Source organism: Vulpes vulpes, chromosome 1 (assembly GCF_048418805.1).
Source record: "Vulpes vulpes isolate BD-2025 chromosome 1, VulVul3, whole genome shotgun sequence".
In the NCBI taxonomy this organism is placed as follows: Eukaryota; Metazoa; Chordata; class Mammalia; order Carnivora; family Canidae; genus Vulpes; species Vulpes vulpes.
The window spans coordinates 133,452,425-133,521,698 of record NC_132780.1 but is presented as its reverse complement, the minus strand read 5'-3'; the positions used below and the strand labels follow the sequence as shown (position 1 = coordinate 133,521,698).

At 52.0% G+C, this 69,274-nt stretch overlaps 2 protein-coding genes, 1 non-coding gene and 1 pseudogene across 4 annotated transcripts; 3 read left to right on the top strand and 1 right to left on the bottom strand.

Annotated features, from left to right (window-relative positions):
• Nucleotides 1-3,046: 3,046 nt before the first annotated feature.
• LOC112914141 (elongation factor 1-gamma-like) lies at nt 3,047-4,365 on the bottom strand (annotated as a pseudogene).
• A 26,321-nt stretch (nt 4,366-30,686) lies between these two features.
• TULP1 (TUB like protein 1) lies at nt 30,687-44,033 on the top strand. 2 transcript variants are annotated; one of them, XM_025990799.2, is made up of 15 exons: nt 30,687-30,733; nt 30,865-30,916; nt 31,315-31,405; nt 31,644-31,778; nt 32,362-32,517; nt 33,464-33,565; nt 33,640-33,759; nt 34,066-34,184; nt 36,865-36,870; nt 36,958-37,128; nt 37,275-37,387; nt 38,692-38,806; nt 38,882-38,980; nt 41,729-41,900; nt 43,459-44,033. In XM_025990799.2, exons 1-15 carry the CDS (start codon nt 30,687-30,689, stop codon nt 43,590-43,592), a joined length of 1,632 nt encoding a protein of 543 aa, XP_025846584.2. In that variant the 3' UTR covers nt 43,593-44,033. The 2 variants fall into 2 exon arrangements, with proteins under 2 accessions (XP_025846584.2, XP_025846585.2); XM_025990800.2 differs by lacking the exon at nt 31,644-31,778.
• On the top strand, nt 43,983-66,110 carry TEAD3 (TEA domain transcription factor 3). Its single transcript, XM_072748767.1, has 14 exons — nt 43,983-44,346; nt 44,821-45,027; nt 53,842-54,093; nt 55,790-55,854; nt 60,290-60,352; nt 61,387-61,398; nt 61,994-62,131; nt 62,242-62,291; nt 62,861-62,922; nt 63,517-63,650; nt 63,801-63,974; nt 64,096-64,236; nt 64,315-64,467; nt 64,600-66,110. The coding sequence occupies exons 1-14, from the start codon at nt 43,983-43,985 to the stop codon at nt 64,711-64,713; spliced, it is 1,929 nt and encodes a 642-aa protein (XP_072604868.1). The 3' UTR covers nt 64,714-66,110.
• On the top strand, nt 49,129-49,201 carry TRNAK-CUU (transfer RNA lysine (anticodon CUU)). The gene has a single exon. It is a non-coding gene; the product is annotated as a tRNA-Lys (tRNA).
• Nucleotides 66,111-69,274: the final 3,164 nt, after the last annotated feature.

The window sequence follows — 69,274 nt, the reverse complement described above, 5'->3', positions numbered from 1 at the left end:
GAGCAACCTTGACAATCTAGGATAATCTCCCCAGTTCAAGATCTTTATTCATCACATCTGAAAAAACCCCTTCTCCCCTCTGTGTAAGGAAAGATTCATAGGATCCACAGTTTAGGACATGAATTTCTTTTAAGATTTTTTCATTTATTATTTGAGAGGGAGAGAGACAGCATGTACCAGTGTGGTGGGGAGGGGCAGAGAGAGAAGGAGAGAATCCCAAGCGGACTCCTGGCTGAGCCAGGAGCCCAAAGTGGGTCTTGATCTTAAGACCCTGAGATCACTACCTGAGCTGAAATCAAGAATCGCATGCCTAACCAACTAAGCCATCTGGGCGCCCCAGGACATGGGTATCTCTTATGGGCACATTGACTCATTCATTACTCATTACTCCACCATTTGCTGAATATTTGTAAGAGTCCTCATTCGCTCCTGTGGGTAATGCAAAAATGTAGAAGTCAGGGTCCTTGACATCTGATTTTAATATAGTAAAGTTGATATCTCCTCCCCCACCTTGTCTAGAAATTATCCCTATCAGAGTCCAGTCAAGAAAATAGATACCTCACTAGCTATTTTAAGAGAGAATGTAAAAGAGGGCATTGGGGAAGCAGAGGCTAGAAAAGAAAACATGGGACACTCATGTCCCACGGTGAAATGTGTTACCCCAGAAAGCAATGCCCAGTGGAAGGGCTGAGGGAGCAAAACGAAGATCCTAAAAGCCTGGAGCCGGGGTGAAGAGTGGAGGCTCTTGGAGGTGAGGGTCCCACCTCTGAAGAGAGGTGGTGTCCTGCTGTGCTCAGGACAGCTCAGAGGAGGAGACCCCAGGACCGGGGCAGGAGAGGAGGAGAGGAGAGGAGATCCTGGGAGAGTGGAGAGGCCGGGACTGAGACTCCCAAAACAAACTGGAGGCTGAAGCCAACTACTGCTGGCTGGGACGATGTGCCGATGTGCCGGCTGCTGCTGCAGAGCAGATGGGGTCCAGCCCTGGCCCACGGTCTTCCTCTAGTGCCCCCTGCTGGTAGAAGCGCGCTGGAAGCCAACTGACAGGAAACGCAGAAGCTCCTGCTCCAAAAAGTCAGAGCGGAATATAGAGCGTGGGTGAGCAGCCGAAAACGAGTAACGATCCACATGATCCAGCCCTTCACCTACCCAGCAACCATAGCCATCTCTCTACCTGTATTTGAACTTCTGTGTAACAAAACAGCCTTATGCTTCTGCCTAACAGGATAGATGCGACTATGCTCCAAACAATGAAGACACTCTCACCCTTTCCCCCCAAAAGGGATACACAGAGTCCCTACAGTCATCCCTAAAGGATGTTAATTAGTCCAGGAGTCATTCACAGTTCCAGCTGACTATTCTGTGATCTACAGACTAAACTGTTAAATTAACCACCCATTAGGGCAGCCTGGGTGGCTCAGAGGTTTAGCGCCGCCTTCAGCCTGGGGTGTGATCCTGGAGTCCCAGGATCGAGTCCCAGGTCGGGCTCCCTGCATGGAGCCTGCTTCTCCCTCTGCGTGTGTCTCTGCCCCTCTCTCTGTCTCCGTGTCTCTCATGAATAAATAAATAAAATCTTTAAAAAAAATTAACCACCCATTAGAATCTTTATATAAACTAAAAGGTTGAAGAAAGAGGGAAAAATACATAAATTTCTTTGTATGTATGCCTATGTGGCTATATATCCTATGGGTACAGTTGTCTCCCAAAGAGATAAATTGAAGTCCTAACCCCCCATGGGCACCTCGGTGGCTCAGTTGGTTAAGCGTCTATATTTGTCTCAGGTCGTTATCCTGGGGTCCTGGGATCCTGGGATTCAGCCTCGCATTGGGCTCCCTGCTCGGCAGGAGTCTGATTCTCCCTCTGCCTCTGCCTGTGCTCTCTCATTCTCTGGCTCTCTCTCGCTCGCTTGCTCTCAAATAAATAAATAAAATCTTAAAAAACAATAAAAATAATTTTAAAAATGAAGTCCTAACCCCCAGTATCTTAGGGGGTAAGTGTGATCTCATTTAGAAATATAGTCTTTACAAATGTAATCAAACTAAAGTGAGATTATTAGGATGGGACCCAATTTAATCTGACAGGTTCTTACAAGAAGAAAATGTCGTGTGAAGATACAGACCCAGGGAGAATATTGTGTTCTGGTGGGGGCAGAGATTGAAGTGATGTGTGTATAACCCAAAGAACACCAAGAGCTGCCAGGAGCTGCCAACAGCTGAGAGAGGCACCAAGAAAGGTTCCTTCCCTAGAGCCTTTGAGAGACACGATCCTGCACACACCTTTATTTCAGACTTCCACCTCTCAAACTATGAGAGAATAGATATTTTTTAAAGATTTTGTTTATTTATTCACGAGAGACACACACACAGAGAGGCAGAGACACAGGCAGAGGGAGAAGCAGGCTCCATGCAGGGAGCCTGTGGGACTCAATCCCAGGACCTCAGGATCACGCCCCAGGGTGAGGGTGGCGCTAAACCGCTGAGCCACCCGGGCTGCCGGAGAGAATAGATTTCTATTGTTTTTGTTTTTTTAAGCCACCCAGACTGTGGCTTTGTTATGGCAGCCCTCAAAAACTGATGGTGTGCATGTGAATATTTACACACCTAACAAACCAGAAAATGTGCCCACCTACTACATACTTGTTTGTGTAGTTCACTACAAGACAATAGTTGACATTAATCACTTCTTCTATTCTTTATTCCATGTTCCCTTTGCCTTGGGCTGGCACCTCAGTTGGTTGAATTCTTCATTTGATGGGGTAACACTTTATTTAATTCCCGAAGAATATGAATCCTCAGTGGTCCTGTCTTTTGTTGTTATGCTATTGTTTTCCATTAACTTTTACTTGAGAATATAAAAGTACTAAGAGACACCCCGGAGAACACTCCAGATTCTAGACATAGCTCTGACCTCATCATGTAATAGTGACCCTATTTTTCTTTTCTTTTTCTTTTTCTTTTTTTTTTTTTTTTAAGAGTTCAACGTTCAGTTTCCTTTAATGACCCCCATCTCGCTGAAGGGCAGGTACAGGCAACTAGGCGATGACAAGAGATGTTTACTTGAAGATCTTGCCCTGATTGAAGGTTTTGCCCACATGCTGGAAGGCCCCCTCCCAGGAAAAGTACTCTCAAACCAGCGTCTGGGTCTCCTCACTGCCAGGATCCAGTTTCCGCCACGTATAGGACTCGTAGTCCACCTGCCAATCTGGACAGCAGAAAGGCAAGCTCCTGGCCTCGGAAGACCCAGACTCCAGAAATGGAACTGCTGTTGTTGGTTCCAAAGAGGATGACACTGGCAAAGGCATTCTTCCTCAGCTTGTCCAACCGCTGGAACATTCCAGTGATGAGGTTACAACTCAAAGGTCTGAGTGAGCTCCTCAGGGAAGCGGTACTCAGCGTACCACAGGGACCAGCCATCCTTATTGAAGTGCTCCCAGAAATACGGCAGTGCCACAGTGAGAGTGTCCTCATTGGAGTACTTGCACTTAAATTCGTCCAACACAAAGGTACTCTTGGGCAGGTGAGCAAAGGGGTCTTTGGCCTTTGGCTCAGCAGCCAGTGCCTGCTCACATTCATCCATTTCCTCCTCAGGAGCAGGGGCAGCAGCCTTCTTCTCTTTCTGCTCAGCCTGGGGCTTCTGCTTCTCTTCCCGAGAACGCTTCTCTTTCCGCGGGGTGTCTTTTTTAGGTTGGCTCTCTGCAAACTTTTTAGCATCAAACTGGGCCATCTTCTCACAGAGTTTCACCTCCCCCAAGACAGCCCGGAACTGGGGCTGGTTAATGCAGGTAAGGAACCAGCGGTTGGTATTGGGGAAGGCCTGGCGGAAAGAAGGCTCCAGGACCTGTTTATAGAGCCACGACAGGGTGCAGACAACTGTGATGTCAGCCAGTGTCACACGTTCGCCCACCAGAAAAGTCCTCGTCTTCAAATGAGTATCCAGGAGCCCCAGAATTCGCCTCACTTCCTCCTTTGCATTCTCTGTGGCCTGCTTGTTGTGGTGCATGATGCCCAAGGTAGGAAACACCCAGGTACTGGCTGGGGGCACTATGTCGCTATTAGCAAAGCTCACCCACTGCACCACCTGGGCTGCTGCCTCTGGAGTACTTCCCCGCAGCTCCTCATTGCTCACATAGTAGGCAATGGAATTGCTCTCAAACACACAGAATCCATCATCACCCTCAAATGCTGGAAGCTTGCTGGCAGGAAATTTATGGAGAAATTCAGGGGTGCGGTTGGTTTGGCCAAAGTGGAAGTGGGGTGGTGTGGAGAGCACGCGGACCTGAGCCCCGCTCTACTGAGCAGCAATGAGAGCCTTGAAGGCCCTCCAGTTTTCAGGATATGTGTACAGGGTCCCGGATTCCGCAAAGACTCTTTTTCTTTTTTTAAAGATTTTATTTATTTATTCATGAGAGACACAGAGAGAGAGAGAGGCAGAGAAACAGGCAGAGGGAGAAGCAGGCTCCATGCAGGGAGCCCCATGTGGGACTCGATCCCGGGTCTCCAGGATCACACCCTGGGCTGCAGGCGGCGCTAAACCGCTGTGCCACGGGGGCTGCTTGTGACCCTATTTTTCTTTGGTTATCAGATTCAACCATTTCAGCAAGTAGAGTAACTGTTTCCTTTGTCTGTTGGTTCAGTGACATGAGGAGCCCCAAATGACCAGGCAGTGTCAGCTTCCAGGTCAATTAAATCAACCCTGTGCCCCATGGTGGAAGCATTCCTCTACTGGGAATCATGACCTTTAAGCCAGCAGAGCTCAGAAATGCACGGGTGGCTCAGTTGGTTAAGTGTCCACCTTCAGCTCAGGTCAAGATCCCAGGGTCCTGCGATTGAGCCCCACAACAGGTTCCTTGCTCAATGGGGAGTCTGCTTCTCCTTCTCTCTCTACCTGTTGCTCCCTCTGCTAGTGCTCTTTCTGTCAAATAAGTGAAATCTTTAAAAAAATAAACTAGCAGAGCTCAGAGTTGCAGGAATAGGAAGCAAAAAATTTATGGATATATTATTAGATGTAATTATGACAAGAACTACTTACACTTCCACTCTTTGATCTCTAGATTTGTATATTTTGGGTGCTTCTTCAAAGCAGTTCATCCTATAAAATGAAGCCCAACATTTCAAGATGTTGTCTGCCTTGTGACTTGGTGGGCCAGATACTACTCGGTATCTAATGGGCACCTCAGATCACATGGCCACTTGATGTCCCATGGTTAAACACTGAGTCTCTACCAACACCTAGTAGCAAGCTTGGAGCCAAATCCAAAGGAAAGGAGTTCTCTGACGAAGAGGGCATGGAATTGCTCCAAAAGTTTGTGTGTGCGTGCTGTGACTCTCCATTAGGGCTTCCCGGTGGCTCCTGCCATAGATACTTCAACTGTCGTTTGACCTGTTGGGTCAGAAGACCCAAATGGTGGAACCATGTGCACTGCAACCTGAGTCTCCCACTCCATGACCTGTAAGCCGTCGGGGAGTCTGCTTGAGATTCTCTCTCCCCTCTGCCCCTTCTCCCTTAAAAAAAAAAGAAATAAAGAAAAGAAAACATATGTAGCATCATCCCTGCAGCTTCCCCAAGTGTGCAACACAGCTTTTAGTTTCCTATCTTTAGAGGGAGGCAAAGTTCTGGGATCCTAACTTGTTGTCCTTCATAGCCTTAATTCCATGATTCTGAGACCAATGTGAGGTTCTGTCATTGGCCAAGCATTCATTCAAAAAACTAGAAAAATAACCACAGGAAGGGTCAGTGGTCTTCCTTTATTCACTGTGATTTAGACATTAGTCAAAATTCCATTTAACATCTGACCACCATAGGCCCCTTCTGGCTTTTTTGGTTCCCAGGAATAAATGATGATTCAAAGCCAGTATCCAGTAATCTCCAAAGAGTCTGAGAATGTCCATTTCTCCAAGAATACAGTTACCTTAGTAAATGGCTGCAGAGCTCTTTGAGGAAAGCTTCAGAGATTTATACTGCATGCTTATGGTGTTTTGCAAGATCCTGTCTCAAGGGGACACTGGACTCAATTCAATCCAGGGGCTCTGAGTAAATGACCTGCATTAGCTCCAAACTGTGACCATCATTATGGAAATTAAGTCAGGTTTCTGGCTACCTGACCTGTCATGTTTCTGCTCTAAAGATCAAGAAATATTTTAATAGGCTGCCCATCTGTTTATTTCTAGGGTCACCATAGCCACAAAAAAAAACCCATGCAGGTCAAAACATTCTGATTGCCTTCCTCGAGAGCCCAGTATGGCTCTGGTGACCAAATGTTGCCACTTGGCCTCTCCTCGTCCAGGACTCCAGCTTTCTTACTGAAATGTTGGAGCCCATCTCAGGGGTGGGCCTTACCCCCACTACTCCTGGCCTATAGGAAACTGCACAGGGCTCATCGAGGATTCTGATGCTCCTCCATGCTACAGTATTGCTGGCTTCTTCATAGCAGGTGTATCCCCTGAGACTTCTCAGGAGATGCAGTGAGGAGGGGATGTGCAGAACACATGTGACAAATCTACTCCCATTTTCCCCCTTCCTATGCTTTCACATTCCCTCTACATGATTCCAGGGAAGTACTCACACCTCAACCTCACTGAATGGAGGCCATCATGGAGGGCAAGGTTTAGTCAATCAACTCAGCAAACTGCTAACTCCTCTCCCAGCTGTACAAGCTAACACAGTGTGGTAGATAGCAAAATAAAATGGCCATATGTCCCTCCCCTCTCTGTATGTACACCTCTTGGCAATGTGACTTTATTGCAACTCCCATCAAGAGGTGGGAATCTAGGGATGAGCCTGGATGGCTCAGCGGTTGCTTTTGGCTCAGGGTGTGATCTCACAGCCCCAGGATCAGATCCCTTATCGGGCACCCAGTGGGGAGTCTGCTTCTTCCTCTGCCTCTGTCTCTGCCTCTGTCTCTGTGTCTCTCATGAATAAATAAATAAGTAAAATCTTAAAAAAAAAAAAAAAAAAGAGGTAGGATCTATTTCTCTACTCTCTCAAATCTGGATTGGCTTTGTAATGTGCTGTGACCTACACACTATAGCAGACATGATTTTGTGGGTGTTCTAAGGCCAGGTCCCCCAAGGCAGGTGGAGGTATCCCTGAGGAGGGGACTGTCAAAGGAAGGAGCCAGAGTGGGCCTCTTGGGGGACAAGAGGCCACGTGCAGAGACAGTCCCAACTGATGGCCTGTACCAACAGGCCAGATGTCTTGGGGCATTCATCCAGCCCTGGCCAAGCCACCAGATGACTGCCACCGCATGAATGATCCCAGATGTGACCAGCAAAAGAATCGCCCAACTGAGCAGAGCCGAATTGCTGACCCACAGAATCATGAGCAAATAAAACGATTGTGGTTTTATGCCACTAAGTTATATAGCAATAGATAACTGGGACACACATCCTACCAGGAGTCTTTGGTAAGTGATCTCATACAGAGGACTCAATCCAGAAAGGTCATCTCTGACAAAACTGCAAAATACAAACTGGGTGAAGAGGGAGCCCAAAGCAATGGAGGTGAAAATCAGTGGGGGAGGTGAGGCAGGTGGAGAGAACACGCCTGCAGCGTGGATCTCAGGCAGAGGCAGCAAAAAGCCAGGGTGAGAGGCTTATGGGTAGTGACAGCACAGCCTCAGGTGTGACCATGGGGTAGAGGGCTGAGGCCAGGTGGAGATAGAGAGAAGTCAGGAGACTGAGAAGCCAGGGGATTGGAAGGACCATCTATGTGGACACTAAACATGTCCAGAATTATGGCTGGAGTGGTGTCAGAGACAAGGGAAGCAAGTCAGGACCTAACTCTTTAAAGGGATGAGGAGTGACCAGGGTGTAGGGTGTCTGCAACAACAGTATCGTCAAACAGCATGAGAGCTAAAGCTAAGTGGAGTGGAGAGGGGTCATATTCTGGAAGTGGAGCAAGGAGGTCACCCACTCTACTTCCTGACCCTGGGAGAAGGAGGAGTGAGGGAGAAAGAATAGCCACCATTACAGCTAGTGGTAGGGGATCCAGGGTCCTCAGGGAGAGCCAGTTGTCCAGAAGAGCTAGGAGGTGAGGGAAACCGTTCACAGAAGACAAACCCTAGGGCCCTTCCCATGCCTGAGGTCAAGGGAGCTTGTGGAGGGTTCCAGTAGTAAGGGGGTGGGAGACGGGATGAAAGAAGGGAAAACAGGGCCAGATGGGGATTAGGTCCCAGGAGGAGGCTGAGGAGGCTGACGGGGACAGAAACAGGGATAAGAGGTATAATGAGATTAGTACTGGCTGCTTCTGCAGCAGAGGGGTGGTGAGAGGCTTGTCAAGGCTGGCAGGGGGAAGGGCAGGGGGCAGAGACGGGCACACAAACACTCAATGCAGAAACAGTCGTGCATAAGCTTTTCCAGAACTCTGACTCCTGCCAACACCTGTCCAAGAATGGTTAAGGATGTGATGAAAAATTCAGTGAAATAGAAGAGAGCACAAGAACAGATCCCAATACCGATTGGATTTTATGTATAACAATGATGGGCTTTTGATTCGGTGAGAAAAGAAGGGTAGTTTATTTACTAAGCGATGCTGACCCAGCTGGTCTCCCACCAGGAAAACGATGAGCTGGGACCCCTGCCTCTCACTGTAGCCAAATAAATTTCAGACAGTTTAACACCATAAATGTAAATAACATGCAAAATATATTCCAAAAGACCTTTTAAACCAGACCAGACAGCCAAACCCCATGAGAGTAAATGTATACACATATAATCGCATAAAAGTTATAAATTGTTTATGGCAAAAGACATCTTCCCTTAAGTCAAAAGGGTGTTAATAGGATAGGAAACCACTTGAGGGGATCCCTGGGTGGCTCAGGGGTTTAGCGCCTGCCTTCGGCTCAGGGCGTGATCCTGGAGACCCAGGATCAGGTCCCACTTCAGGCTCCCTGCACGGAGCTTGCTTCTCCCTCTGTGTGTCTCTTGTGAATAAATAAATAAAATCTTAAAAAAAAAAAAAAAAAGACGTTTAGTCTTACTAGCTATCAGAGAAATATAAAGTAAGACTGTACTATTGCTTAATACCCACAGATAACCAAAAATGAAAATACAGGGACGCCTGGGTGGCTCAGCGGTTAGGCATCTGCCTTCAGCCCAGGGTGTGATCCTGGAGACTCCGGATTGAGTCCCGTGGCCGGCTCCGGACATGGAGCCTGCTTCTCCCTCTGCCTGTGTCTCTGTCTCTCTGTGTCTCTCATGAATAAATAAATAAAATCTTATAAATAAACAAATAAATAAAAGAAAAATACAGGTGATACCTATTGTTTGTGATTAAATGGGGGAACTAGCTCTGTTCTCATTCATTGCTGGTGAAAGTGTTTCATTACAGCCTTTTTGGAAAACAATCTGGAAATAACTATTAAAATTGAAATATGCACACCCTTTAATCCAGCAATTCATACCTAAATTAAAGTAAAACCCCTTAAAAATAGCGCCTTAGGATCGAGTCCCACGTCGGGCTCCCTGCGTGGAGCCTGCTTCTCCCTCTGCCTGTGTCTCTGCCTCTCTCTCTCTCTCTCTCTCTCAAAAATAAATAAAATCTCAAAAAAAAAAAAAACCTTAAAAATAAAAGCCTGAGCACATAAGGATGAATATATGTAAGAATATTTATTGTATCATTAGTCATAGTAGTGAAAACAAGACAAACCTGGTAAATAAATGGAATGCTTTTAATTTTGGTTTTAAGATTTTATTTATTTATTGATGAGAGATACAGAAAAAGATAGAGATATAGATAGAGAGAGAAGCAGGCTCCCTCTGGGGCACCTGACTCAGAACTCCATTCCAAGACCCTGGGGTCATGACCTGAGCCAAAGGGAGATGCTCAACCCCTGAGCCACCCAGGTGTCCCTAATTTTATTTTTTATTGAGCTTTTAATTTTAATTCCATTATAGTTAACATACAGTGTGATATTAGTTTTAGGTGTATAATATAACGATTCAACCATTCTGTAAACTACTCAGTGCTCATCATGTGTACTCTTAATCCCCTCCACCTGTTTCTCCCATCTCCCCACCCACCTCCTCAAACCATCAATTTGTTCTCTGTAATTAAGAGCCTGTGTCTTGGTTTGTCTTTCTCTCTCTTTATTTTTTTTCCTTTGTTTAATTTATTTTGTTCTTCAATTCCACATATGAGTGAAATTACATATTTGTCTCTCTCTGGCTAACTTATTTCACTTAAGCCTTATACTCTATAGCTCCTTCATGTTGCTGCAAATGACAAGACTTCATTCTTTTTTATAGTTGAGTAATAATCCATTGTGCATATACGCTACCTCTTCTTTATCCATTCATCTATCAATGGTCACTTGGGCTGTTTCCATAATTTGGCTATTATAAACAATGCTGCTATAAACACGGGGGCGCACATATCCTTTTGAATCACTGTCTTTGTATTCTTTGCATAAATACCCAGTAGTGGAATTACTGGATGGTATATTTCTCTTTCTATTTTTTCTAATATTTCTATTCCTATTTTCTAATTTTTTAAAAGATTTTATTTATTTATCCATGAGAGACACAGAGAGAGACAGAGACACAGGCAGAGGGAGAAGCAGGCTCCGTGCAGGAAGCCCAATATGGGACTCAATCCTGGGACTCCAGGATCATGCCCCAGGCCACAGGCAGGTGCTAAACCTCTGAGCCACCCAGGCGTCCCATCTATTTTCTAATTTTTGAGGAACCTCCATTCTGTTTTCCACAGCAGCTTCACCAGTTTGCATTCCCACCAACAGTGTAAGAGGGTTCCCTTTTTCTGCCTCCTTACCAACATTTGTTGTTTGTGTTTTGATTTTAGCCATTCTGACAGGTGTAAGGTGATATTTCATTGTGGTTTTAATTTGCATGATGATTAGTCATGATGAACATCTTTTCATGTGTTTCTTAGTCATCTGGATGTTTTCTTTAAAAAAAAAAAAAAAGATTTTATTTAAGCAAGAGAGCACACAAGCAGGGAGAACTGCAGAGGGAGAAAAGCAGGCTTCCCGCTGAGCAGAGAGCCCATTGTGGCGACAGATCCCAGGACCCCCAGATCATGAACAGAGCTAAAAGTAGATGCCCAACCACCTGAGCCACCCAGGGACCCCTTGGATGTCTTCTTTGGAGAAATGTCTGTTCATGTCTTCTGCCCATTTTTTAATTGGATTATTTGCAATTTTTTTGGTGCTGAGTCATATAAGTTATTTATATATTTTGGATAGTAACCCTTTATCAGATATGTTGTTTGCAGTTATCTTCTCCCATTCAGTAGTTCTTCTATCTTTTTTAAAAAATTTTATTTATTATTTATGATAGTCACACACAGAGAGACAGAGAGGCAGAGAGGCAGAGACACAGGCAGAGGGAGAAGCAGGCTCCATGCACCGGGAGCCCAGCATGGGATTCGATCCCCAGTCTCCAGGATCACGCCCTGGGCCAAAGACAGGCGCCAAACCGCTGCGCCACCCAGGGATCCCTCCCATTCGGCAGTTTATCTTTTAGTTTTGTTGATTGTTTCCCTTTGTTGTGCAGAACTCTTTATTTTGATGAAGTTCTACTTGTTTATTTTTATTTTTGCTTTTAATAAAATGAACAGATAAGGAAAAAAATTTTTAAAGACATCTAGGATAATAATCATTGTTGCCAGCTTTTTGTAAACTAACACTTGTAGATGCACATATAAATGCATAGAGAGGCAGAGAGATGGGCACCAGCAGTATGATGGTGAATGTTCTCAGGGTAGGGAGATTTCGGGTAATTATAATTGCCTTTCTCTTTTTCTTTTCAGTATGCTTAAATTTTTACAGTGACCAATGCTGTTTTCTTCATTGTGGGGGGAAGAAAGTTGTATGGGTGGGTATGATTGGCAGGTCTTGGTACAGGAGAGGCTCTGTGCGAAACCCTTCTGGCACCCTCCTTCCCAGGTACCCTCGATCCTCTCTCCCTGTTTGTTCCCTTCAATCATTCAACACAGACAGTGAGTAGCTCATTAGAGAGGTGGGGAAGGGGAATAGGAAAATGTTGTGTCATGGGTACCCAGGGAGAGAGCATGTCAAAAGCTGTAGGGAAAGCAGGGAAGACAAAGACTGAAATTGTCCCCTAAACTGAGTGACATGAGAGTCTAAAGGCCTAGAGTAGAGCAGCTTTAGTGGCATGCAGGCAGCAGAAGCCACCTTGCAGGAGTGAATGACAGGATGAAAAGAAGAGTCAGCCTGGTAGACCAGAAGGGCACAGGGGTGAGTAAGGATGGTTTGAATGAGATGTCAGTTAAAAACCATGGGGCGAGGTGTGTGTGCCTGGGTGCTGCAGCTGGTTAAACGACTGACTCTGGTTTTGGTTTAGGGTGTGATCTCAGGCTCATGGGATCAAGCCCCACGTGGGGCTCTGTGCTCAGTGTAGTGTCTGCTTAAATTTCTCTCTGCCCCTCTCAAATAAATAAATAAATCTTAAAAATAAAAACAAAAATGCATGAGGGGCTACATGCGTTTTCAAATTTATTTAAAGAAGTATGCAAGCCTAAAAAATTGAAATCACAGATGTAGACAACCCCTTCTGAAAGTGCATGGGACTTTGAGTAAAGGGAGATGGTGGGACCTGCAGGGCTTGGGGGGTTACTCCAGAGAGACTTGCATGCAGCCAAAGGCCTATGGGATTAGGCCAGCTGGAGGGGGAGGGAGCTGAACGGGACTGGAAAGAGACAATGAGTAGAGCCACAGAGATGCCCATGTTCCCAAGCCTGAACACGCATCAGAATCACCTGGGCAGCTTTTTCAAAATTCATATCTAGATGCCCCCAGAACTACTCACTCAGACTCTCCAAAAGTTGAGCCAAAGAATCTGAACTGTAAGCTCCTTGAATGGCATTTTAAAATATACCAATTATTTAGAGATAAATCTATCAAAAGATGAGCAAAAACACATTATACAGAAAAAATTTTAAATTATCTAAATAGGGAATCCCTGCGTGGCTCAGCGGTTTAGCACCTGCCTTTGGCCCAGGGCGCGATCCTGGAGTCCCGAGATCAAGTCCCGCGTTAGGCTCCCGGCATGGAGCCTGCTTCTCCCTCCTCCTGTGTCTCTGCCTCTCTTTCTGTGTGTCTATCATAAATAAATAAATAAATAAATAAATAAATAAATAAATAAATAAATAAATACTCTAAATAAATGGACATGTGTGAGTACACACAAACACACACAATATAAATATGTCCATGTTCAAGTATTGCAAGATAAACTTCCAGATTGCAGACTTCCAGTTACAAGATTAACAAATTCTGGGATCCCTGGGTGGCGCAGCGGTTTAGTGCCTGCCTTTGGCCCAGGGTGCGATCCTGGAGACCCGGTATCGAATCCCACGTCAGGCTCCCGGTGCATGGAGCCTGCTTCTCCCTCTGCCTGTGTCTCTGCCTCTCTCTCTCTCTCTCTCTCTCTCTCACTCACTGTGTGCCTATCATAAATAAATAAAAATAAAATAAAAAAAAAAAGATTAACAAATTCTAAGGATCTAATATACAGCATGGTGATTATAGCTAATAATACTGCATTATATATATATAAATTATATACTCATATATTTGATATATATCTAATTTAAATATATAATTTAATGTATAATTTAAATATAATATATATATATATACAAAGTTGCTTAAGAGCAGGGGCACCTGGCTGGCTCAGCCAGTAGAGCATACGACTCTTGATCTTGGAGTTGTAAGTTGAAGCCTTATGTTGGGTGTAGAGATTACTTAAAAACAAAATCTTTTAAAAAATAAATTACTTAAAGAGTAGATCTTAAATGTTCTCACCAAAAAAAGAAATGATAATTATGTGACAGGATGCAGGTGCGAGCTAATTTATGGTGGTAATCATTCTGTAATATATAAATGCATCAGACCAACACCTGTACACCTTAAATTTACAATCTGTGTTATATGTCAATTATATCTCAATAAATCTGGACACTCCTCCCGAAACAGAAATTATTATAGGTCCCCTTCATCCTATATCTTCTCTTCCTAACATGTGCATCTTAAATAGGAAACAAAGATTAGAAGACTTGATGTTGAACAATGTATTGATCTACAGGTTCAGTGCAATCAAATAAATATCCTAACAGAGTTTTCTTTCAGGGAAGGGGTTGAGGGTTTTTTTTGGTGGAACATAACAGGTTGATTCTAAAATACATATGGAAATGAAGGGGCTAACGATAGTTTCCTTCCTAAAGAACAACATGGAAATATTACTCTACTGAAAAGCAAGACTTTTTGTAAAAGTACGTACAGTCATGAGGAGAGAGTGATATTTGTACAAGGACAAACAGACTGGGAAAAGACCAGAAGCTGATGCCAATATGGACAGTGTGGGGTTGTGATTCATGTGGCATTGAAGAGCACAGGGAAGGATGAGCGTTTTCAGTAAATGGATTGAGTGTTCATACGAGGAAAAACTGAAACTTGACTCTGACCTCACACCGTAAACAAATAAATCCCAAGTGGGTTGTTGTCCTAAATATGGAGGGCAGAACAATAAAGATTATAAAAGATAGGGGATCCCTGGGTGGCTCAGTGGTTTAGCGCCTGCCTTCAGCCCAGGGCATGATCCTGGGGTCCCGGGATCGAGTACCCCGTCGGGCTCCCTGCATGGAGCCTGCTTCTCCCTCTGCCCATGTCTCTGCCTCTCTCTCTGTGTGTGTCTCTCATGAATGAATAAATAAAATCTTAAAAAACAAAAACAAACAAACAAAAAACCTCAGGGTGGTGACAGGTTTCTTTTCATGACACAAAAGCACCAACCTTAAAGGAGAAAAGTCTGACAAATTTGGCTTCATTAAGATTAATAAATAATTCCATTTACATAACACTCTAAAACAGGCAAAAGTACACCACAGTGTTTAGGGAAGTGTTAGTTTGAAAACTGGCGCCTATATACGGAGGGCAAGGAGAGACCCAAGAAAGAGACAGGCCACTCCTGGCCGCAAGGCTTGTCTGTAGTGGCCATAAGGAGTAGAACTCCACACTCGCCTGCCAGATGTGAGTTTGGTCACGTGTATACCCAGACAGTCTCAGTGCCACCTTATTCTTTCAAGACTATGTCCTTGAAAATGGCTCCCACTATGGGAATGGTGGGTAGAAGATACATTCCAAGGATGGAGGGAGAGGGGATGAGGAGCCTCAGATTACTTGAGTCCAGATCCAGGGCCAACTGACAGTCATGTCCTCTTGATTACCTCTCCCAACAGGAAGCATACTCAGGCTGAAAATGATCTCAGGAAGCTAGGACGCGATTGCCATTGAAGTCAGGATAGTGGTTCCCTGTGAACGAGAGGAAGGGGCTGGGGCTTGTAGAGTCTAACAATGTTCTATTTCTTGATATAGATGAGATTACATGGGAGTTGGCTTTATAAAATGCATTAACATGTACATTTATGTTTTATGCATTCTTCTGTATCTGTGTTATCCTTCATGCCAAGGTTTTAAGGGAAAAAATCTCCATTCATGATTCTGATGAGCAACCACATTTAGGAACTCCTGATCTAGAGTCTAGCTAGAGTGACACTGTTAAATCAGGTCTTTTTTTTTTTTTAAAGATTTTATTTATTTATTCATGAGAAACACACAGAGAGAGGCAGAGGAAGAGACACAGGCAGAGGGAGAATCAGACTCTCCACGGGGAGCCCAAGGTGGGACTCAATCCCAGTATCCCGGGATCAGTACCTGAGCCACCCAGGTGCCCTGTCACTTTGTTTCAAGTGAGAGAATCCAACCCTGACTTACAAATCATAGATATTGATTCATTATCTGAAAAATCCAAGGTAGTTTCAGGAACGGCTAGTTCCAGATACTCTAACAAAATTATGAGAAATCTCCTCTCTGCTCAGCTTTTCCTATTATCCTGCAGGCTCTCATCCCCAGGAAGACCTCCCACCAGTCCAGGCTATGTCCTCCTGCCCACTGAGCCACTTGAGCAAAAAGAAAATGTCCCCTTATCTGGAATCTCAGCAACAGTCCTGGGGGTGGCTTTCCCTGGACTGACTAGCATCACACGACCAACTGCTGTTGGCCAGGGGTCTGAAAATTTTCCTCCAAGGAAAAAGTAGATGCCATTACCAAAAGGAAAGAGAAAAAATGATTGGGCACAATTGGGATCGATGGGCTGGAAGTCCTGATGGGGTCAAAGGAGAAGTGTAGTGGAAGAAAGTGAGCAAAGGGTAGCAGGTGTGGTGTGGGAAGACTGCCAATCAGAGAGGGGATGTCTGAATTGTAGTTTCGGAGGTGGAGCAGTTTGGGGTGACGACAGGGTCCAGGGTGTGCCCTGGCAGTGAGTAGCATGAAGGTCAGGGTGTTGGAGCCTCAAGAACTCATGCCCTGGTCTTTGTTAATAAGGGTGGAACCCTAATAAAACACAGCCCCATGTGGTTCAGTCTGAGAACAGTGTCTGACCCAAGATATACAACCCAATAGCCTAAAATAATTAACAAGCAATCTCACTCCTTAGTCACGCTTCTCAAAGGACTTCAAAGGGATTCAGATACACAGTTCACAGCCACGCTAATTAAAATCCTCTTTCTTCTCTTCCCTCATTCCTCATGTCCTGAAGCTATTCTGTGCTGCTTTCATTATCCATCTCCCACCAAATAATAATAGTAATTAATAATAATAATAAGTTAAGGTTCTTCCTCCATACCCAGATTTTTTAGCCACATGGAAGAATCAGTCTTCTTTAGGAAGGGAAGAGAGGGATCCCTGGGTGGCTCAGCAGTTCAGTGTCTGCCTTTGGCCCAGGGTGTGATCCTGGAGTCCCAGGATCAAGTCCTGCATTGGGCTCCTTGTGTGGAGCCTGCTTCTCCCTCTGCCTATGTCTGTGCCCCTGACCCTGTCTCTTATGAATAAATAAAATATTTTTTAGACAAGGAAGAGAAGAGAGATGGAGGAGGAATTGGACTGGCAATTGCAGGACTCTTTGGTGGGCCGAGGATGAGGGAACATTCCTGCTCAGCCTCTCCCCCACCATTGTCCTACCACAAGGAGAGGGATCCAGATGCTAAATAATAACAGCCCCTGGAGCTGGTGGTACAGTAAAATGAACAGGAGTTTTTATATGCATGGTCCCCAACTCCATCCCTCTTCCTTGATAGCCTCCATTTGAGAACCTAGAATTCCTGAATAAGCAGGAAAAATCAAAGCAGGGGCCACTGTCCCCTCTCAATAACAGATGTAGTAGTTTTATTGATTCACTTTAACAATAAACATAGATTTGTTTTATTTAGTATAATAAATTTGCAATTCACATTTTTGGGGAGGGATGCCTCGGTGGCTCAGCGGTTTAGCGTGAGGCTCAGGGCATGATCCTGGAGACCCGGGATCGAGTCCCACATCCGGCTCCTTGCATGGAGCCTTCTTCTCCCTCTGCCTCTGTCTCTGCCTCTCTCTGTGTGTCTCTCATGAATAAATAAAATCTTTAATAAAACAAATAAACTTTTAAAAAATTAAAAAGGAAAAAAAAGAAAAAAGTAAAATGATAAAACCGAAAGTTGATGAAGTTTTGGGGAAAAAAATACATTCAGACAATCCTTTCTTTTGTTTGTTTTTTGTTTTGTTTTGTTTTGTTTTGTTTTGTTTTTTGAGAGAGAGAGGCAGGGAATGGGCTGAGGGAGAGGGAAAGAGAGAATCTTAAGCAGACTCCATGCCCAGCATGGAGCACCACCCAGGGCTCAATCTCATGACCCTGAGATCTTGACCTGAGCCAAAATCAAGAGTCAGACACTTAACCCACTGAGCCATCCAAGTGCTCCAGTATAATCCTTTTGAAGAGAGAGGTGATTTTATGGTATTCCTCAATGGCCATGTAATATTTATTCACAAAGTCATTTAAAAGATAAGGAAAATTGGGGTGCCTGGCTGGCTCAGTTGGAAGAGCATGTGACCTTTGATCTCAAGGTTGTGAGTTTGAGTTAGTGGTAGAGATTAATTAAATAAACTTTTTTTTAATTAAATACTTTAAAAAAAAGATAAAGGAGATCATACTTACCTTCTTGTTTCTCATTACTCCCACCCTCCAGGGTTGGGCACAGATTATGGTCATCTCTTTTTTCCCCCACTATCTCTTACTGTAGTAAAATATACATAAAAATCAATCATTCTAACCAATTTTTAATGTGCAGTTCAGTGATATTAAGTAAATATTATTGTGCAACCATCACCACCATCCATCTCCAGAATTCTTTTCATCTTCCCAAACTGTATACTGTTAAGCATGAACTCCCCATACCCCTCTTTCCCCAGCTCCCGGAAACTAGAATTCTATCTGCATCTGTGAATTTGACTCCTCTATGTACTTCATATAAATGGAACTATATGCTATTCATCTTTTTGTGATGGGCTTATTGCACTTAGCATAATGTCCTCAAAGTTCATCCATGTTGTAACATGTGACAGCATTCCCTTCCTTTTTAAGACTGGATAATATTTAATTACATATGTAAACCACATTTGCTTATTCATTCATCTGTTGATGGACACTTGGGTGGCATCCACCTTCTAGGTATTGCCAGTAATGCTGCTGTGAACATGGGTGTTCAAATATTTCTTTAAGACCTTGCTTTGAGGGCAGCCCCGGTGGCAGCGGTTTAGCGCCGCCTGCAGCCCAGGGCGTGATCCTGGAGACCCTGGATCAGGTCCCACATCGGGCTCCCTGCATGGGGCCTGCTTCTCCCTCTGCCTGTGTCTCTGCCTCTCTCTCTCTGTCTCTATGAGTAAATAAATAAAATATTAAAAAAAAAAAAAAAGACCTTGCTTTGAATTCTTTGGGGGATATACCCAGAAGTAGAATTGCTGGATCACATGGTATATTATCTCATCTTTTTTTTAGGCGGTGACCTGGCTTCTGGATTTCAAGGTACTAGGAGCTTGAGGGAGACTGGTCATGTGACCTTGAACAGGTCACTTTCCCTCTCTGAGAACAGATCCATGTTTCCAAACTGGGACTCTTGTTAACCACGCACATTCCCAGGCCCCTTTTCCTGGGACATTCTAATTCAGTGCCTGGCCTGGGCCCCAGGAATCTGAAATTTTTCTAAAAGAGCCGCAGGTGATTTTTTTTATCAAACAGGTTTAGGAATCACAAGACCTGAGAATTTCCAAAGGCCCTCGCAGCTCTGACCTTCTATGACCTCAGTGGTTAAGAGACTAGCATCTGGAGTCAGAATGACTGGGTTTAATCCCAGTTGCCAGTTAGCAGGACTGCCTCAATTTCTTCACCCACTTAAGGAGGGTAATGCTGCCTACCACAGGACTGCTGCAAGAAGTAAACAGAAATGAAAGAAAATACGACTTTAGCATATACCTAGTACTAAAAAAAGAAAAAAAAAAAAAAGGGCGGGGGCCAAAAAAACAAAACAAAACAAACAAAAATGTCCTCTCCCTAATAATCTGTTATTCCGTCTTCCTTTCCTTAAGGCTGGGCCTTCAGTGGGTGGGTTCCTGTCGCCACCTGGTGGTGGGGCTCAGTCAGTGCACTCCCACAGCCATTTCCTCCCCGCACCCCGCTTCCCCAATCTGCTCCCACTCCCGCGCGTCGGCCCCATCCTGTCTCAATTTCACCCCATTCGGAATCATCAAAGCCCTCGGCGAGGGCAGAGGCTCAAGGTGGGAGAACCTGGGGTCGGAGGGTCCCTAAGGCCCCTAAAATCTATTCCACAGCCCCATCCTCCTGGTGGTGAGTCATTGGCGTCTCTCTGCCTTTCTGGGTGGTCCTGCGTAGGTTTGATCTTGCAGGAGACCAGGGCCTGCTCTGTTTTGCCCGCTCCTTAATATTAAGGATGGAGCTCAGCGACAGCTCTGTGCTAGGAGCCTTAGACATCTAATTCAGCCCTGACAATCCCTACGCTGTCTTGACAACAGATCTTCTTCCACACATGAGGAAATTGAAGCTCAGAGAAGTTAAGGGGCTGGCACAAAGTCACACAGCTTGCAGTGATAGGGCCAGGTCTCAAACCCAGGTAAATCTTAACCCACAGCTGCTTCCACTGAGCCAGAAGACCTCTAAACGAATGGTTCTCCACCTTGGCTGGATATTTAATTCACTGGAGAAGCCTTAAAGAATACTGAAGCCTGAGCCCCACCCCAGAGATACTGGTTAATTGGTCTGGGGTGTGGCTTGACCACCGGGATTTTGTGAAGGTCTGGTAAGTATTCTAGTGGAGAAGCACTGCTACAAAGCCACCCATTCTGTCTTCTGCTCCCCAAGGCTGTGCTCCAGGCTCTGGAGGTAATGGTGAACTTCCGATAAGCAATCTAAGCAATCTGCGGGGGTGTTCTACTCTCCCGGGGCTCACAGGGGCGCTGGAGGACGAGTGCTCCTGGGGACGGCGCCCCGCCCGGAGCAGGAGACCTGCTGCTACTGCACGGAGGATGGAGGAGGGTGTGTCCCGGGGTGTTTCTCCCGAGGGAGGCCTGCGGCTGTGGGACCCCCGGGTCTGCTGCGTTGGGCCGTGTGACCTCGGGCAAGTGACTGCCCCTCTCCGTGCAGTTGCCTCGTACGGAAAACGTGCATGAAAGTAGCATCTATAACATAAAATAGTTGGTATTAAACGAGCTAATGTAGGAAACACTTCGAACAGTGCCCGGAACCCAGCAAACTCGCGGTGAATGTTGCCAGGGCTGCTGTGGCAACAGCTATAACACCGCTGGGATTCTGATCCTGACTCTGACGATGGCCCCCCACGCGGACTACTCGCCCACGGATCAGCAGTAGCAGCCCCCCCGCCCCCGCTTTATCCTTTTAGCATTACCGTTTCCCCTAGGAATTCCCTGGGTTGTCAATTACAGAGAGCCCCGCCCCCAGGCGGCCCAAGGCTGCGCTGGCCAATCCGAGCACCCCCATCCTCTTGACCCAAACCACCTAATCCAAGGAGAAGCAGGCGACCCAGGTGGAGCCAGTCAGGTCCCGCCCCGGCGAATCGATGTGACCGGGGAGACAACCTTGGTTGTCACCTTTCCTAGCACCACGGGGGGATGCACGGAGATGAGACTTGAGGACACGCCTCTCGAACCCCTGGGTTCGGCTGCCTGATGCGAGAATGCTCCCGGCTGGTCCAGTGAACGTGCCAATCAAGCCAAGTCCGGCCTGGCTTCGGGTTGGTTCGCGGTCCCTGCGCCCCCCAGGGCCACTGGGTACTCAGCTGAGATGATGCTCAGGGAGGGGCTTCTCACACCGAGGCTGGGTCCGAGACGAGTCTCCAGTCACTTGAATCCAACGTGAAGCCGGCGTGCAGCTCTGTTCCCCCGACAAGCCCTGACGCCCGAGGACTAGGGAGACCAGACAACCGCCGCAAGGCCAGCCGGCCCCGACCCTAAACGCCATCATTCCGGCAACTGGCAAACTCACATGGGGTCTTTAAGCCAAGGGTACTCCAGAGTTCGTTACACTGGTCTTGCGACGCATGTGTAAGTTTGAAATTGTTCCAAAATAAAAAGTAAAATGTAAAAGGGCGGGGGGGGGGGGGGGGAGGTCAGCCCCGGTGGCCCAGCGGTTTAGCGCCGCCTTCAGCCCGGGGTGTGATCCTGGAGTCCCGGGATCGAGTCCAATGTCAGGCTCCCTGCATGGGGCCGGCTTCTCCCCCTGCCTGTGTCTCTGCCTCTCTGTGTCTCTCATGAATGAATAAATAAATAAAATCTAAAAAAAAAAAAAAAATTGGGACGCCTGGGTGGCTCAGCGGTTAAAGCTCCTGCCTTCAGCCCAGGGCGTGACCCTGGAGCCCTGGAATTGAATCCCACATCGGGCTCCCTGCATGGAGCCTGTTTCTGCCTCTGCGCCTCTCTCTCTCTCTCCCTCTCTCTCTCTCTCTCTCATGAATAAAGAAATCTTAAAAAGATTAAAAAAAAAAAAAAGGAAAAATGTCCTAAATTGTCAAAGAAGGCCCCCAGGCCGCAATCGTGCACTGAGGACACGCAAAGGGACTTGGGGCGAGTGCACGGTGGCTGTTCCGGAACCCACACCTCCGCCCCCAGCGCCAGCAGGACCGAGGCATGTAGAGAGGTCCTTGGTGCCAGAAATCTATCGGGAAACCCGGGAAACCTTAGCCTCATGTTTCGGGGAACCAAGAGAATAAGGGAAAGGCAGGGTCTCCCCTCCCTGTTCACGGATAGCTCTGTCTCTGTCTCCTCGGTCAGTTCCTCAACACGGAGAGACAGCGGTGACCGGGATGTTCAAAGTCCCTTGCCTCATGGACCCCGCCATCCGCAGCTCAGGAGATGTGCTCGTTATTCAGAGAAGTGTGGACACCTGCGGAGGGTGAAGCGGTGTCAGTCCCAACACAGCGCCGTTCTGCAGTGGTTCTCACATTTGAGTGGACACTAGAATCCCCCAGGGGGTGCTAGAGCGCCGACTGCTCCCCTTGCCTCTGCGCCCCAGCTGCTGGTGCTCAGTGGTAAGGTCCGAGAATTTGCGCTGCCCGTGATTTCCCAAGTGACCGCTGGTGCAGCTGCTGGTCCAGGGACCCCACCTTGAGAACCATGACTTGACCAAGGGCATAAATTTAAAGAGTAAGAATTTCAGGCCCCACAGAAGGCGTCCCCATTGTGACAACTTAAAACACCTCCCCCCATTTCTTTTTTTTTTTTCTTTTTTTTTTTTTTTTTTAATTTATGATAGTCACAGACAGAGAGAGGCAGAGACACAGGCAGAGGGAGAAGCAGGCTCCATGCACCGGGAGCCCGATGTGGGACTCGATCCCGGGTCTCCAGGATCGCGCCCCGGGCCAAAGGCAGGCGCCAAACCGTTGCGCCACCCAGGGATCCCACCTCCCCCCATTTCCAAATGCCCTGCCTGAGAGCCACTGCATCAAACACTAACCCGAGCACCAGCCATATCCCAGAACCCATAAATGCCCATTTCTAAGTGTGCCAGACACATTCAGTGACACCTGATCCCACCCTTGCGCTCTTCCTATTTCTGACCTGAAACCCAACCCTGGTATAAACTTCAGCCCTAAACCTCACCCCAACCCAACTCTAACCATGATCCAGTTCCTGAACTTCTGGTTAAACTATGCCATGGGATACCTGGGTGGCTCAGTGTTTGAGCATCTGCCTTCCACTCAGGTCCTGGGATCCAATCCTGCATCAGGCTCCCCTGCCCTACTTCTGGCAGGGAGCCTACTTCTCCCTCTGCCTATGTCTCTGTGTCTCTCGTGACTAAATAAAATCTTAAAAAGAAAAGAAAAATTGAGGTTGAGGGCAAGATACATTAAGCCAGAGGGGAAAGCTTGCCCGACGTCTCCCAGCTGGGATGTGGTGAAGCAGGACTCTTGAGTCTATTTCTGGGCAACATCTCCAACTCTCAACCACTGCTTCAGACTTTCCCAATATGCCCTCTTTTCACCATTGCACCACATATGCTGACCCAGGGAGCCCTGGGTTTGAGCCCCTCAGAGACCTGGGCCTCACATTTGTTCACCTGTAAAATGAAGGTAAAAGACATGCAGCCGACATCAATAGGGCACTTGCTCTGTGCTCAGCACTGTGCTAAGCACCTACTTGCATCGTTCCATTCCCAAAACTTCCCTAACGTCATGTACAATTATTGTCACCACTATGACTAGAAAACGGGCCCATAGAGAGGTGAAACAATGTGCCCACTCACCATTCAAAGTTTCCACAGGGACCAGTGATGACACAAGTAACACCAGGCTCATAGAGGGTGTTTGGTCAACACTATGGCTCCAAGTTACTCGGACAAGTCACTTAACTTGTCTGAGCTGCAGATATGCAAGTATGCTGTGAGGATAAATTGTGCCTGGCTCATGGTAGAAGTCCTTACTTATCAGCATCCCAGTTGGCGGTGGTGGCGGGGAATCTCTGTCTTCCGAAAGTAGATTTATTTTTAGGGGCATCTGGGTAGCTCAGTCAGGTAACCATCCGACTCATGATCTCAGCTCAGGTCTTGATCTCAGGGAGTTGAGTTCAAATACTGCATTGAGTTGCACACTGGGTGTGGAGCTTAGTTAAAAAGAAAGGGGGGCACCTGGGTGGCTCAATCGGTTAAGCATCTGCGTTTGGCTCAGGTCATGATCCCAGAGTACTAGGATCAAGCCCAAGGTGGGCCTCCCAGCTCAGCAGGGAGTCTGCTTCTCCCTCTGCCTATCCCCCGGGCTCCTCTCTTTCTCTCTCTCTCTCTCTCTCTCATTCCCTCGCTCTCTCAAACAAATAAATAAAATCTTATTTTACAATGGAGATTTGATTTTAGAAAACAGCTAAAGTTCATGTGGAATTGAATCTGGTAACTAATACCAGTGATCAAGCTAAGAAATGTCATTTTTAGACCAAAACAAGGTGTAAGTATAGAAATTTGAGCATGTTTCTCTTTGAAAAAGGCCTGTTGCAATGGTATTAAATCAGAAGGTATTAGAAGTTATCTGTGTTCCTGATCTGATTCTTATTCCTAAATCGACCTTCATTTTAACCAAAATCTTGATGCTCACTTCTAAATCCCGGCCAGACCCAAATCTGGACATTTAGTTATACTGTCTCTAAATTCCCCACATATTCTCATTGAATCTAGTGTCACCGAGACCCAGAAATTTCTTTTCATTGTTTTCTGAGTTCCACTTTGCTACCTTCTGTTCCTATCATGATCAAACCTGCATTAATTCTTCAAGGATTTTTAAAAATATAATTGCATTCCAAGTATACAAAATATGAATACATTCTCCTCAAAAGTAACTATAATAAATGTTAAAAGCAACAATAACAACAACAAAAATCTTTTTAGGAGCACCTGAGTGGCTCAGTTGATTAAGCATCTGACTTTTGATTTCGGCTCAGGTCAAGATCTGAGGGTGATGAGATCAAGCCCAATGTTTGGCTTCCGGCTCAGTGTGGAGTCGGCTTGAGATTCTGTGTCTCCTTCTCCCTTTGCTCTTTCCCTCACTCGTGCTCTCTCTCTTTTAAATAAATGAATAAAAACCTTTTGGGGCACCTGGGTGGCTAAGTCAGTTAGGCATCTGCCTTTGACTCAGGTCATGATCTCAGGGTCCTGGGATCAAGCCCCGCATGGGGGGGCGGGGTCCCTGCTCAGCAGGGAGTCTGCTTCTCCTTCTCCCTCTGCCCCATCCCCCTGTTCATGCTCTCACTTATTCCATCCCCCTCAAATGAATAAAAATTCTTTAGAAAAAAAAATTCTTTAGAAAAAAAAAGGAGGGGGCACCTGAGTGACTCAGTCTGTTAAACGTCCTCCTTGGCCTCTGGTATTGATCCCAGGGTCTTGGGATCAGCGCTCTCCCCTCCCCCCCGCTGCATCCTCATCAGGCTCCCTGCAACAGGGAAGTCTGCTTTTCCCTCTCCCTCTGCCCCTCACCCTCCATGTTCTTCCTCACTCTGTCTCTCTTTCAAATAAATATTTTAAGAAAAATTTTAAAGGGGCTCCTGGGTGGCTTAGTTGGCTCAGTGGCTGCCCTTGGCTCAGGGTCAAGATCTCAGGGTCCTAGGACCCAGCCTGGGGGTGGGCACTGTGCTGGAGTGGGGAGGGGTCTGCTTCTCTCTCTCCCTCTGTGCTGTCTCCTGTGTGCTCTCTCTCAAGTAAATAAATAAAATCTTTTTAAAAAAATTTTTTAAAGATTTTTTATTTATTGGTTGATGAGAGACACAGAGAGAGAGAAAGAGGCAGAGACACAGGCAGAGGGAGAAGCAGGCTCCATGCAGGGAGCCCGATGTGGGACTCGATCCTGGGTCTCCAGGATCATGCCCCTGGCTGAAGGTGGCGCTAAACCTCTGAGCCACCGGGGCTGCCCTAAAAAAATTTTTTTTAATAAAATTAACTTGGGACACCTGGGTGGCTCAGTGGTTGAGCACCTGTCTTTGGCTCAGATCATGACCCCAGAGTTCTGGAATCGAGTCCCACGTCGGGCTCCCCACAGGGAGCCTGCTTCTCCCTCTGCCTATGTCTGCCTCTCTCTCTGTATCTCTCATGAATAAATAACTAAATAAATACTTTTTAAAATAAAAAGAATTTAAAAAGAAACTATTTTTAATAAAATTATTTTTCACCTGTTTTCAAGTGACTTTTCTAATATATTCAAAATTATGTATTAAAATTTATTTTATTTTTTTTAAGATTCTATTTATTTATGAGAGACAGAAAGGAGAGAGAGAGAGAGGCAGAGACACAGGCCGAGGGAGAAGCAGGCTTCATGCAGGGAGTCCGATGTGGGACTTGACCCCGGGACCCCAGGATCACGCCCTGGGCCGAAGGCAGGCGCTAGATCACTGAGCCACCCCGGGATCCCCTATGTATTAAAATTTAAAGGCAAATATGGTTTATAATTAATAAGTAGCAAAATGTAATCAGATTTAAATAGTTTTAGAAATTTTAATTCCATCTTATTAAATATTTTTAGGAAAATAGAATTGTTCCCCAAATAGCATCTGATGTGTCAATGTGAGAAACAGCTGTCATGCCCCACAAGTTATGTCCCGAACTACATATATACAAATTTAAGTCATATGAATTGTTTTTAATATTTTAAAATGTTCTTCAGCTGCCATGTGCAACTTTAAGAATACCAGTGCTAATTCATGAGAACCTTCAGAACATGAAAAGAAGCAGGAGAAATGAACACTTTTATTATGCAAACATCTATCACATCCATGCAGCCCAAGAGGAGAGGTCTGAGAAATGAATTAATCTTTTTCTTCACTTAAGAGCTTCATTCCAAAGCAGTGTCCTCTGACCTGGGCCACCGCCCAGCCCATCTCTAGTCCAGTGCAGGCCCCTCTGGTTTAAGATATGAAAGGTTCCCTGTGGCCCTGGTACTATTAGAATGTGAATATTTGGGGTAGCCCGGGTAGCACAGTGGTTTAGCGCCGCCTGCAGCCCAGGATGTGATCCTGGAGACTCAGGATCAAGTCCCATGTGGGTCGGGCTCCCAGCATGGAGCCTGCTTCTCCCTCTGCCTGTGTCTCTGCCTCCCTGTGTGTGTGTGTGTGTGTGTGTGTGTATGAATAAATTAAAAAAAAAAAAAAGAATGTGGATATTTAGCTTTCCAGTTTGCCTTGTCAGATCAGCACTGAGCCCCAGGTGTCCTCTGGTTCTTAGTCATGTATTTGGGGTTTGAGATCTTCAGAAACCCTCTAAAGAGTGGGTCTTGGGGCCCTGTCCAGTGGTGCCCCTGTTCTGTTGTGCCAAGTGCTTTGCTGCCTGGAGACTTTTGCATAAGCTGTGCCTTATGCCTGGAAGGATCTCATTCCTAGTCTCTGAAAGCCCTCAGGTCTCAACATATTTTAGTATTTATTAAGTAAACTCTACCTCCAACGTGGGGCTCAAGCTCACACCCCCAAGATCAAGAGTCACACGCTGTACTGATCTACTGACTGAGCCAGCCAGGCAGCCCATCAGGGCTCAGTTTAAAAACTCCCGTCCCCCACAAAAAAAAAATAAATAAATAAAATAAATAAAAATAAAAAAATAAAATAAAAACTCCCTTCCCAGATAGCCTTGTCTGTCCTCTAAATCCAGCCCAGATTCCCACCTGCTGTTTTCGCAGAACCCAGTTCTTTTTCTTCTTGGCATTTATTACAGTTAATAACAGCGAGATCACACATCAACTAATTGGTGTATTTGTGTCTTTACTCCCTGTCTTCCACAGAAGTTTAGCTCCATGAGGGCAGGGACCATAACTTTTTGTCCATCACTGGATGACCAGGGCTTAGCATACTGTTTGGCACAAAGTGCTCTCTGGAAATATGTGTTGACTGACTCTCAGCCATTAATTTCCTCATCTTTGCTATTAGGCTGTTAATGTCTGCCTCATAAACATTATTGTGAGGGTGGAGAGAGAGAAGGGGAACAAGGAAACTGACACATAGTAGGTGGGCAATAAATGTTGTTGTTGTTGTTATTATTATTAATATTATTACTATGGATGCAGAGGCCCGTGAGAGCCAAGGAATCCTGGAGGTGGGGACTTGAGGGCTATTTAGAGTTGGACAGGTTTCTTGGAACAGGCGCGGCATTCCGGGTGGGAAGAGCTTAAGCAAAGGCATGGAGGAGAGAGAATATAAAGGACATATGCAAACCTATGCGCCTGGATGAATAGTACAGTTTGGGATAGCCCTCCAATTAGAAAGGCAGGTTGGAGTCAGACAAGGCAGAGCCTTGAATGCCAGCCTGGCACATTTAAACCTGGTCCTGGGGATCCCTGGGTGGCACAGCGGTTTGGCGCCTGCCTTTGGCCCAGGGCACGATCCTGGAGACCCGGGATCGAATCCCACATCGGGCTCCCGGTGCATGGAGCCTGCTTCTCCCTCTGCCTATGTCTCTGCCTCTCTCTCTCTCTCTCTCTGTATGACTATCATAAATAAATAATAATAATAAAAAATTAAAAAAAAAAATAAACCTGGTCCTGTGCCCTTACAAAAAGGGGGGAAAAAAAAGAAAAAGAAAAAAAATTAAACCTGGTCCTTAGGCAGTAGGGAGCCAATGAATGTTCTTGAGCAAAGGTGTCAACTGAAGAAGTGGTATTTTAGGAAGACGGATTAGGGCAAATCTGGATCAGGTGGACCAAGCAAATGGGATACAAAAGCCTGACTATTTCCTTCATGCCCCATCTCTAATCCTTGTGACTGCATAAAACATGCAAGGGTTAGGGGTAAAGGTTCTGACAGGAGTCAGATCTGGATTCATGCCCCAACCAAGCCACCTTATGATCTGGCTGACGCCAGCACTCCCCGAGCACTCACGTCACCTCCACGGGCCTCAGTGTGTCCATCCATATAATGGAGATAATCATCTCCACCCCGCCTATCTCACTGGACTCTTTCGAGAATTGAATGAAATTAAAAATGCACTCATTACATCATTGAAAAAATGAACCCCACTCATGTATCAAGAGGTGTACTCCTTGCATGCAGCCTGCTTCTCCCTCTGCCTGTGTCTCTGCCTCTCTCTCTCTCTCTCTCTTTCTGTGTCTGTCATGAATGAATAAATAAAAATCTTTAAAAAAAAGGGGGGGGGGCAGCCCAGGTGGCTCAGTGGTTTAGTGTCGCCTTCAGCCCAGGGTATGATCCTGGAGACCCAGGATGGAGTCCCACGTCGGGCTCCCTGCATAGAGCCTGCTTCTCCCTCTGCCTGTGTCTCTGCCTCTGTCTCTCATAAATAAATAAAATCTTAAAAAAAAAAAAAAAAAAAAAAGAGGTGTAAATGCTGAGGAGACCGGGATGAAGTAGAAGTTCAGTGGAAAGGGGCACACAGTTACCAGTTGCTGAGCACCCACTGCATGCTCCTTTTTCACCAAACCTGCCACGGCGCACAGCTGAACTCACGACACCGAGATCATGACCTGAGCCGAAACCAAGAGTTGGACACTTAGCTGCCTAAGCCACGCAGGTGCCCCTCAGCTCCCTGAATCTGAACAATGTCCTTACCAGGTCAAGCCCATTTTATAAATGAGGAAATGGAGGCTCAGAGAGGCTAAGTAAGTGACCCAAGGACATTTAGCCCTTAAGTGGCAGAGCTCAGGGCTGACCCATGTATGAGATGACTGCCTGTCTCCTGGTGCTGAACCTTTGAACATATCTGGCTATTTCCAACCTCTAGGCCTTCATCTTGCTCCCTTTCTAGGTAATCCATCCCACTTTTTAAATTTTATTTTTATTTATTTATTTTTTGCCTGTGGAATTCCTATTCATCATTTTTAAAATTTTAGATCGGGCTTCAGGAAGCCTCCAGGACAGCTGATTGGGACCCCTCCTCTGGGCTTTCTTAGCATTGAACCAAACTTTGCCCATGATATTAATCATATCAACACTATATCCTTGGTTTGGGGAAGGCCGTGGCTGGCTCAGTTGGTGGACCACGTGATTCCTATGTGATCCGTAGGTCATGAGTGGGTCATGAGTGGGGTCATGAGTTCGAGCCCCACCTTGAGGCTAGGAGATTACTTTTTAAAAAAATAAAAAACTAAAAAAAAATAAAAATAAAAATAAATAAAAAAATAAAAAACTATATCCCTGGTCTCTAAACTTTTTTTTAAAAGATTTTATTTATTTATCTGAGAGAGAGCCCAAGCAGTGGGGAGGCACAGTGGGAGAGGGAGAAACAGACTCCCTGCTGAGCAGGAAGCCAGATGTGGGACTTGATCCCTGGACCCCAAGATCATGACCTGAGCCAAAGGTAGATGCTTAACTGACTGAGCCCCCCAGGTACCCCCTGATCTCTAAACTTTCACAAAAGCATGTTCCTTGTCAGAAAAAAAAAATGTAAGTGTACATCCATAATTTTTCTCAATCAAGTACTGTATATACACATGCTCCTGTCAATCCTTATATACTAAATATCAGTAAATCATAATTCTCAGTTTTTATGAAAAATAAATACAAGATCCGATCTAATATTTTCTTCCCACACCCCACTAACCCCTGACAAATTACAAATTGGCACCTCTAACCCAAAGCTGGGTGGGAAACGGCGGGGCTGGCACTGATGGCCTCCTTCAGGGTGCTGGTGGTCTGAGAACTTGGCAGTTCAGCCTCTTCCTCCTGTGGAATGGGCCAGGGGGGCGAGGGTCATGGGCCAGGGGAAGCGCCTCCCCCAGTGCTGCCGCCCTCCTGGGCCAGCGGGAGGTGGGGTGAGGTTGAGCCTGGATTAGCCGGGGAACGCTGGGAGGCTCCTCCAGCCGCAGGGTGGCCAGAGAAGGGGGTGCGGATAGGCGAATGCACCATGCCGCTGCAGGACGACACCCTCCGAGAGGTGTGGGCCTCCGACAGGTGCGGAAGCAGCCCCACCACCCTCACCACCTCTACCTACCTGACCCCTGGGGTAGGGGGAGCAGGGCTCGGAGGGGTTGGGGAGGACAGGAAAGGGGAGGAAGACAGACTGATGCCTCTGCCACCCTCAGCGGACATGAGGAGGAAGGCCAGAGCCCGGAGGTCCAGCAGCGCCCCAAGCAGGTATGTCCCCCTGCTTGGAAAGGAGGCGAGGGGAACCTCATCTCCACTTTGCAGTAACCCCACGCAGGGTAGGCGATCTGGAGCGGGACGTGTCCCCTCTACAGCGTCTGGGGGGTTGCTTCCCTGCAGTTTTGCGCTTTTTTTGTTTGTTTGTTTGTTTGTTTTTTTGAGGAAATGTGTTTGGGGGCATGGGATGTCCAGGGGAGAAGCTGAGGCTCTGGGGCCTTGGAAGTGGCCGTGATGCATGGGAGGGGTCATTGTTCCCCACCCCAAGGAGGCTGCAGTTCCCCTCCCGATAATCCGCGGTTATTTCTGGCAGCTCAAGGGATTAAAGGGTCATGGGCAGCCGTCCGAGCCCCCCTCTCCTTCCTCTCCCTCCTCCCGACCCCGCTCCGCAGCGACCCGCCAAGGGGCAGAAGTTGAGGAAGAAGAAGACAGAGGCCCCCGAGTCCCCCGGCCCTAAAGGATCCAGGCCCCGGAGACCCGGAGGCGGGCGGGGGGCCGAGCCCGGGGGCGCCCCCCAGGGTGAGGGAGCGGGAGGGGGGCGGCTGAGTCCTGGAGCCCGGGGCGGGGGGCTGAGGACCCGGAGCGGAGGGGTGGGGGCGGGCGGGGTGGAGGGGGTGGGGGCTGGGGTGCGGGGGTGGAGGGAGCGCCCGGGACAGCCCCACGGGGGGCCGAGCGGGACAGCGTCTGGGGCTCCCGGCCTGACCCCGGCCTCTCGGCTCAGCCGGCCGGTGCGGGAAGCCGCGGGAGGAGCCGGCCCCGCCGCAGACCGTCTACGCCAAGTTCCTCCGGGACCCCGAGGCCAAGCGCGACCCGCGGGAAACCTTCCTGGTAGCGCGAGCCCCGGACGCCGCGGACGGTGAGACGGCGCCGGCGGGGAGAGGAGGCCCGAGGGGAGGCGCGAATTCCCAGGAGCAGCCGCCCCTCCTCCGGCCGCTCTGGGAGCCAGATTAAAAGTGTATTCTCTTATTCGTCACTCTGTTTTCTGGATGGGGAAACTGAGGCACGGGGCGGTTCAGAGTCTGGCCTTAAGCTAGGGGCCGGAGCTAGCCCAGATGGGTCTGGCTGGAGGTCAGTAACTGGTCAGGCCCACGGGGCAGGGGCAGCGAAGGGGGCCGAGAAGGGGAGACTAGCAGGCAGGCAGGAGTGTGGGAGGAGGTGGGGTCCCGGAGGGGGCGAAGGCCCTCCAGAGAAGGGTATGTCCCTGGACAGGACTGCCAAGCCCCTAGCATTCCCCCAGCCCCCACTCCCTGCACCCGAACACCTTGGGAATCGCCCAGTGCTTTGAGGAGGTGCTGGGCTGTTCCTCCTCCTGCTCCTGTTCCAGAGGGGAAACGCCCACCCCTGGCTCTCATTTACCACTTCCCAGCAATCTGGGAGGACTGGGCTCCCAGATAACCTGGCCCATGCTGGCCCCCATTATGAGGGGTTTCTACCTACAGAGGATGAGGAGGAGGAAGAGGAGGACCAGGAAGAGGAAGAGGTAGAAGAAGAGGAGGAAAAGAAAGAGAAAATCCCTCTGCCACCCAAGAAGCCTCCTAAAGAGAAGACTTCTGCAGGGATCAAGGAGAGGAGGGCCAAGGCCCAGGGTCAGAAGGGTGAGAGAAGGAGCACACACACACACACACACACACACACACACTGTAAAACTTGCCCTGTCCTTCAGGGGCTCAGGGGCCTCAGCGATATGAGAGTTGAGACATCAGAACACTACCCAGTGCCTGGACACAAGAGTTTCTTTCTCTGGTGTCTTTCTCCTGATGGCCCCCAAGTACAGAGATCAATATGAGCTCCCACCACTGCCTGCCCAGGGGTCTCTGTGAGCCAGGGAAAGTGGAGGATTTTAGTTTTCTTTGTGATTTTTTTAGTGTTTTTTTTTTAACTCAATATGAATTATAGTTATAATTTTTATAAAAGTATCAAAGTGATTACTGTAAAAATCAGTCAGTGCAATAAGTGCTGTGATGGTTGTCTGGCCTGGACATCTTGCCCTACAGGTACCGCAGTCTGGTCTCAATGTGAACAGGTAGCTTGGGCCTCTGTGGGAGGGACAGAGTGCCGTCTGTAGCACCTGCTAGAGGAAGTTTTCTAGGGGAGATGGGGTGGGAGCTGGGAATCAGATGTTCAGTTAGAACATCAGTTAGATGTTCATTCATTCTGTAATGCTTTTGAAGCTCCTGGTATTTTCCAGCCTTTTACAGACTCAGGATTAAAATGCAACAAGCAGAGATGCTGGGGTGGCCCAGTCCATTAAGTATCTGCCTTTGGCTCAGGTCATGATCCCAAGGTTTTGGGATTGAGCCCCACGTCAGGCTCCCAGGGAGTCTGCCTCTCCTCCCTCTGCTGCTCCCCCTACTCCTATTCTCTCTCCCTGTCAAATAAATAAATAACATCTTAAAAAAAAAAAAGTGGCGAGCTGAAGACAGACTGAGCCATCGTCAGGCCTTCAGCCTCCCTGGAAACTGAAGGAATGACAAGTGGGTGGGAAGGTGGCCTTCAGCCCCAACAGGCTCTTCTTTGCATAACCCCTATCTCCCTTTCCAGGGGACCTGGCAAGCCCCATCCCTGCACCCAAACCTCTGCGCATTAAGAAAAAGGAGGCACCAGCTGGGGAGGGGACCAAGATGAGAAAGATGAAGAAGAAAGGTGAGGCCGGTCTCTGGAAGAACATGGGACTCTGGCTGTGGGGGAGTGTGACCCTTTCACATCCACATACACAGGGTCCGGGGAGGCTGATCAGGACCCTTCGGGGAGCCCGGCCAGAGTGACAAAGAAGACCCCAGCAGCCATGTTTCTGGTTGGGGAAGAAGGCCCAGCTGAAAAAGCTCAGAAGAAGAAAGGTGGGTGACAGAGGTGCCATGACATCTAGAGGCAGTCCTGGGGGGTGGGCAGCCGGAGTTCAGCGTAGGGTAAGGAGGGGGCTCAGAGTCACAAGTCTTGAGGAGCATCTTGATCCCCACTTTAATAGCTGTGTGGCCTCAGGCAGGTATCTTAGCCTTTCTGAGTCTCTGATACTAGTAATATGGGATTACTCTTGTGTTTGTGGGGAGGGTCTGAGTAAGACATGGGTGTTAGAAGTGCTTTGCAAAACATGAGGTGCTCCACAGGGTAAGGGGTTCACAGACTTGTCCCGCCACTATGTCCAGGCATTTCCAAAGGCTCAGAAGAGCAGAAGAAGGAGGAAGAAGAAGAGGGGGGAGAAGCGGCAGGCGTGGTGACCAAGAACAGCAATCAGAAGGGCAAAGCAAAAGGAAAAGGCAAAAAGGTCAGGATCCAGAGGGGAAGGGGGCTGAGGCCCCTTCAAGGAGCAGTGGCAGGGACCTGGGGTTGGGAGGGACAAGAGTGTGGAACCTGGCAGGGGGGCCTGGGGAATGGCTTGGGGTTAGAATCTTGGCTCCCTCTCTGATGACACAATAGGACAAAGGGCACCAGCCTTGTGAGAACAGCAAAGCAGTGGAGGGGTCACTAGGCTGGGATTGGCCCCCTGGGGGCCTGATGTTATCTGGACTCTAAGTCCTCCCCTCTGCAGCCTAACCCAGCAGACCCAGCCAGAGATGCTCACACAGCCGCTGTGAAGAGACACCCATTTTCTGTACCAGAGAGGTACGACACACAGGCAGACGGGCACATGTGCACCCCCTTGGGCAATGACTGTATGAGTTGTTAAAATATTTTCATGCTACTGTGCTAGTACCAAAGTGTGTTCTGCTGCTACCTGCCCCCCAACCCAGGAGGGCCCAACCTTCCGGCAGCTGAAAGGTTAACTCTGGCAGACAGGGGCCTCCAGCACCCTCCTCCATATGGGTTTATTAGTTAGTTCAGGAGTGGTCAGGTCTTGGGGGACTGACTCACATTAGCCAACATCACCAGATACCGATATATAAACTGAAAGGCGAGTTTCTTATCTCCAGCGGGGAATATAACCGCCGTGCAGCCTTCAATACAGTAGGCCCTAGAAATTCACAGCTGTGGAAATGTTTGAATAAGCTCTGGCTTTCTGCACACTGCATTCCAAACATAGTCTTGCGTTTCCCAAGTTTCTTCTTGGAGCAGCCCAGAGTGGAGAAGAGGTGCTCACTTGCCTGCAGGCTAAGGGTCTGCTTGCCGACACCAGCCTCACCTCACATACAGTCCAAAACTGCCCTCAGCAAAAAAGGCCAACCGCAGCATAATCAGGGATTCTTAGTGGCTTTCATATAGCACACACCCAGGCTGGCAGTCCCTTCTCTTCCCTACTGGGAAAGTTGGAGTTGGAATCGTGGTTTTCCCTTAGAACATGAGCATGGAGGGCACCAAGCTTGTGAGAACCAAAGGGGCTGCTGTGGGGTCACCAGGCTGGGCCAGGCCACTCTGTAGGGGAATGCAACCAAACTGTTGTTTGGAGTTATTCCATGAGCAAGATAAGCTTATTTATTCATTCATTGTCTTACCTCTGTATTGCGGTGTGACAAGTCACCCCCAAAACTTGGTGCCTTAAAACCACAAACATTTCTTAATTTCTGTAAGTCAGGAATCTGGAAGGGGCTTAGCAGGGTACTTCTGGCTCAGGGTCATGAGATTGCTGTCAAGATGCTAGTTGGGTCTGCAGTCACTCTGAAAGCTTGGCTGGAAAGAGAGGATCCACTTCTAAAATGGTTCACTGTTGGTCAGCCCCGGGTGGCTCAGTGGTTTGGCACCACCTGCAGCCCAGGGTGTGATCCTGGAGACCCAGGATCGAGTCCCACGTCGGGCTTCCTGCATGGAGTCTGCTTCTCCCTCTGCCTGTGTCTCTGCCTCTCTCTCTCTCTGAATGAATAAATAAATAAATCTTTAAATAAAATGGTTCACTGTCATGGGTGTTGGCTGGAGCCCTCTCCACAGGGCAGCTTGAGTGTTCTAATGACATGGCAGCCAGCTTCCCCCAGAGCTCAAGTGGCCCAAGGGAGACAGCAAGGAGAAGGCACAATATCTATTATGGCCCAGCCTTAGAAGTGACGCCCCCATCCCCCCATCACTTCTGCTATGTTCCATTTGTCAGAAAGAGCAACTCTAATATGATGTGGAAGGAGACTACATGAGGTGTAAATACCAGGAGGCAGGTGGGCATCTGCCTTCAGCTCAGGGTGTGATCCAGGAGTCCTGGGATCAAGACTCATGTCGGGCTCCCCACAAGGAGCCTGCTTCTCCCTCTGCCTGTGTCTCTGCCTCTCTCTGTGTCTCTCATGAATAAATAAAATATTTTAAAAATATCAGGAGGCAGGGATCACCAGGACTCATCTTGGATGCTGGCTACTACAAGCATTGAGTATTTACTATTCACTGTAGTAACAGCAGTAGCTAATATTTCTATAACACTATGTGCCTAGAACACAGCAGTTCATACCTTTGGCCCCACTTCAGTTCACCCTTTGACATAGTGTCCGCATGAAAGAAGGTCTTTTGAAAAAAAAGAGAAAGAAAGTCTTTCGAAGGCTCTGGCTGGGCAGCATTTAAATCCCAGTTCCGCTTCTCACTAGCTGTGTGATCTTGGGCAAGTTGCTTAACCTCTCGGAGCTTCGACTTCTTTAGTAAAATTGGACACCTATGTCAGTGGTGACCTAAGAGAATCAAATTAGTTAATACTGGAAGATACTTAGGACTATGCCCGGCGCCTTGGTAGACTTAAATGAGTGTTTGGTGAATGTATACGTTAAGTAAGATCTGTCCCGGGTATCCAGCCCCAACCTCTGCATTTCTCAGGCGAAAAAAACTGAGTTACAGTGTGGTTAAACATGACAGAGTTAGTGGTGGAACGAGGATTTGAACCCACGTGTCTGGCTCCAGATCCCAGGCTCTTAGCCACAAGTGAAGCAAAATAGTAACAAAGCGCCAAGCTCCCCAGAGCCTCCTACCGGCGGCAGAGCTGCGGGGGCAGCACGAGGGGCCCAAGCCACTGCAGCTGGCCTGTCTCTTGTCTTCCCACACAGAAAGCGGTGAGTTGTCCCGCCTGCCCTGCTAGGGACTGCCGAGGGCGGAGGAGCTAGTGCTCCGCGGCTGATGTGCGTTCTGCCCCGACCCAGAAGGAGGAGAGAGCCCCATCCCCACCGGTGGAAGTGGATGAGCCCCAGAAGTTCGTGCTTCGGCCTGCGCCGCAGGGCCGGACTGTCCGCTGCAGGCTGACCCGAGACAAGAAGGGCATGGACCGGGGCCTGTATCCCTCCTACTTCCTGCACCTGGACACAGAGAAGAAGGTGGGGAGGGGAGAGGTGGCAGGGGGGAGAGAGGGCAGGTGCCGGGACCCAGGCTGACCGTCGGGCTGGCGGGGGTGGGGGGCGGTGGGCAGGGTGTTCAGGACACGCAGGCCTCCTTCCTCCACCTGTCTCCCCCCTCTCCCCAGGTGTTCCTCTTGGCTGGCAGGAAGCGGAAACGGAGCAAGACAGCCAATTACCTCATCTCCAGCGACCCTACCAATCTGTCCCGAGGAGGGGAGAATTTCATTGGGAAGCTGAGGTGGGGCCAGGAGGCCCAGGGCAGCTAGGGCGCCATGGCAAGTCACTTCCATCTCCCTGCGCCTGGCAGTGGCCACCACACTGGGCACTCTAGAAATGTCCCCTGGCCTGGGGCATCCCACACTTTTTTTTTTTTAAGATTTTATTTATTTGAAAAAAAAAAAAGATTTTATTTATTTGAGAGAGAGAAGGAGAGGGAGATCTCAGAGGTAGAGGGAGAGAGAGAAGCAGACTCCTCGCTGAGCAGGGAGCCTGATGCGGGGCTGGATCCCAGGACCCTGGGATCATGACCTGAGCCGAAGGCAGACACTCAACTAACAGAGCCACCCAGGTGCTCTGGCTTTGCACACTTAAATATGCACAGATCCCTTGGAAGTGTAGTTAAAATGGCTCAGTGAATCTGGGTTTGGGGCAAGATTCTCCATTTCCAGCAAGCACCCATATGATGCTAGTGCTGCTGGACCAGGGACCTCACTTGAAATAGGTCATAAGGTCCATGAGGGCAGGGACTATGCCTGTTTCATTTGTGGTTGAATTCCTAGCACCTGGTACATAGTAGCGACTCACTAAAACATTTAGTAAGTGAATGAATAACAACATCCAGCACCTACCCTGTGCTGACTCCCTATATGTCTCATCTAATCTTCACTGCACATCTGAGAGGTAAGGGGAAGGTGAACCCCTGGGTCAGGTCTTATTTCTTATCCTTATGTACTTAACAAACACCTATGTGAGGCCTATCTGTGTGTCAGGCATAGTTCTTCCAAATATTAACCCACTTAATCCCCTTATTAAGACCAAGTGCGGGACGCCTGGGTGGCTATGATTGAGTGCCTGCCTTTGGCTCAGGTCCTGATCCCAAGGTCCTGGGATGGAGTCCCACGTTGGGCTCCCTGCATAGAGCCCGCTTCTCCCTCTGCCTGTGTCTCTGCCTCTCTCTATGTCTCTCATGAATAAATAAAATCTTAAAAAAAAAGACCAAGTGAGGTAAATACTATTAGTATGCCCATTTTACAGAGGGGGGTGTTGAGGCTCTGAGAGTTTAGCCTGCCTAGGGTCACACAGCAAAAAGATGGGGCTGAGAGTTGAAGGCTGCCCAGGGTCCTTCCAGATCCAGCTTTTAAAAAGACCTCCTGAGGGGGACCTGGGGCAGGGGACATGGGTTGCTCTGTCCTAAGACACCGACACCCTTGACATAGGAAGCTCTCAAAACTGCCTGGCTGTGAGGATGGGTCTTGGAGTAGGGGTATGAGATCCCCCAAGCCCTGTCCCCAGCACCCCCCCACACACACACCCCACTTGCAGGTCCAATCTGCTGGGCAACCGCTTTACTGTCTTTGACAATGGGCAGAACCCGCACCGCGGAGGAGGCAGTACTGATGTGGGGAGCCTTCGGCAGGAGCTGGCCGCCGTGATCTATGTGAGAACCCCCCCTGGGCCCCCTGGCAGGAGCCTCCCCTTGGCATGGGCCAGCTTAACAGGATCTCCTTCCCAGGAAACCAATGTGCTGGGCTTCCGAGGTCCCCGGCGCATGACCGTCATCATTCCTGGCATGAACACGGACAACGAGAGGGTCCCCATCCGGCCGCGAAATGTGAGCCCAGCACCTCCCTGGATGCCTCTTCCTGAGGGTCCTGCTCCCCTGTGTCCCCCTTATGATCCACTCCTGGGGAGCTGGGGGGTGGGGGGTTGCCCATACCCAACTTCCTGAGCACACTCTTCACCCTGCATCACAACTTCATTCTGGAAACTTGTGGAATGAATTAGGGGGTTCTATAATTGAATTCACTGAAACAAATACAATGAGGGATTTTTTTTCCAGTTTACACCAAATAACCCATTCATATATTCATTCAATGAATGAAGTGTATATTGTGTGTATTGTATTATACACATTCAGTGTGTAAGGAGTGCTGAGTATTCTAGGTGATGGGAGGCATCAGTGAATAAAAAAGAATCTGCCCTTATGAAGCTGGCATTCTAGTGGAGGAAATGGACATTAGACAATAACTGTGATAAATAAATTGTGTAGTATGTTAGAAAGCGAGAAGTGGAGGCACCTGGGTGGCTCACTTGGCAAGCATTAGCCTTCAGCTCAGGTCATGATCCTGGGGTCCCGGGATCGGGCCATATAGTGGGCTCCTTGCTCATCGGGGAGCCTGTTTCTCTCTCTCCTTCTGCCTGTGGCTCTCCCTGCTTGTGCTCTCTCTCTCTCTGTCAAATAATAAATAAAATATTTTTTAAAAAGTGATGTGATAGGGAAAAAATAAAAAGCTAAACAGGAGAAGGAAGATGAGAAATACGTACACGTTCAGTATTAAATACAAGGTCAGAGCAGGCCTCATTGAGGTGATGTTTAAGCAAGGAGCTGAAGGAGGTGAGAGAGCAAGCCTACAGATATCTGGGGAAAGCATCCAGGCAGAGGGAAGAGCCAGTACAAAGGCCCTGAGGCAGGATGGTGCCTGGTAGGTTTGAGGTGAGAGGTGAGAATAAGGGGCAGATAGGACCTGTATGACTGGTTTGTACTCAAACAGGAAGCCACAGCAGGGTTTCAGGAGTGACTTGATTTGACTTTTTTTTTTTTTTTTTTAAGATTTTATTTAATTATTTGAGAGAAAGAGAGAGAGCACAACCAGAGGCATGGTGAGGGGAATAATAGGGAGAAGGAGAAGCAGAGTCCCTGCAGGGAGCCCGGAGCCCGATAAGATGCAGGGCTTGATCCTGGGCTCCAGGATCATGACCTCAGCCAAAGGCAGAGGCTTAACTGACTGAGCAACCCAGGGGTCCCTTGACTTTTATTCAGAAAAGCAAAGGTTGGTTGCTTGTTTGTGTGTGTGTGTGTGTGTGTGTGTGTGTGTGTGTGTGAAGTATAGGATAAGACGCAGAGATGTAGGGATCCCTGGGTGGCTCAGAGGTTCAGCGCCTGCCTTTGGCCCGGGGCGTGATCCCGCATCCGGCTCCCGGCATGGAGCCTGCTTCTCCCTCTGCCTGTGTCTCTGCCTCTCTCTCTCTCTCTCTCTCTCTAATAAATAAATAAATAAATCTTAAAAAAAAAAAAAAAAGATGCAGAGATATCCTGGGGAGAGGTGTCCTCCTGCAATGTTAGTCTTTTGCTCTGCTCCTCAGCACTGCAGGTCAGTGAGCCCGGGACTTCAGAGACAGGATGGTTGGTATGCTTCACACTCTCAGTGATGTCACTTTACTGGTTCACAATGAAAAATAACCCCTGTGAGCATTTCACATATAGAAAGTCACACTGGAATCAGAGGCTTGGCCAACTCATGGGGCACAAAGCACGGAAAGCTGTAGTCTTGAGGAGCCACAGGTCACATGGTTGCTCCTTCCATGCCTGGAATAAACACACGAATGTCCCAGAGGCAGTGCCTCCCGAGTGTGTTTGGGCTTGGTAAGCACTGCCCAGAGCTGCTCTGGGTAACTCCTCATAATTTCACAGTTCATTCATTCTACGGTCATTCATTAAAGCCAGGCAGTGAAGATCCAAAATCAACACAAGTACTATCAGAACAATCCGACATTTATTGAGCATTTACTCTGTGCTAGGAACTGATCTGAATAACATTCCACGCACTATTAACTTATTTAATCCTCACAACACCCTGTTGTGAGGGAAACTGAGGCACACAGCTGTCAGTAAAATACCAGACCTGCCCTTTAAGTATCTAATTCCATCTATTACAGCGTAGTGGGAGAAATAGTAAGAGCAAGATGTTATGGGAGGAGACTTGGAGCTAAGGCATCTAAATCAGACATGGGGTCAGAAAGGCTTCTTGGAGGACGTGATCTTGAAACAGATTCACTCTAAGCCATGAATGTGACTAGTGCCAAGGAAACTGAGGAAGGAAATATCTCAGAGCGCTATCACACAGACACCATTCCTTCCTTTGAGAAACTCTATTCTGGGACATCTTATTTTAACCACTGTTTACCTGTCCATCTTCCTGAGCACAACTGTGAGTTCCCTGTAGATCCCAGCATGTCTAGTGCCTCCTTGTGATCAGGTGCCAGCACGTGGCTGTACCTAAGACCCCCCTCAGTACCAAGGGCACAGAGCACCTACTGTATGCCAGGTGCTACTCCCCAACCCTCCACTTTGGCATCCCAGGGCGAAATCCCATTCTCACAGAGGGACGCCCTCTCACACAAGGACACCACAAAGACCAAGTAGGCTCTCAAGGATCCCCTGAAGACATACTGGTTTCTAGGCTGCACACTAGCACACATGTTCAAAGGCACACACAGGTTCCCCAGGCCCCTTCCCCTCAGTCCCAAGATGTCTTGGCCAGCCATGACTCTTCCCCTAACACTCCTCCTTGGCACCCAGGCCAGTGACGGGTTGCTGGTACGCTGGCAGAACAAGACCCTGGAGAGCCTCATCGAGCTGCACAACAAGCCACCTGTCTGGAATGAAGACAGCGGCTCCTATACCCTCAACTTCCAAGGTCGAGTCACACAAGCCTCAGTCAAGAACTTCCAGATTGTCCATGCTGATGACCGTGAGTCTCTGAGGGCTCAAGCTGGGCTGTTCCCCACCACCTGTCTCTCACACACAGACACTCACACACACTTACACACACGGAGCTGTCCTTTATCTCTGGAGCCAGAATATCCAGGAAGGTCACCCCCTCCTGCAGGGGCATTGACACTATGCTTCCAGGAGCCTCAGATATTCCAAGCAGGTATCTCAGGGCTTCTTTCTAACATTGACCAGAGCCTGGGATAGATATTGGAATATTCTGGGTGAGAAAGACTGTGCTGAAGGGAGAGTTAATCTGCCAGAACTTGAGAAATACTGATAGCCCAACCTTTACGTGGTCAAAGAGGCTGCTGAGACTCAGGAAGGGTGGTGCCTCCCAGCACCAGCAAAGGTCTCCCAGCAACAGCAGGAGGACCCACTGGTCATCAAAATTTATTTCACAGACACACAGTGCTTCCTATGTGCTAGGCACTGTTCTCTGGACTTTACAGATACTGAATCATTAAATCTTTTCAACATCCCTATCCCCTCCAGTACCTGAGAAAGGTATTCTTATTGTCCCTATTTGGCAGATGAGACAACCGAGGCATAGAGAGGTTAAGTAACTTGCCCAAGGTGGTAGAGCTGTAAGAGGCAGAGCTGGCATGAGAACCCAGGTGGTCTGGCTCCAGGGCCCCAGCTCTCAAGCCCTTCAAGATGGCTGCCTTGTAAGGGTAGGTAATATCAAGCATTTCTGAATGCCTGCTCCATTGTCCTCCCTCAAGTAAGGTCAAAGGCCTGCCTTCAAGGAGTTAGGGAAACAAGATACACCCAGAACATAATGAAGTAAAAATGTCCCTGGCCTGGGGGAGAGGTTCCCACTAAGGTGAGGAAGTTTGGGATGGAAAGATACCTCCCAAGGGACCCTGGGTTCCCGGGATTGGCTGACACTGAGCAACTTCTTCCATCCCCCACTCCATCCTAGGGATGTGTCCCCAGTGTCACCTGTCCCAAGGCCTTGGAAAACCACTCTCCAGATCACATTTCTGGTAGAGCCTGGCCTGCAGAGATCAGGGGTATTTTTAGCAACTTCCTGTCCCTATGGATGCTGGGGGAGGTGTTGGGACTGGGGCTGTGAACCTGGACCAGATATGGGATGGGGCTGAGTGGAGCCTCTCCATAAAGTAGGGGCTCAGGGGGCTAGTCAAGGGATAGAGCCTGGCAATCTAAGATGAGACGTGGGGGCCGGGGATGGGAAGAAGGAATGAGGCCCGAGACATAAGAAAAGGATTGTAGGCTGGGGCACGTGTGACAGGTTCCTATATTTAAGTGCCTGTCATGCACATAGCCCTGGGTGGCAGAGATAAGGCAGGGTCCCTGCCCTCAGGGGCTTACAGTCAGAAGGCTGCTAATGCTGCAGGTGGGGCCAGCTGCACCAGATAAGGGGTGTATGGGTGGAGAGTGGGTGACTGAGATGGTGGCTGAGGTTTCCCGCCCCAGTGCACAGGAAGGAGACTTCTCCCAAAGTTGAGGACACTGTCTGCCAGGACTGGGACCCTAGGGGATCTTGGGCCACCCCCGCCCCTGTGTGTCCACAGCCGACTACATCGTGCTGCAGTTCGGGCGCGTGGCAGAGGACGCCTTCACCCTAGACTACCGGTACCCGCTGTGCGCTCTGCAGGCCTTCGCCATTGCCCTCTCCAGTTTCGACGGGAAGCTGGCCTGCGAGTGACTCCAGCGCCCCCAGCGCCCGCCAAGGGTGGGGGAAGGGATTCAGTGGAGGCTGGCAGGGTCCGTTCGCCAAAGCCCCCACTGAAGACGCCTCTCTCGTCGCGGGCTGCCCCCCCCCCCCGCACGGTCTCCGAGTGACCTCCGTCCACTCCCCGGCCTGGCACTGGCCGAGGCAGGGGAGGAACTCAGACGGCGGCCCGGCAGGGATGAAGAACATCTGGAGTCGGGAGCCGCACATCTGGCCGCGGAGCCCGCCTGCGCTGCTCACCACAGCCCCCCCCGCCCCGCGCCCCAGTCACTTCCTGTCCAGGAGCAGTAGTCGGTGTTGTCTTAACCCCCTCCCGGGCCGTCTTAGGGCTCCGAGGAGTGGGGGGCTCGCAAGAGGCAGGTGATGCGGGAGGAAGAGCCGGCACCTACATCCCCAATAAAGCCGCGTCCCGGGCCGGCGAGCAGTGGTGGTTCAGCGCGTGCGGAGAACCAGGCGGCGGGAGGGGTCCGGAGCGCGGGAGGGGTCCGGAGGGCGGGCCCGGGACCTGCCTCCCCACCCCCAGCCCCGCTCCCGCCCAGGCCCGGGGCGCTCCCGCGTCCCCTCCCCCGCGCCCAGCGCCGGTCCTACCGAAACTCGGCGGGCTCGTGGTGTCGAGACGCCCCCCGCGGGGGCCCCGGGCCGAGAGGGAGGGCCCCGGAGGTCCGGGAAGAGGGGGAAAGGGAGAAATTCGAGAAACAAGCCTCTCGGGGAGAACCAGACAAACCGGGTCCGGGCAGGGCGGGCGCCGTCGCCAGGCCGGGGCGGGGTCTGGGGCCCCGGGAGTTGGGGGCGGGCTCTCGGGCGGGAGAGGGCGCTGCGCCTCGGCGGCTCGGGACTGGGTGGCAGGGTTGGTTGGGGAGCCCCGAGGCCCGGGCGCCCTGGCTCCGCGGGGCTCCTCGTGACGCGGCACCCGACGGGAGTCCAGCCGGTGGCAGGAGCCCCGCCCCCGGCCCCGCCCAGGCCGGAGCCCCAGACTGCTGTGGGGTCCCGGGGAGGTGGGGCCAGGCCCGGCGTGCGGGGAGCGGGTGGGAGCGTGGCACCCGCGGGCGAGCAGGGCAGCAGCCCCAGGTCGCGAAGCCGCGGGGTGGGCCGCCCTAGCGCCGACGGGGGCGGCCCCGCGCGGCCCCGCCCCGCCCCGCCCCGCCCCGCCCCGCGCGGCTGGGCCCGCCCCCTGCGCGCCCCGCCCCCTCCTTCCCCTCAGCCCCCACCCCCCGCCCCGGCTCCTCAACACAAACTTTCCGTCCCGCTCGCTCCCTCCTCCGCGCCCGGCGCCTCCCGCTCCAGCCCGGCTCATTCCACACATTCCGGCCAGCCCCCTCCCCAAGACCCCCCTTCCCCGGCCCCCCCCTCAGCTCCTCTGGGCCCGGCGGAGCGGCCCGGCCGGAGCGCCCCCCCGAGCTCGGACCAGGTAAGCCGGGCGGACGCCGGGAGGAGGCCCTGCTGGGAGAGGTGGTTTGGTTGGCTGGTTGTGGACTGGGGAGCACTCGAGGGGGCCTGGGTCCCCCCAGCTATTGTCCAGCTGGAGCCGGAGCCCCGGATCTGGGTGCCGGGAAGTTTAGAGGGAGGGGGGGAGCTCTCCGGGAAGCCCCGCCCCCCCCGCCCACCCCCACCCCCCCCCGCGACCCGGACCAGTCGGTCGGGGGAGGTCGGGGTGCCGAGATTGCCCCGGTGCCATCGCCTGTCCCAGCGTCCGCGTTGGGGTGTCGAGGCAGGGGTCTGGGGGCCGCACGGTTTGGAGGGCCTGCCACCGGGAGCTCGTACCCGGGACTCCCAGTCCCGGGCCCGCCGCCCTTTGGACTCCCGGCTCGCGCTCTCTCGGAGCCCGCCCGGCCCCAGCTCCACGCAGGCCTCGCGCCCGGCCTCCCGGCGCCCAGGCCGGCTGCTGCGCGCGGTGCCTGGTGGCTGCGCTGGATCGTGGAGGGTGTTTGGGGGCAGAGCTACGCGCCCAGGGCGTGTGCCCCCTGAGGGGCAGGGGCTTAAGCTTGGGGTGGAGGTTCAGAGTTCCAGACCACGGCTCTAGGAGCCTGGTTCCAAAGGGGGCTGGCTTTGGGGCCTTATTTTCCCTACACTTCCTCAGAACCCTTGTTTAGACTTTAGAGGGTTTGAAGGAGGCTTGTCCCCACCAGGACCGCCGCCACCACCACCACCACCACTATTGTCTGTCATGCCCTTTATTCCTGCCTGGGGAGGGAAGGCCAAGAGTGCCTGTCTGTAACTGGTTTTCAACTAGCCAGGCCCCAGGGCAGTGTCACTGAGCCCCCACTCTATCACCTTTTTGGGAGAGTGGCCCTGATCCAGGACTCAGATTCTTTCTGGACTAGAGGGAATGAGGCCTTGGGGGAGGGCTTCTCAGGGGGCACCTCCCTTTGTGCTTTCTCTCTCTCTCCAGGTAGAGGCAGAACCAGGTCAGGCCTGGACTTGTAGTCCAGGAAAGCAGGGAATGGGGGTAGGGACTGGACACAGCTCTAGGGGCTGGAGCCCATGGTGGCTCTTATGTATCCCGTCTCATATGGCCTGGTTCTATGTATACATATTCCACCCCAGTGCAGGGGGCCGAGACACCTCCTTAGCTAGAATGTCGGGGCAGCCTGGGGCAAGGAGGAAATCCACAGTCCCCCAAAGTTGGACATGTGGGGGGGGGGGGATTATGTTCTCTCAGTTCCAGATTCTTGTAGCTCTTTTTCTAAGACCCTCCCCCAGGAGGGTGTCACTCCAGGACGTGGCTCTGTGGTTTTCTGGATCCCTGCTCACTCTGTGGGCAGGGGATTGACCGATGTATCTTCTAGGAATAGGCTGTCAGGTGAGGGTGACTTCAGGGGCCCTGGATGCCCCCTCCTCAGGGAGAGACTAAGAGCCAATGGGATTCTCAACTTCTAGAGCCTTCCCCCCTACCTCTCCCTAGTGAGGGAATAATAATGCTAATCAGTGCATTGGGGCTGGGGAATGGCTCAGTAGGATGGTCAGTGATCTGCAGGACAGGGCTGTGTGTGTATGTGCGCACGTGCATGTCCATCTGTCCATCTGTGTCTGTCTCTGTGCTCCCACCCTTGCCCTCAGGTTTGCAGAGCCTGTGCCTTCTGCCAGTTGAAATGTTAGAACCAGAAGGCGACCTCTCAAAGAGGGAGTCAAGAAATTAGAGATCTGGTCCCAGCTGGGCCTTTAAGTACCTGTTGTCATCCTGTGCCTCAGTTTCCCTGCTCGGAATGACTTCTCAGGTCCCTTATCTCCGAGCTCCTTTCTGAGTCTCAGCCTTCTAATCAGTGGGCCTTCCTTCTCCCATTATGGAACGTGAACCTGGTGAGGTCTGGAGAGGTGAGTGGGTGATCAGTGATCTGAGGAAGAACATGAGGACAAACCAGGGGGTGACTGAGGAGAGTGTGGCTGAAAAGGTTGTGGGTAGCAGGTAGCCAGGGACAAGAAAGCCAGGTGGAGCTGGGGGACCTTGCCCTCTGAAGTGGCCCCGGGGTCTGGCAAGGCTGGCCCAGGTGAATTGTGTTGAGAGGTCACTTGGATGGCCTGCCCCCTCTGCCTGAGAGAGCCCCACAGGGCTCAGTGTGGAAGCTGGAAGGGACCCGAAGCTGTCAGTCCTGCCCGCTACCTCCCTTAGGAAGGGATGAGGAGCGGAGGGGTCCACCCACAGTGAGGACGGTGGGGGAAGGCTCTGGAGTACCAGACCCCAGGTTGCCAGGGAGCCATGAGGGCTCTAAATGCTGCAGCTTACCACGGCGGTAGCTAGGAGGTGGCCGTCTCTTCTTCCCACGTGGAGGCTGCAGAAGCGTGAGGTTCAGGTCTCTGTGGACCTCTCATGGGCCCTGGGCCCATGGTGGGAGCCTCTCTGGTCAGAGGTCAGCAGATCACACTCAGTCCCGTCCTCAAGGCCTTGCCCTGCCCTCCCCTCTGTCCTGGTGTCGCGCCAGCCTACGTTTGTCTGCAGGAGAGGTGCTGCCCCTTGGGGGGAGGATCTGAGAGGGGCAAGAAAGGAACTTCACCTGTCCTCGAAGGTCCCCCAGGAGGCCAGAGAATCCCTGTCCCTTCACAGGTCCCCAAAGCCTCAGCCCTTGAGGTTTCCTAGAGTGCTGATTGTTTCCTGTGCTCCCTGCCAGGCCCGAAAGGACAGGAAGTGATAGAGGGAAATGAGAGTGCAACCGTGTGTGACGCTGGATGGATGTGTGTGAGAGAGAAACTGAGTGGGACATTCTGCGTGGGTGACACTGCTTAGGGGGGTGTGCGTGTGTGAGAGAACCGGCTAAAACCAGTTTGTGTGACTGCATTTGAGGCTGGACTTATACAGGAGAGAAGCTGTGTGTGGCACTGCCTGTGACTTTATAACACTGGTGTATGTGGCTGATACTGTCTGTACGTGGGAACCACCATGAATGACGTGTGTGTGTGTGTGTGTGTGTGTGTGTGTGTGAAAGAAGCTGTACTTGTGCATGTGAGTGGCCATCTCGGGGGACATGGCTTCTGAAAGACCAGCAAGTGAGCCTATGTTTGACCCTAGAGAGGATCCTGTTGCTCTGCGTGTGAGGGATGCAGTGATTGTTGGATACTGTGTGTGTCAGAAGCAGAATGGGTACCATTCTGTGTGATGTTCAATGCTGTGGTGTGACAACTGTGTGTGTGTGTGTATGAACAGCCTATGAGGTGGCCTCCGGTTTGTAGGAACTCTGACGGGCTGCGCGTGCGACTGTATATGACTCCGTCAAACTAGGACAATCTGTGGTGTGTGTGAGGAGAAAGCACTGTGACGTGGTGCTAAGCATCTATATGAAATGCAGAGTGGGAAAGAAGGTGTGTAGGTGACCCTGAGCTCCAGACCCTGCCCTGCAGCCCCGCACGTCAGAGGATCTGCGAGGTGTGCCCGAGACTGGCTTCTGTGTGAGCACTATCTGTGATTGCCTGAGACCGGAGGACAGTGTGGGTGACAGCCATCAAGGCTGGGCCAGGCATGCTCTGTCATAAATTTGGGGGCTTCTGACCCTGATGCCTGGGGCACCCATGTGGAGGACCATGAAAAAGATAACTGTTAAAAACAGAGAAGTCCTTAACGCCACTCAATGGTGCCCTTAAAAATGGTTAAAATGGTAAATTCGATGTTAAGTGTATGTTACCACAATAAAAAGTTTAAAAAGGAACAGGATAGAGATGCAGGTAACTGAGAATGTGCGGGACAGTGGCTGGGCGGTTGAGTGTGTACTTGAGAGAGGAGGGCTGCAAGGAAGCCCGTGTGTGTGTGTGTGTGTGTGTGTGTGTGTGTGTGTGTGTGTGTGTGTTGTAGAGGACACTGGGACTCTCATAGTGGTGGGGGATTGGCTGAATGACTGGTGGCAGCTCAGCAGGTGACGCAGAGTCCCAGGGGCTGGGGCATAGGCAGGGTGAGGGGGGACCAATGGGCATGTCAGTGGACAACTGTGAAACCCGCTTTACCAAGTTACCCATTGGTTGCCGCCCCCACCCATGAACTGGACACCTGGCCTTCACTGGGGTGGGGCAAGATGAGACAGGGAGTGCCTGGCTGGCTCAGTCGGTGGAGTGTGTGACTCTTGATCTTGGGGTCGTGGGTTCGAGTCCCATGTTGGGCATAGAGATTACTTAAAAAAAAATGAGACAGCATCTGGGCAGTGGGCCTTTCTCTCTGCGGAAGTTTGAGGGCTCTGAGATTCTATCTCCCACTTTCCTACACTGGTGGGGGGTGGCAGTGACAGTGAGGATGAGCTTTGGACAAGAAAGCCTAGGGGGGTGGCCTGCCTCCTCTGGTCCCCAGGAAGCCTGTACCCTGAGTGTGGGGGTGGGTGGGTGCAGAGAGTCTTGATTCCCAAATTGGAAGCACATTAATAAGTGGGAGAGCGGGGAGGAGGCCTCCCCACCTCCCTCCTAGTGGGCTCTGCAAATTGCTTCCTCCTGTAAAAATCTCTACCCTGCTCCAGGGAGGAGGGTACTCCCTCCCCAGCCTGGCAGGGTGTGGCCACTTGGCAGGGTCCCTCAGGGGTCCTTGTGCTGGAGGCAGACACCATCCCCCTCCTGCCCCCTCTCCGGTCCCACCCGGAGCATGGCTACTTCTAGGGTGGGAGCCTCTGGCAGCTGGAGAACAGCTGGCCCCGCTTTGGGGGCGGGTGAGAAGGAAGAGGGGAAAGGCAGAGGGGGTGGGGAGATTCCCTTCACCCTCATCAACTGCCCTCCCTGTGCTCAACCCCCTGGTGGGTCAGCCCAGCCCAGGAGATTCGGGATGCAACTGCTGATTTCACTAATCCTCTTGCGTTTTGAGTGGTGTTCTCATCCCAAATGAGAGCACTTTGGGGGGCTGTGGTCCCTGCTGGAGTGCACAGCTGCTGGCCACAAGACCCAGTAGGGTCACTGGGCTCAGTGTGTCTCCCAGGGGGGCTGATTGGGAAGGGGGGGTGGCAGGGGGACATTGGGACGACACTCACCTGCCTTATCTGCATCCCTGTCCAGGGCAGAGGTCTGGGGGAGCCCAAGCTGTCAGCCTCTCCCCTCCCCTCCCTTGAAAGGGAGGTGTAGGGCCAGGGGGTCTGGAGGCTGCAGGGCTTGGGGGCTGGTGGTGGCCTAGGGCCCCTGCAGCTGCCCAGCTCTGGCCTCCCTCCCTGGAGCTGTCCAGCCAGTTATTCTAGCAGTTTGGCCCCAGGGCGGGGAGTGGGCAGCAAGGGGCCCCTTCTCTCCCGCAGGGGGGCCCCCAAGCCTCCTTGCTCCCTTCCCTGCCACCGCCCAGAGGCACCTTCTGACCTCAGAAGGCTGAGGGCTCTGCAAGAGGCGAAGCAGGAATGGCTGGTCAGAGTGCGGGTAGAGGCGGAGTGGGCCACAGGAGGCTGGTGGCCTGTGGTAATAACGGGCCTCTGCACACCAAGACGGGAGGTGGTCTCTACGGGGCGGAACAAATGGGACAGGAGTGGGACATCCTGGCTCTGGCCCTGCTGGGGCCCACCTGGCCCCCAGCAATGGCTTCCCTGTCACTCCTTCCTTCTAGATCTGCTCTGAACTCTGGGTTTTCTTGTCGGCTCACATGCACACACACTCTCTCTCTCTCTCCCTCTCCCCCCTCCCTCACTGCCTGACTTTATCTGACTTTATCGATATGCCCCCTTCCCGCCCCTTTAACCCCCCTCCACTGTGTGCCTCCCTCTCTCCGGATCTGGGTCTCTGTCTGTCTGGGTCTGTTGGTCGTGATACCCGCCCCCACTCTGGATCCAGCTCTCTCTCTAGCACCTTCCCTGTCCTGTCCGCCTGCTGCTCTCTGGATCTCTCCTTCTCTGGGTCTCTCACTGGAAGTGAGGGTCTCACTCCAAGGTTTTGTGGGGGGAGGGGTTTACCCCTTATTCTCTGCCACTCTCTTGTCTCCCCGGTCTGTTGTCTTTTTGCTTGCCTGTCCGGGTCTGTCTCCCTGTCTTTACCCCACCCCCAGACTCTTCCCAGCCTCCAGCCCTCACCCCTCACCCCTCACTTGGGCCCTCCTCCCTGTCTCCCACTGCTCCTGGTGGGCCAGCCCAGCGCACAGAGGTTCTGGACGGTGGGCGGCTGCCCCCCTGCTCTGTAGGGGCTGGATGGGACCCTGCCCTGGGCTGGAGCCACCTTGGCCCAGGCCAGCCTGCAGTTGTCTGAAGGGCCAGGCCCGAAGCTGGGTCCCCAGGGCGTGAGGGTTCTGAGGGGAGGAGGGTGGGCACACACCAGTCTCCCGGCAGGAACTGGGAACACCAGAGCCTCAGGCCGACCCGAGCGCTGCAGCAGGATAGGGACCCAGTTCAGGCCCCTGCCCGGTGCAGCCGCCGCCCGCCTTGCCCCTGGGTCTGTGCGGGCCCCGGGGTACAGACACCCACTGGGGTCTCCATCCGGGCACCGCGCGGCACACCTGCTCCTGTGCCTGGCCGTGGGGGGCGGGGGTCACCCGTGGGGCCCCTGCCTTGGCGCCCCCGCCCACAGGACTGTTTCTAGAGAGCGCGTGTCGCCTGTGCCCCCGAGCGGCCGAGGGGCGGTGGTCCCGCCGGTCTGGTGGGCTCTGGTGGGCTCGCCGCCACCCCGGGCTCCCCTCCCCCCGCCAGCTGCCGGGTCCCAGCCGGGCCGCCCCGCCCCCGGCCTGTCCCGGCTCCCGGCCCGGCCGTGTTCGCCATATTTGGCCACAGCGCTCCTGCGGGGGGCGGGGCGGGGCTGACATCACCCCGGGAGGGGGGCGCCGCCTGGGAGAGGGGAGGCCGCGGGCCCGGCCGGGGGCAGGCAGGGCAGTTGCGCTGGGAGGCCGGGGGCTGCCCGGGCCCCTGCGCCGGGCTCGGGCCCGCTGCTCTGAGCGAGGCCTCGGGCCAGGATGGCGGGGAGATGGGTTGAGGGCTCCGCTGGGCGGGGTCTTAGAGCCTGCAGCCCCCTCCTGCCGCCCCTCTGTCCGACCTGCGGGGGGCGCTGCGTCTCCCCTTGGGCCCCCAGAGGCCCTGCGCGGGCACACTCAGCCCTTGGCCTGGGACGGGGATGGGGATCCGGGAGCGCGGCCCTCTGCTTGGCCGCCCTCTGCCGTGGGAGAGCTACTGCTCCTGCTCTCGGAGGCCTCACAGAAGGCTCTGGAGGCGTGGGGGGCCCTGCCCTGGACCCCACTGGGCCGGCTCAGGGTGGCCCGGCCTCCGTCCTCGTCTCAGGTGGTGAGGCCCTTGGGTGGGAGTCGGAAGCCAGATTGCCTGGGCTCGCAACCCGGAGCTAGCCCTTGCAAGCTGTGTGTCTGACATGTTGCTTAACCTCTCTGTTCTTTGGTTTCCTCATCTGTAAGGTGGGACTAATAATAGTCTCTACCCCATGTTATTGTGAGGATTAAATGACTCAGTGTGTGTAAAATCCCAGAACAGTACCTGCCATATGGCAGGTGCCATCATTAGAGCAATAGTCTTAGCTCTGTTTCCATCTGACGATTCAGGCCCCCCCGGGCCCGCTCCATCCCATGCCACTAGTGACCCTCGTCAAGCCTCCCTAAACAAAACAGGTGGCCCCCTGCAGAAGACCCCTGCCCATTGGCAGGACCTGGAATTCTTGTCTGAGAGGGTAGAATTCCCTTTCCTGGCTTCAGAGGGGTTGCCCACCTCTCGACCCTCCCCACCTCCCACCCCACCCCAGGTTCCCCTGCAGACCAGAGCAAAGTCCTTGGATCTAGCCATCTTGGGCTCAGAGGCCCCCAGGCCACTGGGCATGCAGGGTCTGAGGCTGAAGGGGCTTGGAGGGTGAGCATTGGGGCTGTGTGTGTTGGGGGGACTGCCGGGTGTGGTCTGAGTTAATAACTGAGCCTGGCGTGTGCAGGGAACTCAGAGTTTACAGAGCCCTGGCCCATCTGCAATGTGGGCCAGGGCAGGGGCGGGCGTGTGGGTGGTTTATGGGCTGCTGTGGGGCCGGGAGGTGCAGGAACAGGAAGTGGGATGGAGGAGCCGGTGGGGTTGAGCAAGGCTGTGGGCCAGGCACCTTCTCAGCTGCTCCCTTGCCAGCCAGCATCGCGCCCTCCGTGTAATTCCCGGGGCAGTCCCGGCCCCGTGTTTAGTTTCCTTGGCAGGGTTCCTGTGAGTTATCTTTTAGGGAAGTCAAAACCGCACCCTTCCTGGGTCCAGGGCCCTCCCCTTCCTACAGTGGGTCTTCAGCAGGAAGATGCTAGGGGAAGAGTGAGGAGGGTGGGGGGTCCCTGGTTGGGGCTGCCGATGGCAGGAGGAGGAGCTGGCAAAGTCAGAGCCAAGCAGGCCCCTCTGAGAGCTGTAGAAACACCCACCAGGCCCTTCTATGTTTTTCCACTCTGCTCAACACGATGCCTATGGCAGCAGCACGACTTTGTGAGCCTCAATTTCCCATCTGAATAATGAGTATCAGTCCTTGCCCTCCCTGCCTTAGTTTTGAGGATTAAATGAATATGCACGTGCTTAATCTTCACCAAAGGGCCGCGTAGATATGAGGTATTATTGTTGTTACTGATCACCAGCGGTCCTGCGTCTTGAGGGTTAGGAGCCAGGCGTTGTGGTTGGTCCTTTGTCATGATCTCATTTAATTTTAACCCTTACAACCTCAGGCAGACCTTCTCCCCATCTCACAAAACCAAAGCTCAGAGAGGTGGTGTAGCTCATTCAAGGTTGCATAGCACTGAATAAGTGGAACCCCTGGTGATCCCCACCCCACCCTGGAGCACCAGGCCTTGGAGTGGGCGATTGCTCTGATCTAGGACAGCCCTGGCCCTAACCCCTCTGTGTCTGCCCCACAGGCTCCGGCTGCCCAGTGGGCTCAGGCCCAGAGCCCAGAGCAACCAGCACAATAGCGTCCAACAGCTGGAATGCCAGCAGCAGCCCCGGGGAGGCCCGGGAGGATGGGCCCGAGGGCCTGGACAAAGGGCTGGACAACGATGCGGAGGGCGTGTGGAGCCCCGACATCGAGCAGAGCTTCCAGGAGGCCCTGGCAATCTACCCACCCTGCGGCCGCCGCAAGATTATCCTGTCAGACGAGGGCAAGATGTACGGTGCGTGTGGGGAGACACAGGGACACTGAGGGGCAGGAGGAGGCGGCCAGGCCCTCCTAGGCCCCTCCCCCTGCTCTCTGCCCCCTCACCCAACCGGTTCGGTGAAGTCTTCGAGGCCGCCAGCCTGCCATGGGCGAGTCTGGGCGTGTAAGCCTGTGTGTCTGGATCCTCATAAACAAGCCAGGCTTGCCCCCTCCGCCAGATTGGGGCCCACACCTTGACACCCCCGTCTGCTCCTCCTCTTGTCCCCCTGCTGGCCTGCAGGTTTCAGGGTGACTCAGTGGGCATAGGAAACTGGGTCAGTGCTGTGTGCTCTGGGCTAGGCCTGAGAGAGGGTCCCTCCCTGCGTGTGGGGAAGCCCGAGGAGTGGCAGCTGGGGTGTCCCTCCTGGCCAGTTCCCTCCAGCACGTGGGTGTGGGGCAGGGGGGGCCTTGCTGTGACTAGGGCCTGCATTAGGAAGAGGCCTGGAGAGACATGGGGGGTCCTGCATTCCTCAACCCCCTCCCAAGTCTTTCCTGCTCTTCTGGCCCACTCTCTGCTACCTTTCCCATCTGCCCCCAGAAGGGAATGTCCCCCTCTTGTCCAGCCCCGAGAGGGTTCCCCTGGAGATGCATTTTTGGGATGACTCAACCCTTTGGAGGTTGGGAGCTCCTTGCTAGCTCCTTCCAGTCCTCCCTAACAGCCTATGGCCGAGTGGGGCAGGCCCTCAGCCTGTGGCATCCCAGGGGCCGATACCATGGTGGGGTGCAGGAGGGAGCCGTTGGCTCAGTGGTAAGGGCTGCCGGGTCCCTGTCCCCATCTTCTATGCCACGCACACCCCTAGCCCCAGAGCCCCCTTGTGGGGCAGGCAGATGTTCCAGGATGCTTCCACGGGGCAGGGGCTGCCTCCAGGATGGCCAGGGCAGCCCCACGAGGTATGTTTAGACAAGGCGGAGGGAGTAGGGTGGAGAGGGGCAGGCAGGAAGGGAGGAGCAGTGGGGCTGGTTCTGTCATCGAGGAGGAATTTGGAGAATGTGGCCCTTCTGGGGAGGTTATGGGGTTGGGGGGCTGAGGGCCTGGATTTAGGGGCTAAAAGGCATTGGCTAAGCATCTGCCAGCATCTCACAGGGCAGGAGAGACACTGGCCACCAGGGACATGGGGGTAATAGGCTCAAGGACACAGGGACGTGCCCAGGACATCTTGACACAGGCTGTCAGTGTAGAAGGTGTGTTGGAGACCATTGGGTTCTTCCTGCCCACCTCACCAGAGAAGGGAAGGGACGTGTCCAGGGTCTCCCCTCCTGGCAAGGACGGCCAGGACAGGAACCCATCCAGAACTCTTTCAGACACCCGTGGGGCCGTGTGCAGGGACGTGTGCAGGCAGGTCCATCTGCAGCAGGCCTCGCTCACACGTGAATGCTTACACTTAAATATTCGGAACTGCTGTGGGGCTAGGAGTGAGCAGCCCAGCTGTTCTGCTGCTCCCCACTCCCCCCCTACCCTGGGGCCTTGGGAGGGCACCTGGGACTCCCCGCTACCCTTCCCCTGCCCTGCTTGTGCCCCTTGGGCTTGAGGGTGGGGACAGGGCCAAGGAGCAGTGTCAGGGGAGAGCCATGCGTGTTTCCCAGCTGGCCGAGGCGGGTCGGGGGGTGGGGGTGGTCTGCTGCCCCCAGCTGCCCCCTTGGCCACTCTTCATTCTTCTCTCGCCCCAATCCAGGTCGAAATGAGTTGATCGCACGCTACATTAAATTGAGGACCGGGAAGACCCGGACGAGAAAACAGGTAGGGAGAGGACTAATGCTATGTGCCCTCTGCCCAGGCCCGCCCTCCCTCAGCTGCCTCCTTCAGCCCCTTCCCGGCACCCATCCTCTCCCGAGTGACCTCACCCGCCCGGGCTGCTTGTCCTGCTGCCTTAGAGAAAGGGGCTCTGCCCTCTTCACCTGGACCGGGGATGAGCCCCATGGGGCAGCTGCGACATGGCATGGTTACTGCCCGGTGTAGCCCCCTGACCCTGGCCAGGCTGCGAGACAGCTGGTCACAGTGACAGATGGGTGCAGAGCAGGGCAGCATGGCCAAGATAGGAGCATGTGCTGCCGGACAGGTGTCCAACCTGGACCAGGGAGGGAAAGGCAGGAGTGGGGCTGCCCAGGCTTATGCAGGAGGTGACACTCTAGATGCATCTGTAAGAAGGAATTCAGGATTTAGCCAGGCAGAGAGAAGGGGAGAAGGTACTTGCAGGCAGAAGAAGTTGGATACACATAGCATCACTGTGAACCCACACGGGGCCTACTTTGGTAGGAATCTCAGGAGGTAGATCTAGCAATTATCTCCCATCTTCCAGAGGAAGAAACGGAATCATGGGAAGTTCAGTAACTTCATCAGTGTCACTTGGCTGGTAGGTGGTAAATCCAGGATTGAACGTACTGGGTGGGAAAGAGCCGTCAGTCCACAGAGTGGCGGGTGGGGAGAGAGGTGGGGAGAGCTGAGGATAGTGAGAGAGGTTGGCTGGAGGCCTGAGGGACAGGTTTCCCCTCGGGGCAGCTGGGTGCCATGGAAGGGAGTAGAACAGGGAGTGGCAGTGGCAGCTGTCGAGGAATGTGGGCCATGGAGCAGCTGGAGCAATGGTTCAGGGAGGGCTGGGCAGAGGCAGGGACGAGGGACCACAGCGCCAGCGGCCTGCATGATGGCAGAGGTGAGGGTAGCGGTGGTGGCAGGGATAGGTGATTGGTGGCTTAGGCCCCGGTTGGGGGGTGGGCAGCACTGCACTGACAGGAACCCGGACAGGGAGCTGGTTGGGGTGGCCTATGTGTGGGGTGCCTGGGAGAGAGACAGGCTGTGCGCAGAGACTAGAGGACCAGACACTGGTTCTGATCCTCCACACTCGTACCCTCCCTCTCCAGTGGGCTTTGGACCTTGCACCCAGCTCCTCAGCTCCCCATGGGTGCGGTGACAAAGCCAGTCGCATCCCCACTGTGACAAAGGAAGGTTCTGAGTCCACCCCCACAGTGTGGGAGCAGGAACTGCCCCCATTTGCTCAGGCATTTATGAGTTGCTCTCCCGGGGCCAGTTCGTGTTGCACAGCATTTGTTCATTGAGCAAATTATGGAGCTACTGTGTTCTAGGCACTAGGGATACAGGAAGGGAACCTGACAAGGCCCTGTTCCCTGGAGCTGTAGAAGGCTGTAGAAGGAGACTGATTAATCAAACCGCCAGATTCAAATACCCTCACCTACAGGCAGGGCACTTTTGCCCCTTAGCCTCTGTTCCTCAGCCATTAAATGAGCTAATACGTGAAGATGCTTAGAACAGACCAAGCGCTGTAGAAAAATGTGCCGCTGCTGTTGCAATTATTATGACATCTTAGAAACAAAAAGCCAGGCACCTGGCTGGCTCAGTTGGTACAGTGGGCAACTCTTGATCTTGGGGCTGTGAGTTTGAGCCCCACAGTGGGTGTAGGGCTTACTTATTTAAAAAAAAAAAAAAAAAAGAAGGAGAAGGAGAAGAAGAAGAAAATAAGAAAAAGAAAAGAAGAAAAGAAGAGAAGAAGAAGAAGAAGAAAAAAGAAGAAGAAGAAGAAGAAGAAGAAGAAGAAAAAGAAAAGAAGAAAAGAAGAAGAAAAAAGAAGAAGAAGAAGAAGAAGAAGAAGAAGAAGAAGAAGAAGAAGAAGAAGAAGAAAAAGAAAAGAAGAAAAGAAGAAGAAGAAAGAAGAAGAAGAAGAAGAAGAAGAAGAAGAAGAAGAAGAAGAAGAAGAAGACGATTCCTCCTCTAAGTAGCCATCTCAGACACGGGGGAAGGGCACTGTCTCCTGCTTCACTCAAAAGAAATGTTCATAGGAACCTGTTTGTCAGAGTGGAAAGGGGTTAAGGGACCTTTAAGCTCAGTCACTGTGACCTGAGGTTTAAGGAAGGTAGCAGAGCCTCTTAAGGCAGAGCAACAATGTACCTGCTTCTGGGTATCTCAGGAAGGCTGGCCGTGTAGTGCGATTCCACAAAGCAGCCCAGGCAAGCTCAGAATTTAAGAATTTTGTCATTTTGCAAAGGTGGCATTCCTCTAACTTTATTCTTTCTTTCTTTCTTTCTTTCTTTCTTTCTTTCTTTCTTTCTTTCTTTCTTTCTTTCTTTTTAAGATTTATTTATTTATTTATTTGAGAGAGAGAGAGAGAGAAAAAAGAGAGAGAGAGAGTCTGTGTTAGGAAGGGAAGGGCAGAGGGAGAGGGAGAAGCAGACTTCACACTGAGCAGAGAGCCCGATGAGGACTCAATCCCAGAACCCTGAAATCATGACCCAAGCTGAAGGCAGATGCTTAACCAACTGAGCCACCTAGGTGCCCCAAGAAATAAAGTCATAAAAAAAATTAGATGGGTCGGTAGATAGATAAGCATCCTATGGTTGTGAGAACAAAACATGTCTTTATGTATTGCAAAGAACAACCAGATGATAGGCAAGGGTTTTTATTTAACTTTTGGTTAAAAAAATGCAGGGTTAGTGTTTTTATAGATACTTACAGCAATTAATAGGAAGTACGATGCCTCCATACTGGAAAAACAGCTAAATATTACCTTAGGATTAAGTCCCATGTGACTTCCAGCTGTCACAGACTTGACCATTTGGCAGTGGTCCTCTGTGCTAAGGGTCAAAAGAATCCTGGTAGCGTAGCTTGGTGGTGGAGTAAGTGTTCTCTGGAGTCAGGCTATCTATGTTCAAATCCCAGCTCTACGCCCCAGCTGTGTGACCTTGGGGAAGATGCTTAACCTGTCTGTGCTTTGGTTTCATCATGTGTAACTCAGAGATAGTGTTAGTACTGACCTCTTAGTGTTACTGTAGAGGTCAGATGACGCACATGTAAAACGCTGAGAACAATAATAGCTACATTCAGTAAATGTCCCTTATTGTCATGATATGAAGTGATCAGTAGTCTTGCAGGACACACATCTGATTCCTGTGTGCTCGGTGAGGCAGTATGAGGCACACACCCCTGGGCCCTAACCCCCTGGGCTGCAGGACATCACATACATAGTAAGTTTCAGTCTATGATTAAAAAGAAACTGTTTCTTTGAGGGGATTAAAACGACTTGCAAAGAAAGCCCACAGCCATTGCCAATAATGAATGCGTGAAGCAGCCTAGAGGATCCATGTGTCCACTTCTGTTTCATGGGGAATATAGTAGGGACATGATTTCTCTGAAGCCTAGTGACAATGTGCTGGAGAAGAAACGATATTAAGAGCACTAACCGTGTGTGTGTGTGTGTGTGTGTGTGTGTGTGTGTGTGTAAATGTATATGTGTGCACATACTGTACTATATTAGTCCAAGGAGAAGGAAGGCATGTTGGGAGAAGAGGCTGGATGAGCAAAGCAGGAGCAGGGCCAGGCCTGGTTTTACAGGCTGGCAAGCTGTTAGGGTTGACACGAGGACTTAGGCAGTGGATATGGCCCTTACTATAATCTGATGGCCAGCAGGAACATTGTGGCCATTGGAGATGCCAATCAGAGAAAAGTGTCTCAGGGCACCAGGCTGTCTCAGTCAGAAGAGTATGTGACTCTCTCTTTTTTTTTAAGATTTTATTTATTTATTCATGAGAGACACACAGAGAGAGGCAGAGACATAGGCTGAGGGAGAAGCAGGCTCCATGCAGGAAGCCCGATGTGGGACTTGATCCCAGGACCTGAGCCGAGGGCAGACGCTCAACCACTGAGCCACCCAGGCATCCCGAGTATGTGACTCTTAATCTCGAGGTTGTCTTTGAGTCCCACGTTGGGGGTAGAGATTACTTGAATAAATAAATAAATCTTTAAAAAATAGAAAAAAAATGGTCTCTTCTGAGGATATCAGTGAGAAAAAGTCACCCATTTTGGAAAGATAAAAAGATACCCTTCCTCTGGGTCAGATGCAGCCCAGCACCAGGGCACATAAGTTGAGCAGCAGAGCTTGGGCTAGATTTTAGTCCTTCCTGCGTTAGGTCCTCTTGTGCGGTGAACAACGATAGTGTACATGGTGGTCCTGGAGGCTGCTGTAGGCTCTTGATCAAAATAAGGCCAAGAAGAGAGCAGAGAATTGGCAGGGCTCAGGGGTGTCTGCTCACAAGGGCCCCATAGCTCCCCCTGCTTCCGTTTGGTCCCAGAGACGAGGGCTGGGATGCTCCTTGCCCATGGCCACCCCATGCCGTGCCTCCTCACTGTCTGTGTTTTCCTCTTTGGCGGGGCGCGGGGCGGCCCCTAGGTGTCCAGCCACATACAGGTTCTAGCTCGGAAGAAGGTGCGGGAGTACCAGGTTGGCATCAAGGTACGTTGGGCGCCTGACTAGGGCCTCCAGTCCCTCCTCGGCGCCTCCACTGCTATCGCTGCACAGCTCAGGCCTCCGCCGCGGCCAGCTCTCTGGCCCCACTGTGCCTCTTTTCTGGCTGAAGCTCTGTTCTTGCCTTTTCTGCCCTTTCTGCTCTTTTTCTCTCTTTCTCTCTCTTTCTACAGGTCTCTAGCCACTTGCAGGTTCTAGCCAGGCGGAAATCTCGAGAGATTCAGTCCAAGTTGAAGGTAGGGGTCCCCTGCCGCTTGGCCCGGCCGGGTCTTCTGAGCCCAGCACAGGGCAGAGAGGCAGCGGGAGAGCCGTGGCGGGGTGGAGGGTGCCTCAAACGTATACGACAGCATGGAGCCCAAAGTCCGCTTAGGGCTACAGGAGGCTGCGGCCCCTGGGGACTAAGCAGGAGCCCGGGGGGACAGCCAGCCATACAGTGGAGGGAGAGGAGGACCGTCTGGAGGCCACTGAGGCCCACCTCTTTTCTTCTTCTTTTTCCTTTCCCTCCTTCCTCCTAATTGCTGCTTGTTAATTGCACCGGGTCTCCGGGTGGGCAGGGAGGAGACCCGGGCGCATTGGCTGGCACAGTCCTTGTGGTGGGCTTTTTCTTGCACTGGATGCTCAATCCTGGCTGCTTTGCAGTTGAGGATCTCAGAACGTGGGCTCGGGGCCCCCGTAGGCTGTGTCTTCTCCCTGCTCCACAGCTGCGCAGCAGACTGGGCCCCCAGCTCCAGGCCCCGTGCCTATATCACAGCTCCAGGGGGCATGCACAGACCCAGGGCACCAGCTTGTCCACCATCTGGGTCTCCATCCTGCCCTTTCCAGGGCACCCCCAGCCAGCAAGCCCTCCCTCTGGGGAGCAGTGGGGTGGGGGAAGGGTGCACAGCTACCTCTGAGCCCCCCCTACCTTCCTCAGACTCAGAGCCAGATGGCCATTGAGTGAAGGGGGGGTGAGATGACATGCCCCCACCCTACACCTGCCTTGACCTGTGCCTTTTCTAATGTACCTTCCCTCTCCTCCACAGGCCATGAACCTGGTAAGTATCCTGCCCCTCCACTGGGGGACGAGGTGGGGGTGAGGGAGAGCACCCAACAAGGGATTTTCAAAATATGAATTATGAAATCAATTTAGTTAGGTTGGCAACTGACATTTTTTAAAAATGAAATATAGTGGTTCTCAAACTTCATCGTGCATCAGAACTGCCATCAGGGCCAGCGAAGACAGATTTCTGGGCTTCACCCCCAGAGTTTCTGAATCAGTGGGTCTGGGCCGGGGCTGGAGAATTTGCATTTCTAACCAGCTTCCAAGCGATGCTGGTGCCGTTGCTCCATGGACGATACTCAGAGCCACTGGTGAGACGGAATAGGAAATATGAGGGTTCATGACACAACATAAGGGGAAGTGTTTGGATAGGTATCGGGTTATGGAATAAAATAAAAATCTTTCTCACGGTGGGCCGTGTTCAGAGGAGTGATGTACACTTAGGAAACAGGCCCAGGCAGGGGCCCAGACTCTCCCGAGCCCACACAGCAGAGTCTGAGGGCCTGGGAGGGGCCGTGGGGCAGCCCCAGCCCCATCTCCGGCCTGGCCCTGCCACCTCCTCGGCCTCACATGGCCTCTCCCCTCCCCAGGACCAGGTCTCCAAGGACAAAGCCCTCCAGAGCATGGCATCCATGTCATCCGCCCAGATCGTCTCTGCCAGTGTCCTACAGAACAAGTTCAGCCCGCCCTCCCCTCTGCCCCAGGCCGTCTTCTCCACTTCCTCACGGGTACAGGGGGCCTGGGAGGTGGGGCTGAGGTGAGGGGGTGACTTCGGGACTGGGTTGTGGTGGGGGTCGTGGATGCTGAGGGGCCACTGGGATTTGTCTCATCTCTGCAGTTCTGGAGCAGCCCCCCTCTCCTGGGACAGCAGCCTGGACCCTCTCAGGAGTGAGTATCGTGGGACATCCTTCTCACAGTCTGGTCCCTGGCGGCCCCACTGGACTTCCCCTGGGAGCTGGCTTCCAGCAAAGTCTCAATTCAAAAATAGAGGAAGGAGGAGCACCAGCAGTGCATCTGTCCGTTCATTCCTATCTGTTCACTCATCAGCCTTCTCACCTGCTTGTCATTCATCCTTCAGCTACTCCTCACCCAGTTGCTCTCCTGGTCGGTCTCTGAGTCTGCACATGGGGGAGTGGAGGGTGCTGGGTTCCCTCAGTTCTGAGAGGACTTTCATCCTCAGACACACGCCCTCAGTGTAATGAGCCGCTCTCGGGGTGGTGTTGAAAGAGCACATTAAGCATGCACCTCAGTTGTGAGATGCAGCAGGATTTCATAAAAGCTCAAACATGGAGAAAACCAGAAGCTGGTGAGTTAGCTTTGTCAGCGTGCATTTCTGGGCCTTTGCAGAGAGGCTGGCTGGCTCCCTGTTGAAACCAGATATTACTCCAGGTGATGGGGCCGGGTGGCAGGTGGGGTTAGGGGATGACCCTCTAACCAGGCTGTGCTCCTGTCTGCAGCATCAAGCCCTTTGCACAGCCAGCCTACCCCATCCAGCCGCCCCTGCCGCCAACGCTCAGCAGTAAGTTCCACACAAGACTGCCACAGCCGCCCCTCTGCTCCTCCACACTGGCACGGCTGCTCAGAAGAGTAGGGTGCCCAAGGCTGCGCACACTTTTGTGCTGGGAGGGAGAAGTGGGTGGTGTCTACAGGGGATTGGGACAGGCCGGGAACCGGCCCCTTACCTTTCATGATGTTGCTTCCAGAACTCTGCTACACAAGTGCACACCAATGAAGATCCTATAGATTTATATATATTTATAAAATTCTTGTCATGGAAATACACCAAAATCTTAGCAGAGTTTCACTCTGGCTAGGTGTTGCGGTTCTGGATAAATTATTTGTCCCTTTTTACTTGTCTGTATTTTCTGTTTGAACACATATTAACAGTGACATATGGAACCCCCCCATGTATACCACTGGGGCCACCATGCACAGTCGTGCAGGTTGTACACTGTACCAGGAGACATGGCGGAGGGTCGGAACCCAGCCCGTGTTTGTACCCAAAAGGGCGCCATTTTTCTAGTTCACATGATGGCTCCGTGCCGCTGGGGCAGCCCCATATGTGAGCAGGCGCTTGGGCCCATGCGGATGAGGGTCCGTCTCGCCCTCCCAGGTTACGAGCCCCTGACCCCGCTCCCCCCAGCTGCTGCCTCTGCGCCCGTGTGGCAGGACCGCACCATCGCCTCCTCCCGGCTGCGGCTCCTCGAGTACTCTGCCTTCATGGAGGTGCAGCGAGACCCCGACACGGTAACGTGCCTGTGGCTGGGGGTGAGGGTCTGCGCAACCTGGGGAGACCTGGGCGGCGGTGCGGGCCCTCAGCCCGGGGCAGCATCCCTGTGCGGCCCTCCGGCCGTGCCGTGGGCTCTCTCCTGACCCCGCACTGGGCCCTCCCCACAGTACAGCAAACACCTATTTGTGCACATCGGCCAGACCAACCCCGCCTTCTCAGACCCGCCTCTAGAGGCCGTGGACGTGCGTCAGATCTATGACAAGTTCCCTGAGAAGAAGGGTGGACTGAAGGAACTCTATGAGAAGGGGCCCCCTAATGCCTTCTTCCTCGTCAAGTTCTGGGTGAGCGGCCCTCTCTGCTCCCGACAGTCCCATCCCCCAGATGTGCAGTGGAAGCCCCCTCCCACCCCCAACGGCCTGCCTCTGCCCACACCTGACACCACCCTTGCTCGCCGCCCCCCAGGCCGACCTCAACAGCACCATCCAGGAGGGCCCGGGAGCCTTCTATGGGGTCAGCTCCCAGTACAGCTCCACCGACAGCATGACCATCAGCGTCTCCACCAAGGTGTGCTCGTTTGGCAAGCAGGTGGTGGAGAAGGTAGAGGTGAGTGGGGGCCCAGGGTGGCACGGCAGGGCTGGGAGCAGCCACTCTGGGTGACGCCTTCCCCGTGGCCCTGCGTAGACGGAGTACGCCAGGCTGGAGAACGGGCGCTTTGTGTACCGCATCCACCGCTCCCCCATGTGCGAGTACATGATCAATTTCATCCACAAGCTGAAGCACCTGCCCGAGAAGTACATGATGAACAGCGTGCTGGAGAACTTCACCATCCTGCAGGTGGGGGCGCCGCCGGGGGCGGGGGGGCCAGGTGAGGAGACGGCTGTCCAGAAAGGAGAGGGCCTTGTCGGCCCCTACACCGCGGGGCCCTGTGCCTCCTGACCCCCTGAATCCTCCCTACCTGGCCCCCAGGTGGTCACGAGCCGGGACTCCCAAGAGACCCTCCTCGTCATCGCTTTCGTCTTTGAAGTCTCCACCAGCGAGCACGGGGCTCAGCACCACGTCTACAAGCTCGTCAAAGACTAGGCTCCCCTCTGCCCCCAGCACCAGGATCCAGGACAAGCAGCTTTCCACACCTGGCCCCCTGCCGGAGGTCTGGGATTGAGGACTCCCCTGCCGGCCAGGCCTCGGGCCCAGGACCCAGGAGGCCTCCACCCCACCCCCAGCACACACACTCCCTGCCACTGTTCTGCGCTTTAACTGTGGGAGAAGAGAGGAGGGCTCAGCGCGGGGGGGCAGCCTGCCCTGGCCACTGAACACCCCCCGGCTCTGCCCGGCCTCCAGTGAGTGAGAGGACCCCTTCGGGTCCGGCATGTGTGGCCTGCAGGGGAGGACGGGATGGAGACCAAGGGGGTCCCAGGGCAGAGGCCCTGGGAAGGAGAGGGTTGAGTTGGCATTAGGTTGAGAAGAAGAGAGAGGGGCCCCCACTTTCTTGCACCTGCTGTGTGCTGGGCCTGGTGCTAGGCCCCCTGTGCACCTGGTGCCATTGTCAGACCATGCAAGGGGAGTGTGAGTCTTGGTGTCTCCTGTGATGGGCTGAGATCCCGAGAAGTTGAGGGGCCCATGCAAGGGGTGGGCCAGAGCTGGGATTCTCACCCAGGGCCACCTGGCCCCAGAGCCCAGGTCTACACTACCTCCCTGGTGTGTGGGGGAGTGCCAGCTGCTGTGGGTGGGAGATATGGTCTGTTCTGGGGCCCAGGGCCAGCACAGGTTGGGGGCCTCCTCCCAGGGGAGCAGCTGCTTCTGACTTGGCAGGAAAAGAGGCGCAGCAGATACCTGGCACCTGTTTGGTGTCCCCTGTCCACCTATGCCAACGCCTCCAAGCTGCCCTGGCTCAGAGCCGGTGCCTGAGCCCCTCGGCACCATCCTGATGGGAGGAGGCCCCTGGGCTGACCAGTGTCCTAGGGACAAGGGGTAGCAGCAGGATTTGATATTTTCAAAGGCCCAAGACCTGGGTTTGGTGAATCCTCGGTGGGCACCACTCCCTTATGTCTGTCTCCACCTCCATCTCCCAGACCTGGAGCAGCAGCTCCCCAAACCCAGTTCTGGGACTGAAGGTCAACCCTTCCCCTGCTGCCCTTTCCCAACCACCAAGCCCCTTGGCCAGCGTGGCTTGTCCGCTGGCCGCCTCTGGGCATTCATGAGTGTCGTATGAAGTACTGTGCCCCTTCCCTTCCTTGCACTGCCCGCCCCCGAGCTTCCTGCAGGTTTTCACAGTTTGCATATCGCTCAGGCCACTTCCAAACTCAACCTAGGTTTTATAATGTATATTATATTTTTTTGTGTATTTTTTAAATCCAGCTGTGATGGGTTATATCGTAAATGTGGCGCAGGGCTGGGGTAGGGGCCCTCCAGGCCCGGCTCCTGCTCAAAAAAAAAAAAAAAAGAAAGAAAAAAATTAAAGTTATTTGTTTGTGGGTTAATAGTGTGTCCAGCGTGTGCCAGACCTCTCTGGGTTGGATTAGTTTCGTGTGGGTGTTGTTTTTTTTTTTTTTTTAAGATTATTTATTTATTCATTCATGAGAGAGAGAGAGAGAGAGGCAGAGATCCAGGCAGAGGGAAAAGCAGGCTCCATGTGGGGAGCCCGACGTGGAACTCAATCCCAGGTCTCCAGGATCAGGCCTTGGGCTGAAGGCAGCACTAAACCACTGAGCCACCCGGACTCCCCGCGTGTGGGTATTTCTGCCAGGTTAGGGCCTGGTCGGTCACCCCACCCTGCCCCATCTGTGCTGGGGGACCCCATGCCAAACCCCATTCAGAATAGGTATGATTCGAAGAGCCCATGAAAGCTTCGCAGACTTCCTTTCCCCCACCCCCTCCTGCCAAGTCGAGTGCTGAAATGTGCCCAGTGCTGGCCTAGGTTCTGTTGTTGCATTGTCTCTGAGTGAAGGGACTTGCCCAAGGTCTTCGTGGTGGCTACTTCTGGTTCTCACTGTCCTGTCCTCACTTTAGAGCAGAAAAGAGAGCTCAAGGAGGATGAGCCCTGGCTTGCAGGCCGAGCCAGATTCCAACCTGTTCTTGTCCGCCTGGGGAAGCCCTGCTCTCCCCTCTGAGCCATCCTCTGCTCCTATAGCAGAGACCACAGAGCGGGGATGGTGATGGGACATGCCTTGTTTACCTGAAATTCAAATGTTTTAAAATTTTTTTAAAGATCATTTATTTGAGATAGAGCACAAACAAGGGGAGGGACAGAGGGAGAAGCAGACTCCCCGCTGAGCAGGGACCCCCCCCCCCCCACACACACACACTCCTCTACTCCCCTCCCAACCCCCCCCTCCACCCCCGCCATGTAGGGCTTGATCCCAGGACTCCCCGGGACTCCAGGATCCCCAGGACTCCAGGATCATGACCTGAACCGAAGGCTTAACCGGCTGAGCCACTCAGGTGTCCTTGAAATTCAAATTTAAGTGAGCATCCTGTATTTTCATTTGCTAAATCTGGCAGCCTTACTCCAGAATCTAGAGTCTTATAGATCATTCTGGTCCAACCTCCAAGATTGCAGATGGAGAAACAGACTGAAGTTAAACGCTCTCTTCACCCAGTCAGTCACTGGCTACACCCAAGATTTGAATCTGGTTAGCCTGGCTCCCAAGTCCATGCACCTGGTAGACTATTTAAATAATCAGGTGGTCTTTTGTCTTAGTCCACAGCATTGGATGGACCCCAGACTGTCACTTGCAGGATGGGGACAGTGCTGGAGCCCCAGGCAGGTGAGTGGGGTCCTGGAGTCAAAGTGGTTTATGAACAACCCGCCATGTACCAGGCCTGGGACTGGATGCAAAATCTCATCTCTAGACTAATGGTTAATTATATCTACTGGGTGCTGTTGAGGCATCGTCACGTGTGTCACTGCCTTCACACTCCCAGAGTCAGCAGTGTGACAGTGTTCGCGTAATTTATTTTAGAATCATGTAGGTCTCATGCAGAAATCTCAGGTGAAATAGGGCTGGCCTCCTTGTCTCCCCCCAACCCCATCCTGCTACCTCCTCACCTACCCCCCTATACAGTGTAACAAACCAAAGGTCAGGGATAACGAGTTTTGAGGTCCCAAAGTAAGGAAGGAACCAGAATATAAGTAGGTGAGCCTTGGGACACCCAAGTGGCTCAGCGGTTGAGCGCTTCCCTTTGACTCAGGTGATCCTGGAGACCCGGGATCGAGTCCCACATCAGGCTCCCTGCCTGGAGCCTGCTTCTCTCTCTGCCTCTGCCTCTCTCGCTCCCACTCTTGTGTCTCTCATGAATAAATAAATAAAATCTTAAAAAAAAAAAAAAGGCTGAGTCCTGTGAGCCCAAAGCCCAGGATCCTCTCCTGGTTGTGGCTCTCCCCTGCCGTAAGGAGGGGCCAAGATGGATGGAGCCCAAAGATCGGGACTGTAGTTCTTTCTGCCCCATTTCTGTTCTGATGTTCCCAGGGAAGAGGGAGGAGTGCACCGTTGTGTGAGGTTTCACGGGGCTCTTGATTTCCCCGCATCACAGATGCCCGAGGACGGGCTCCCAGAGAGCTGAAGCCTGAATCCTAACTCGGGTGCCACTGAGCTTTAGGCTCATCGCCCCAGAAGCTGAGGCTTGGTTGAACTAGCTTGGCCTTCATTAGAGGCGGGCTCAGTCGGCCTCCACACATGTCTTCCGTTTGCTTGCCCTTCTGCGTCCCCTTCCTTCCTGCCGGCCCTGGGCTTCTGGAGAGGGGGCACCAGGGCTCCAGATGCCCCACAGCCCCGCGGGAAGGAGTGAGTCAGCTTTGTCTAATATAGTTGGTTCTTAAGGACCCCCCACCCAGTACATAAGGCTTGATAGAATGAGTGGGTTTTAAAGCCAGGTGATTCAAATCAATAATCCAGGAAGGCTCAAGTTCCCAAATTGGGCCTTTTTTTTTTTTTTTTTTTTTTTAAGATTTTATTTGAGCGAGAGCACGCACCTGTGCACAGTAGTGGGGAGGGCAGGGGCAGACCACGTGGACCCGCGAGCCCAGGACAGGCTCAACCTCGGACCAGGACAGGAGCCGAAGGCAGATGCTTAACTGACTGAGCCACCCAGGCGCCCCTCAAGTTCCCGAGTATTTCTAAGGCATCCACTACCTTCCCCTAGAGTTTCCAAATCTATTTAAAAATGTTTAATCCTTGGCTCATTTCAAACGGGAGGGCATGACTAGTTCTGAAGCCACCTTGTTCTCCCCGTTCATCGTTCATCCGCACCTAAACCCAGCGAGCTAGGCGAGCAGCTCGCTGTGCGCGGGCCGCCCCGGACGTGCACAGCCCGCGGGCTTGCCCGCTTACAGCTGCCGTTTGAGTACGAAGTGCCCGGCACCTTGCAAAGCGTGTCATGCTTTGATTTTGGTACTACGGTCTTTTAAGCATCATCATCTGCGCTTTCAGGTGAGAAAACAGTTTAGAGAATAGACTGGCTCCACAGGCTCCCGGGCCTCCTGAATGGGAGAACTGGGATTCAAACTCAGGCGCCCGGAGGGGCCCTGCCTGCAGGCAACTACGTGGCTGGTCTCCTCGCATCCAGTGAGGTCAGGAGACACCGCCCTGGAAACCCTTGGCTCCAGCTATTGTCAGGACAGCAGGGTTTCTGGTAGGAACAGAAA

Bases quoted from the DNA above. Each gene is read 5' to 3' on its own strand.
- TULP1 (XM_025990799.2), top strand. From the start codon at position 30,687: ATGCCGCTGCAGGACGACACCCTCCGAGAGGTGTGGGCCTCCGACAG. The intron at 31,779-32,361 runs GTGAGACGGCGC...TTCTACCTACAG, and splicing joins AGCCCCGGACGCCGCGGACG to AGGATGAGGAGGAGGAAGAG. The intron at 33,760-34,065 runs GTGGGTGACAGA...CACTATGTCCAG, and splicing joins AAAAGCTCAGAAGAAGAAAG to GCATTTCCAAAGGCTCAGAA.
- TEAD3 (XM_072748767.1), top strand. From the start codon at position 43,983: ATGCGGGAGGAAGAGCCGGCACCTACATCCCCAATAAAGCCGCGTCCC. The intron at 44,347-44,820 runs GTCCGGGCAGGG...CCTTCCCCTCAG, and splicing joins GGGAGAACCAGACAAACCGG to CCCCCACCCCCCGCCCCGGC. The intron at 64,468-64,599 runs GTGGGGGCGCCG...CCTGGCCCCCAG, and splicing joins AGAACTTCACCATCCTGCAG to GTGGTCACGAGCCGGGACTC.